Source organism: Lactuca sativa, chromosome 2 (assembly GCF_002870075.4).
Source record: "Lactuca sativa cultivar Salinas chromosome 2, Lsat_Salinas_v11, whole genome shotgun sequence".
Lineage (NCBI taxonomy): Eukaryota > Viridiplantae > Streptophyta > Magnoliopsida > Asterales > Asteraceae > Lactuca > Lactuca sativa.
This window is the reverse complement of record NC_056624.2, coordinates 156303971-156376059: the sequence shown is the minus strand read 5'-3', so window position 1 is coordinate 156376059 and position 72089 is coordinate 156303971. Positions and strand designations below refer to the sequence as shown.

Sequence of the window (72089 nt, the reverse complement as noted above, 5' to 3'; positions counted from 1 at the left end):
AGCTTTTGGACCTTTTTCTAGCCATGGAAAGTCATAAAGGTGGAAACTTTATGACTTAAGTCGATGTTCTGAGTTTATATCCGAGCTCTGGATAAAAAGCCTTAATGGATAAAGTGCTTAATGGAGGAGTGAGGACAAGTCGCATACGTTGGGCGTACTCAACAACCTTGGACTTTGACTTTTGTTCACTTTTGTTGACCATCGACCTTTTGACCAAGTTTGACTTTGGGTCAAACTTGAGATTTTAGACTGTGGGATTAAGGTTTTACCTAGTTGTGATATTTAGTGGATTTGCGGGAGCAAGCAGTGCGAAAGGGATTGTATCATAGTGTTTCTAGTTATTCGATTTAAGTGAGTCTCCTCATTGTACTCGTGGGTCAAAGGCACCAATACCGACCCACTAGGATATGTTATATTGGATGATAGTTGTCTTTGTGATATTTGCGTGGAAGACCAGGATCTGGCCCCTGACATATGTATGAAAGACCAGGATTTGACCCCTAACAACTTATATGTAAGACCGGGATTTGGCCCTCGACATTACAAGGAAATACCATGATTTGGCCAATGATAGAAAGTGATGGTAAGACTATGATTTAGATCATAACATTCACTATCTAATGTATGGTATGTGGTATTTTGGGAACTCACTAAGCTTTATGCTTACAGTTTCATATGTATGGTTTTAGGTACTTCCAGTTCGAAAATGAAGGGTCCGACATGACTGCACAACATCCCCCAGAGTTTATTCCGCATTGATAATTTTTACACTGATGTTTAAATACTATTTTCATCTTGAATGGTTTTGAGAACAATTTGTTATTTGAATTGTTGTTTTAAAAATGAAAACTTTATCTTGGATTTTCGGGACGTTACAACAAATGAGCTTCTTCATCACAATTGCACAATTCCACTCCACCATTCCATACTACCATCCTACTTTTTTTTGCTCCTGATGCTTGAAGAAGTTGACATTTGGGGGACTAATGCCTCATATAAGATGAAAAAGAAAGATCTAAACTATGTCCTACAAAAAGAAGAAGAAGAAAAAAGGAGACTTGATGAAAACGATTTTAGGGTTAAACTTTCTATTAGATGATTGATGATGGTGATCGAGATACTCTAATAATGGATACAGGTGAATGGAAATAATCCTTTTTTTTTTCAGGTTTACCTCTTTACTGCTTACCTAATGAAAATAACAGGTAGTTGCAAAAACTATGGCCTTTTTGTGATATATTTTTGGTTAAAAAAAATACAAGGTCTTTTATGGAAATAACACTTAAAAATCAAATTCCAATTAGGGAGAATTCCGTATATGCCCTTTTTAAACATGAAAATATCATATTTACATGGTCTTATTTCTAAATATCATATTTATCCTTCTTAAGCTTTTAAAATATCATATTTTCCCAAAAATTAAAATTTCATATTTTTTTATTATTTTATAATTAATTTTTATATTTTGAAATCATTATAATTATAAATAAAATAAAATAGACCATATTACCCCTGCTTCTAAATTTTCCAATCCTTGTAACAATGCATCGTCTTCAATTATTTGTAACACCCAAAATCTAGAAGATTAATTGTGGAATAAATCCCCTTTCCTAAGGACCAAATCGTCGATTTGATGGTGGGAAACTCGACGTGTTGGAGGCTTTTGGGTCACACATCTTTATGAACCAACTCAGCGAGTTGGTGAAGGGAATTGGGCGAGTTGGACGCTGATGAGATTAAAACAACTTTTAATCTATGAAGATCGATTAGATCTTGAACAAGTATGTAAATATGAAACAGTAAAAACGCAATAATAAGAACAAAACAGCTTGAATCAAACGTGTCGAATGATTAAATAAAATCCTCAGAAGAGCTCGATTAAGAACATCAACTGTAGAGGATTAGAAGATTACAAGAACGATTAAAGAAAATATTGTACTCTGTTTGAATCGCTATGACGATAATCTCTATATCGTTAACCTAATATACATGCAAGCATTAACTTAAATACTATACATAAAAGGCTCTCGGTTGGACAGGCCCAAACCGGAGAATACAAGGCTAAACTAACGAGCCCAAAAGACGCAACATCAAATGAAACTACAGCCCTACAATCTCCCCCTTTGCGTCAATTTGGAGCGAGACCTTCACTTCTTACTTGGGCCGGCAGCTGAAGTTGGTACCTTCTTCTTCACGGTGCTAAACAGACACTTGGTTATGGAGAGGATGGTCTGTCTAAACCGGATGTACCAATTGATCATATCATTGAAGTACTTGATGTCATCAGCCGAATTGTCCTTACACCGCTTGATGATTGATAAGACGTGTTCCAAGCAAGCTGTGGTGTAAAGGTGCTTGTCAGCTAAAGCGAAGAGACATTTCTGTCCTTCGGCTCTGGTGAACATCACTGAGTTTCGCCTCGGATCTATCTTACCCATTTGCATTGTATTTAGATCACTGGCCGATCCCACTGGTGCTACTTTCGGTTTCTTTTTGAAAACAGTGGCTACCTCCTGATCCATTTGGGCAACCTCCATGATGTAGCAAGCCAACATCCTTTTGACATGGTCTATGATGGGACCATATTCAGATTCATTTGTCAGCAGGATATTGTACAAGACTATCCAGTCATGAGGATTCAGATTCGGCAGATCCGCCAGGGTGATGATGTGAGCAGTTCTTGCAGATCCTCGGATAAGCTTGAACTTAACATTTGTGAATCTCCCCACGGCATAAGGCTTCAGCACTCGAACATTAACAATCTTCTGGGCGCTCCATGTAAGGTATTGAGGGCGAGCGGCCTCCAGGTAGAAGTCAATAAGCTCCCTGTCAAGCTCATCGTTCGGATGCGGGACTTCAAAAATGTTAGAGAAGGCGTGGAAGATGAACGTCTTTCGAGTCAGCGGCATATCAAACTGTGAATCGATAGTGTTGTTGCAGTCGAAAGATATCACCGGCTCGAGCCATAATATGCTTGGAGTTTCTATGGCCTCTTTATCATACGATCCCTGGTCCAGGCAGGGAAGAGCAACTTTCGGCTCTCAAGGAGATCGTGGGCTTCTTTTTGCTTTCGTTCGGCTTCTTCAGCCTCACGCGCCACACGACTGGCATCATCTTCAGCATTGCAACTGTTCTTTCGTTTCAACATGTCGGCAATGGTCTCCCTGTCTTCATCTTCATCTCCTCCCTCAACTATATTTTTGCCCTTGTTCTTCACACCCGAACCCGAGGCATGACCAGTTGGGGGTGGTTCGGTTGTGTGAGTAGCTTTGGAGGAAGGAGGTGGTTTCGATCCTTTCTTCTCATCTCCCCCTTGTTTCGAAATGGACACGAAACTCGGTAGGCCTTCAATTTTACTTAAAAGGTCCATGGCCGAGGAGAGCTTTTCAGCGAGGGTACGCCTCACCGAATGGTTCAGGATGGGGTCATGTGCTTCCAGGATGTTTGATAATGCTGTGTGGACATCCGAAACACACGATTTGATTACTTACCGTTCAGATCGAAGAGCTTCCAGTTGTTCTTGAGAGTTGGAAAGCTGCGTGCTCTTGACCTTAAGGGCGGTAGTCTTACTCGCCAAGACGTCCATCAGTGAATTTTCTGCTGCAAGATCCTCTTGTAGCTTTGCCAGGCGGGCATCGATGGAGGCACGGAGTGCCGAGTTGTCGTCGCTAAGATGTTGTCTGAGAGTAGCGAACGAAGACAGCTCCGTCGAGACAAACTTGGCCAATTGTTGAACAACTGGTTCCAGAGTTGTCTTTGTGGCTTCGGCGCTCTCCTGCAAGGACTGCAGCAGGACAGAAGCGTCATTGAATAGTTTATCGACTTTTTCGGTCGCTGCCTCACAGGCTCGGGTGGAGGCGTCGATAGCAGCAGTTGCTGAGGCCACGGAATCATGTTGAGCCCTAGAGAAGGCGTCAACGATCTTCTGAAGGACAGCTTCAGATAAAGATGACTGATGGTTGGAAGAGGAGGCGAGAAGTTGATCAACCTTCTCGTTAAGCTCGCGAAGATGCTTCTTTGTCACTGGAGCATCATCCTCCTCATCACTCTGAACTTGAAACGGACTATAGTAGACCGAATCGAAGTTCATGTGATCACCACCAAGGTATTGATCACCGCCATCGGAGGCGTCTTCTGGAGATTGAGGTGGTGGTGAAGCTGGGGGTGTTATGGGTTTGGTTGGTTCAGGTTGAGTGGGTGGGGGGTTAGTTTCGGGTGGTGGTTGTGTATGGGTAGGATCGGTTGTATGTGTTTGAGTTTGTGGTGGTTCGGTTACAGGAGGGGTTTCGGTAACTGGTGGTGTTTCGGTTGATGTGGTGAAAATGGGTGGAGGTATAGGGAATGAGGTTGGGGGAATAGTGGGGTTTATGGTGGGAATGGAAATAGGAATAGTAGGTGGAGGTGAAGGAACTGGGGATTGATGAAGTTCCATCTATGGGGTTGGGGACCGAGGTGGTGTATTGCCTCGTTGAGGAGATTCGTCTCCTTGTGATCCTTCAGAGTCCGAACTCCCACCTTCGGATTCGCTTGAAGAGGAGGGAATAACGAGCTTTCGCTTCTGTTGGGTCTTCCTCCTTTTCGGTTGTGGGGATGAAGCAGCCTTCGGTTGTTTTCGCTTCTTGGGAGAAGGTCCCTTTGGAGCTTTGGACACTTGCTTCCCCTTCTCTGCCTTTTTGCCCCTGGCCACCGGTTTATCGGCATCATGAATCGATCGCAGCATGTCCGGTGTCAGTTCCCTCGGACCAGTTGGCCTAAACTCCTTGATCGTCCTGATGAGTCTGTTGTCGGAGGGCACATCGGCATACATCGACTCCGGGATAGAGCCAATGAATGAGAATTTTGATGCATCGGATACGATGATCTTCTTGGTATGAAACGTACCAATAGAAGACATCGATGCACCATCGGTTGTTGGAACATTGAACTTGTCCATGGCCCATCTTGTGATCAAGATCCAGAACCGGGCCAACGACACCTCAGAGTGTCGGGAAGAAGAAGAAAGGCTTTGAATCAGCTGTTGCCAAAGGACAAACCCATAGTCCAGGTTTATCCCATTGTACACCCCATACATTATTGAAAGGAAAAGACGACTTGCACCGTCAGATCCTGAGCTCTCTTTGACAGTCCCTTGAAGAGAACTGTAAATAACCCATTCCACTGGGGCGGTAGGCAGGACTTCTTAAACTTGGCGACGGAGGTGAGAACCTCTGTGTAGCCCATGTTGTAAAACATGTTGTACAACATCCCAACCGGAATCGTCTCCGGGTGAACTCGCGATGGGTCAGCAGCAAACCCTAACATAGTGCAGAAACGGGGGCGAGAAATCGAGGTCTTGTGTTCTGCCACTTCAAAGAATACCCTGTCGACGGTCTTGTCGTAGTAAGCCGTCGCATAGACCTGAGATAAGGCCACCATTGGCACCGTTTCAATCCGTGACAGTGCAGGAGCAAGCTGAGAGTACTTGAGGCATTCTATGACCGGCGGCATGTAGGAATCATACGCCAGTGGGTTCAGATCAATGACCAGGCATTGTTGGGGTCGGATGGGAAGAATCTGAGAAGTTGCATGAACAGAAGAAGAGTCAGCCATTGTTGCAGGTTTGGAGAAGAAGATGACCGGGAGAGTGTTTGGAAGTATTTTTGCTTTGGAAATTATGGAGGCAGTAAAGAGGTAAAAGGTGGTGTAGACGGCCTTTTATAGTGGGTGATAGGAGAGAGAAAAATCGTTTCAAATATCTTATGGAAATATGAAACGGGTTTTTGAGTGACTGATTGGTGACAGTTGGGGCGTGCGATGATCACGTAGGAGAGAGAGTGTCAGTTTCCTAGGATTACGCCGTCCAATAAGCGTCGGTTCAGAGAGAGGAACCGTTTCCGTTTCCACACGCGCCTTTAATGCCAGATTTATGACGCTTCAATATCGCACACGCGTCCATAAGGGTCAGAAAAAGCGCGGCCGTTTCAAATTCACGCACCCTCCTTTTTACCGTCGTTTGAATTTCTATCCATTTAACTCCCGCCGAGTCAGCAACTTTTTGTCTTATCCCCTTTTAAACGGCTGTTTTCAATTAATGATCCACGTGGCTAATTTTTGACCACAACTCCTTTAGTAACCATCCAGTAATAATCCAGCCTGTAAAATAATGAGTAACGGAATTTTGGAAAATCTTGGATTTTCGTGCAAAGAGTGTAAAAGAAAAAGAAATAAAGCAACTCTTTTTAGGATAATCTATGATGTCAATAATGACACGAAACTGATGATTCCCGGGCACGAATCTCTTCCTTCAAGGTCAAGAGAGACCTCAAAGTGTTAGTGTGGAATCCCGTTGAATTACGATCAAACATTTATTAATAAATGTTGAAAGGCTTCTTTTAATAAGGCTAATTAAGGGTGGTTTCGCTTTGATTCATCAATTCTATTCTGGAAATAAGAAAGAAAGTGAACAAAGTACTTGTGAGACCGGTGTAGTCTGTTGAACAAGTAGGTTGGAGTTGATTTTGTTTTGGCTTTGATTAATATGAAATCTCATATGAAAATTTAAAACTGGATCCCTTGGGAAGAAATGTTATGGTGTGTAACAATTTCATGGGAATCACTCAAGAGAAAAATTGAGATTTCATGAGGGTACATGCGTCAATTCATTGGTGAAATCTTGATCAAATTAATTGGTCACCGTCAATTCGTTGGTGTTGAATTTTGGGTTTCACTTAGCTCGTAGTGGCACGAAACTAAGATCATAAACACAGATGTTGTGTAACCATAAACCTCAGTGGTAGTTTCTGAGAGTCTCAAGGGTTACGTTGATGAAACGAATGTAATGGAGAAGTGTAATGGAGATGGTGTAAGAAAACATAGTACCTCTGCTGCGAACATAAGGACCAAGCAGGAAACTCTTAACTCATGTGAGAAAAGAGTGAGGTAGCTCACGATTAGAATAAATATGTTAGCCTTATTGGGAAGACAAGGTTTATGTATACCAGGTCATGAAGGCTATTATTCAAAATCTTATGAGGCTTGGGACACATACAGCAGCATGCTTCTAGGGACACTTAAGTAAGTCATCAAATATATCCCCATAAACTAATGAGCACACACAAACAAAAAAAATATTTTTGGAGTTTTGATATTCAAAAAAAAAATAAAAGGAATAAGACTTAAAAAATTATAAAAGAGTTAAAAAAAATTCGATTAAAAAAAAACTTTGGAAAAAATTGAAAAACCGAACCCGAACGTTCGGTTGGTTTCGGTTGGGAAAAAGTTGAAAAACCGAACCCGAGCGTTCGGTTGGTTTCGGTTCAGGAAAATTTTGAAAAACCGAACCCGAACCTTTGGTTGGTTTCGGTTCAGGAAAATTTTGAAAAACCAAACCCGAACCTTCGGTTGGTTTCGGTTCAGGAAAATTTTGGAAAACCGAACCCGAACCTATTGGAGGTTGCAGTTTTGGAAAATTTTTAAGAAACCAAGGAGATTAGATATGCAATTTGGAAAAACTTTTTACACAAAGAAAAACAAATTTTGTACAAAGAAAATATACAACATAGAAAAACTACCTTTGAAGTAATGAGCGAATCAGATTATTGAACCGAATCCGAACATTCGGTTGGTTTCGCTTCTTACGTTTGAGTTTGAGAGGTAGTGTGAGGTACTGACTCTGATTCCATCATACCTAGCCCTTGCAATATTTTATTGAATGATGCTTCAGGAAGAACTTTGGTAAAGACGTCAGCCAGTTGATCAGTGGTTCTTACGAAGTGAACTTCGACATTTCCATCTTCCACATGATCTTTGATGAAGTGATACCTCAGTGCTATGTGTTTGGTTTTAGAGTGTTGCACTGGGTTATGACAGATCCTAATTGCACTTTCAGAGTCACAATATAGTGGGATCTTCTTCATATTGAGTCCATAGTCTCGAAGTTGACTTTGGATCCAAATCACTTGTGATGTGCAGGATGCAGCGGCAATGTATTCCGCTTCGGCAGTAGACAGCGACACACACGTTTGTTTCTTGGATTGCCAGTTGACCAACTTCCCATCAAGAAATTGACAGCCACCAGTTGTGCTTTTACGGTCGAGTCCACATCCTCCAAGGTCAGCATCCGAATAGGCTTGAACGAAGAAGCCTAAATTGGATGGATACCATAGACCTAAGGAGGTGGTTCGCTTGAGATAGCGTAGGATGTTCTTTACTGCCAGCATGTGAGGTTCGCGTGGGTTAGCCTGAAATCGAGCACAATAACACACAGAAAACATGATATCAGGCCTGCTAGCAGTTAAATACATCAGTGAGCCTATCATTTGACGATAGAGCGTGATATCGACAGCCGGTTTATCTAGTGAAGGGGTAAGCTTGGTGCCGAATGCCATTGGGACTTTTACTTTTGAGTCTCCCATCATTCCAAACTTCGCTAGGAGAGTCTTCGTGTAAGCTTCCTGATTGATAAAGATGCCTTCGGGTCCCTGTCTTATATTTAAACCAAGGAAAAAATTAATAGGACCCATTGAGCTCATTTCAAACTTAGTCTCCATCAACTTTCTGAATTCAGCTGTTAAGCTGGGATTCGTAGAGCCAAAGATGATGTCATCGACATAAATTTGAACTATCATCAGGTGGTTACCTTCCTTTTTGCGAAAGAAGGTTGGGTCAACCGAACCTTGTTTGAATTTAGACATCTTTAAAAATTTTGTAAGCGTTTCATACCAGGCTCTCGGAGCTTGTTTGAGGCCGTACACAGCTTTATCCAGAATATAGCAATGACTTGGATACTTTTCGTTCACGAACCCAGGAGGTTGCTCCACATACACAGTTTCTTCGAGTTCTCCATTGAGAAATGCACACTTGACGTCCATTTGGAAAACCTCAAAGTTTTTGTGAGCAGCATAGGCCAGAAATATTCGAACAGATTCTAACCTAGCTACTGGAGCGAACGTCTCTTCATAATCTATCACTTCCTCCTGACAGTATCCTTTGACCACCAGACGAGCCTTGTTCCTTATGACATTACCTTCCTTATCCATTTTGTTCCTAAAAACCCATTTGAGACCAACAACCGAAGCATCTGGAGGAGTTGGAATGAGGCGCCAGACTTTGTTCCTTTCAAACTCGTTCAGTTCGTCTTGCATTGCTTGAACCCAATCGGAGTGATCGAGGGCAGTGTTCACTGTCTTCGGTTCAACTTTTGATACGAATGAGTTAAACATACAAAACTCAACCTTTGAAAATAAGGATGTCTGTTTTGCCTTCAGTTGAGATCGGGTCAGAACCTTTTCAGATACATCACCAACTACTTGAGAGATGGGATGATCTCTGGTCCATTTGGTAAGAGGAGGGTAATTCGGATCAAAGGTTGGGTCTAATTTAGCGTCGATCATTTCTTCTAGCTCAGATTGGCTATCGTAATCAAGCGTCATATCATCATGCTCCCCCTCAATTGATGAGTCTTGAGAAACATGAGGTTCAGGGGTTTCTTGTGGTGCTGGACTTTCAGGCGTTGAAGCATCTTCGTTTGGAGGGGCATCTTCGGTTGGAGAGGCACCTTCGGTTGGTGAAGGACCTTCGGTTGAAGTCGTAGAGTTTGGCTCCCCCTGGACTTGTGAGCTTGGCTCCCCCTCGACATGAGAACTTAGCTCCCCCTCGACTGAAGCATTGTTGGATGGAGATTCATCAGTGGGCGATTCTCCTTCATGCATTCTTCTTGCAGCATCTTCGACAACCTGCTTCATATGATCAACTTTGTTGTCAGCTGCATTTGCTTCTGAGAGAGAAGCTTTTTCCGGTTCGTCAAAGAGTTCCATAAATTTCTCGTATAAATTGGCGATCGAGACTGTGACTTGGCCAGTTTGAGGAAAGATTTCCCCGGCATTGTCTTCTATGGCCTGTAGCTTCTTGACATAACTATCGTCAAAGGTCACATAGTATGTCTCTTCAACCCTTCTTGAACGTTTGTTTAGGACCCTATACGCCTTGGATGTGAGTGAGTAACCCAGAAAGATTCCCTCGTCGGCTTTGACGTCAAACTTGTTGCGGTGTTCTTTAGAGTTAAAGATGAAACACCTTGAGCCAAACACATGGAAAAATTTCACATTGGGTTTTCTGTTATTTATTATCTCATATGGTGTGAGCGTGAATCGCTTATTGAGATAAGACCTGTTCTGTGTATAACAAGCAGCAGAAATAGCGTCAGCCCAAAAATAAAGAGGTAAGGAAGCGAAACTTAGCATAGTTCGGGCAGCTTCACACAGGGATCGGTTTCGTCTTTCGACTATTCCGTTCTGTTGTGGTGTGTAGGGAGCTGAGAAATTGTGACTAATTCCCTTTTCTGCAAGAAACTCTTCAAACTCCCTATTCTTGAATTCGAGACCATTGTCGCTCCTGATGTTACGAACGACCTTCTTAAGCTGGACTTCAATTTTCTTGATAAACACTTTCAGCTTTTGAGTCGCTTCAGATTTGAGCTTTAGAAAGAACACCCATGTAAATCGTGAAAAGTCATCAACGATAACAAGAATATACTTGCTACCACCAATGCTTTCGATAGATGAAGGACCACACAAATCGATATGAAGCAATTCGAGTGGTTCAACAATTTTTGTGTTGATTACAGATGGGTGACTTTGACGACTCTGCTTTCCCATTTCGCATGCAGCACACAGATGCTCTCTGTCGAACTTGAGCAATGGAAGACCCCTAACATGACCTCCAGTGACAAGTCGGTTAATATCTTTGAAATTGAGATGTGAGAGTCTTCGGTGCCACAACCAGCTTTCGTCGGATTGAGCTTTTGATAACAGACATATGGCTAGGTTTCCTTTGATGGCTTTCATGTTCAGAGGAACCATTTCACCCTTTCGCTCTGACTTTAGAATCACTTTCTTTGTCTTTTTCTCTATGATTTCAGAACCTTCATCATCGAATGAGACTTTGAGACCTGTACCTCCAACAAGCTGAGATACACTGATGAGGTTGTGTTGGAGTCCTTCCACATAAGCCACCATCCTTATTGTAAAGTCACCATTCGTTATCATCACGTATCCCTTTATGGTGCCGAAAGAGTTATTTCCAAACTTAACGTTGCCACCATTTGCAAGAGATCTGTATTCCCTGAGCTCCTCTTTCCTCCCTGTCATGTGACGCTAGCAGCCACTATCGATGTACCATTCTTCGTCAAACTGCTCGTCACTTATAACCTGCAAAAATTAAGCAGATTTAGGAACCCAAAGTTTCTTGGGTCCATGTGAGCTTTTCATGGGAACGGGAATAGTAAGAGAGATGTCAACTAGATATGTTCGTTTAATTAGAGTTGTTTCATCTTTCTTTTTAATGGTAAAGATTTTTATTTTGTTAGGATTGGATGTGTTCGTTTTGGACTCTGGTTTGGATTCATCGACCTTCTGCTTTCCTTTCTGTTCAACTGATGAATGAGGTTTTTGAGGAGAGGCGAGATTAGCTTTAGAGCAAGATGGAGATGAATGGGTGGAAGTAGAAGAACGAGAAGAATTAGAAAGAGAGGATTTGGATGGAGAGGACTTCCTTGCTGATGACTCTAGGTGACACTTTTGCTTTTGATCATTGGAGGGGCTGACCTTCGAGTCTTGTTCTCTTTTGACTTCAGAGCCGAACCTCTGTGTTCGGTTGGAGTTGTTCTTGGAACCAAACCTTTGGTTTCGGTTGAAGTCCTTTTCAGAACCGAACCTTTGCCTTCGGTTGGTATCTTTTTGTGAACCGAACCTTGGCTTTCGGTTGGTATTTGCTTGTGAACCGAACCTTGGCTTTCGGTTGTTGGAACTTTCAGGCTTTCTTATAGGATTGTTTTCATACTTCAGATTCTTGTCTTGGTATGAGTAGTATGCATTCTGGGAGTGCCAGAATTGTTTCCTTTCAGAAAGGTTTTTCCTGTATCTTTGGTTCCTTTCTATCTTCTTATCCCTCATCTGCTTAGGTTGATGATGAACGTTCGCTTTCGTTTTTGTTGTCACCTTGGTAGGTTCCTTTTGAACTTCAGAAGTTTTACTTTGAGCCGAGGGAGCAGAGGGAGTATCCGAAGGAGATTCAGTTTGCACTGAGGAAGTGGAAGGAATATCTGATGAAGTTTCATTTTGAGCTGTTGGAGTAGAGGGAATGTCTTCTTTTGCTGAACAATCATTCTCTTGAGGAATATCTTTCGTACCACTGGTGCTTGGTTCACTGAAATTATCAGGCTTATTCAAGGGTTCAGGTATGTATCTCCCTTTTCTCATCCAGGAGGTTCTTTCAGATAGGCCAACGGTTTCGTTTCCATTATCTATTGGAGCTTCCCAGAAGTACTCATCACAGCCATCAGCATTGTCTTCGTTTACAATATCTGTGAGCTTAGCTGTTTGATGTTCGGTTACTCCAGTCACTTTGTATACTTGATTTGGAGTGGTCCTGACCTTTTGATACACAACTGCTTTTTCTACTAATTTCGGGGACTTTTGTTGGGACAATCTAGCGAATTCCACAGAATTTTCAGAAATAAGATTTTTGTGGTTTTCAGTTTCGCTTTTAACAAATTCTGAGCAGTCAACCGTATCCTCTACAGAAATTTCACTCATGTTTTCGTCCTCGTTAAGCTCAGATGCATTTTCAACATCGATTTTATTTTCTGAGCTTACGTTGGCGTTTAGAGAGTCAAATTTTTGCATGGTTTCGGTTCTCAGTTTAAGTCTGTCATTTTCGTCCAAAAGATTTTTGAGCATGTCCTTGTGGTCTTTGGATTTGATGAAGGACTCAATTTTGTCCAGTCCATACATATAGGTTGGGTTGACATCATCAGACGATATCACACTCTCACAATTGTAGGCTTCGGCATCGATTTCATCCTCCTTAAACTCTAGGAAGGGCAAAATCATGCGATGGATCTTTTGACCTATCTCACAGTCTAAGTGAAGTTGAGTAATATTGGAATATAAGCGTTTAGCAATTAAACAAAAAACATTTCGTTGTTTTAACAATTTTAAATTGTCTCTCTGCAAATAAATGTTTTCGTCTTTGACTTTAACTAATTCCGACTCTTTTAACTCAATCCACATTCGCCGCTCTTCACTCTTCGACGCCACCCTGCTTAATTGATCAGTCAGGTTAGAATTGGTGACTCGAGTTTGAGTTAAGCTACTATCTAAATGAGAAATTCTTGTATTAACGTTTTTTAGATCTTTCTCATATGAGGATGGTGGTACTTTAGATGAAATAAAAACAGATTGTACCTTCTTTATCAGTTCATCGAGCTCATTGAACTGCTGGCTGAGTGGTTTGGCCGTAAAGCACATATCCTCCTGTACCTTCGGTCCGTCGCTTCCTCCATCGGTGTTGTATCCCCTCATTTGTGATACGTCAGTCACCATGAAGCAATTTCCTCCACTGCTTTCCTCCTTAGCCACATACGCCTTTCCATGGGTAGGCTTTCTCACTTCTTCATCTTCTGAGTCAGTAGACCAAACTTCTGTGCTACCGAACTCATCGTCATTAACCGAACCCTGCACAATAAGAGCATTAATAGAAGGGTTAGCTGTAGACTTCTTCTTTCTCAACTCATCCAATCTCTTCTGCAGCACGGCTTCCTCATCATTTCCATCGTCCTTTTCAGCCATCTTCTTAAGAACACAGTCCTTAGCATAGTGGTTCTTGCCACCACAGTAGAAACAGCTTACTCCGGAATCGCCATCTGCCTTCGATTCCTTCTTGGGCTCCTCAGCCTTCGGTTCATTGTTCACTTTTTCAGAGCTGTAACTCCCCTGCCAGTTTCGGTTTTTGTTGCTGGGGAATCTCTTCTTTATGAACCTCTTAGGATTGGACACCATCATGGCATAATCCTCAGACGTGAGGTCATATTCCTCCAAGTTAAGCTCTTCATCCTCCATCACAGCTTTACTTTTAGATAGAAGGGCCAACGAACCAAGACTAGAAACAACATTCTTCTCTTGTACCACAATCTTCTCTTGAGACTTTAGAATGCCCACCAGTTTCGCCAAAGAGTATGATTTGAACTGCTCATGGGCTTTGACTGTGGAAACCACTGCTCTCCACTCAGACCTTAGTCCGTTCAAGAAAGTAACCTTCTGTTCGATAAGCTTTCTTTCAATGTCGTGTTTGATCATCTTGCTGAGAAGATGATTGAAGCGATCAAACGTCTGGGTCACCGTTTCTTCGACCCCTTGCCTGAATTCTCCAAACTCAGATAGAAGCAAGGTTTGGATAGAATGTTCAAGATCTTCGTCTGTGGAATACAGTTCGCGAAGTCTATTCCATACTTCCTTCGCCGTAGTACATGAGCTGACCAGTCTGAATGTGTCTGACTGAAGGGCGAATCTGATCAACCTTAATGCCTTAATATTACACTGGAATTTGTCTTTCTCGTCTTGTGCAATATCCTTCACGTCCTTAAGCAGATCGTTGTACTCTTTTTGTGTCTTGATGATTCTGGATGTAGCAGAATGAGAAAACGGTCCATTGATGATGGCTTCCCATATGAGATAACCATTGTCCTCCGATCCAATCACATAATCTTCAAAATGATGCGCCCATACTTCATAGTCATGGGTGTATAAGATTGGAATCTTTGTCGTCGAACCGATGTTGTTGGAAATATTAATAGGGTTTGATTGCGTCGCGTCCATTATGATCGTAAAAACCTGTTCAAAGATCAGACTTGTAATAAAGCAGATTAGGGCAAAACAATAAATATTAAGATACGTCAATTAAGATGACGACTCAATAAATATCGATAATTGCGGAAAACCCTAATGGAAATCTTTTACACAGAAAAGATGTGTATCGATTACACAGCCTCCTGCTCTGATACCAATTGATGAGATTAAAACAACTTTTAATCTATAAAGATCGATTAGATCTTGAACAAGTATGTAAATATGAAACAGTAAAAACGCAATAATAAGAACAAAACAGCTTGAATCAAACGTGTCGAATGATTAAATAAAATCCTCAGAAGAGCTCGATTAAGAACATCAACTGTAGAGGATTAGAAGATTACAAGAACGATTAAAGAAAATATTGTACTCTGTTTGAATCGCTATGACGATAATCTCTATATCGTTAACCTAATATACATGCAAGCATTAACTTAAATACTATACATAAAAGGCTCTCGGTTGGACAGGCCCAAACCGGAGAATACAAGGCTAAACTAACGAGCCCAAAAGACGCAACATCAAATGAAACTACAGCCCTACAGACGCTGATTAAGAAACCCTGATTTTTAGGGTTTTGCACCCTATTTAAAGACCTTAAGTTCTTGGTTTGGCCTACTTACCAACCTCCTCTGTCCAGAAACCCTAAAATCGAGCCTTATCTTCCATTTTTTAATGTGAGAGCTTTTGGGGAGAGACTTGAGAGTTCATTTTGGTTCTTGTTGAAAGAGCTAAGGAGTTAGGAGTTGCTTGGCTTGAAGAAGAAGTCTTGGATCCAGAATCTCTGTCTTATTTGCTAGGTTTTTTAGGTATCAATCTCTCACCTTGCTTATTAGTTGCTTAGATCTCTTCTTGGGTTAGAGTTTATGCTTTTTAGCGATGGTTGGGTGGATGTTGGGGATCAGGACGTCCCAAATGATTATTCTTTCAGATCTAAGGTCTTTATGAGCTCTTTTGGCATAAAGGTGCCAACTTTATGGATTTAAGGGTTTCATGCATTCATTAAGTCTTTCATTTAGCCCTTTTTGAGCTTTTGAGCTTTCCGTGGTCATACTTAAGCGTAAAGTTGGAAATTTTACGTGGCCATCTAGCCTTATGGGGTCAGATCTGCATTTTGGGGTTTTGTCTTTGATGATTAAGTGCTTAATGGTTAAGCCCTCACTCTTTTAAGTCTAGGGTTTGGGTTTGGACCCATTTAGGTGGTTCTTAGGGGTAAAGTTGGAAACATTACCCTTCTAGATCCCATATTGGTTGAGATCTTAGTTGTGGAGTTCTTGGAGTCGATATTGTTGACTTAATGTATTAAAATGTGGGTTTCTGGCGAATTCGGCGATTTTATGGATAAACTCGGCGAGTTGGCTTGGTTTTTTCTCGCCTTTGCGGTTATTAGAGGAACTCGGCGAGTTGAAGGTTAAACTCGATGAGTTGGGTCAACTCTGACTGTTGACTTTGACTTTTGACTTAGCCTTTGACCAAGTTGTTCTAATGGGGTAATTGAGGTAATCAAAATTGTAATTAAGAAAATTATGGGCTTATGATAAGACCCATATGGGTTTAGGCCTAATTTGGAAAAGTGGGCCATTAGTGGGCCTTTGTGGATCTTTTAATCTGGGCCTCAGTTTTAGTTCATAATGGGTCAGGGGTAAAATGGTCATTTTACCCCAAGTAAGGATTATGGATTATAGCTTGGGACCCAATTGCTAATTGGGTGTGTTGTTGGTATTGATAGCTTGGGAAGCCGACAGGGCAACAACTAAGGATTTATTTCAGTGTGCTTCTACATTCGAGGTAAGTCTCTTCACTGTTCTATGGGTCGAGGGCACCAATGCCAACCCATTTTGGTCTATGTATTATAGGAAGACCCGGGGATAACCCGTGGCAGTTTGTATGAAAGACCAAGAGGCGGCTCCTGGCAAACTGTATGCAAGACCAGAATCTAAACTCTAACAGTTAATTAGTTTAGTTGTGTAGATTTTATGCTAGTTGTCTTTTTGATACTTGCATGGAAGACCCGGAGGTGGCTCCTGGCACTCTTCTGTAAGACCCAGGGTTTGGCCCCCGGCCTGATAAGGAAGACCACGAGGCGGCTCGTGGCATAATGGCAAGACTGTGGATGACACATAGCACCTTTACTTATTATGGTATATGTATGTTAAGTATGGCTTATTGTTATGAATGTTATTTATGGTTCGATTGTTATGTATGGTATGTGGTATTTGTGGAACACACTAAGCTTTATGCTTGCAGTTTGTGGTTTATGGTTTCAGGTACTTCCGTTTCGAAAGGAAAGGGCCCGGCTTGATCGCAGCGCATACACCCGTGTTTTTCGCAATGTGTGATATTTGAGAATGAACTCTGATAAATGTCTTATTGAAATACTTTTAAATGATTGGATAAGTTACACTGGTGTTTTTATTATAATAAAAATGAAATTTTTACCCTTGATTTTCCAGATGTTTCATTATTAAGTAGCATAGTTCATCATTACCACAGAATCTGAGTTAAGAGCAGAAAATCATTCAATAACACCATTTGTTTCAGTCAACTAACCCTAGAGCATCTCACGTAGCTATGCATAACCTCCTAACTTTTCTTCATGATGTTGAAATCGTCATATTATATAATCATATGAATCATTAATGGTAGCTTATAAGTCACAAACTAACTATGCACTCACTAATTGTAGTAGTTTATCTTGAATGAATAATAATCAAATGTATAATTCTTTATAGTAATGTGAGTTTTCATTTTTCTACATTACGATGAGGATTTTCATGAAGAGTATGAGTTCCTTGTAGTGGGGTCAGCATCCTGCAGTCCTTTTTCTTTGTTAATGTCTCCATGTGCATTTGGTTTGGGTTTTAGTGGGAATATGCAATGCTTTTTTGACTGCCAACCACAACAACATCGGGTGGTTTTCTCTTCTCTCTCGCTTCTTTCGGTGGTTAAACCCTATGTCATGGTTGTGAATTCTCCTCTCCAACTTTCTATGTAACAACGTGAATTTTCAAAATAATTTTTCATTTTTAAAACATTCATTCATTCATAAATAATGTCAAACACATTGTATCAAATGTTATTATCACAAAACTTTTCCCCAGAATCTCTACAAAAACTCCAATGCGTGTGTGTACGAATCATGTCGGCGCCTTCCCGCGCTCATCACTAGTACCTGAAACACATAACACAACAACTGTAAGCATAAATGCTTAGTGAGTTCCCCAAAATACCACATACAACACATACGCCACTCAAGGTTATAATACGACCCTCCGGTCAATGTGTCTCAGCGAGACCCTCCAGTCCTGTAGCTCGTTGGACCCTTAGGTACGGTCATAGCTCGTTGGACCCTCCGGTCCGGTCTATATCATCATACAACATACAAATATCACATAGCACATAATCTCATACATAACACATAAGACCCTCTGGTCATCACATAGTACCACTCTAGGCAACGTATAGTGAGAAGGCTCACCTCGATGTCTCGGAAAATATCTGACTCGGAAGAAGTATGATCTAGCCTCCGCCTAATCACATAAAGTAATACTCTCATAAATACATCTGTACTCAACCCTAAAAGTCAACAAGGTTAACGGTCAAACTTGACCAAACTCGGCGAGTGCACAAGGTCGACTCGGCGAGTCTACACGTGTGCCCCAAAAATGACATTCCAAGCTCATGACTTCCAAAATGACTCATAAAGCTCCAAGGGTTAAGGTCTCTGGACCTCTTTGGGTCCAGATCCAGAACACAAACTCGAGGAGGGACCAAATACACCACTTAATCAATCTCTAAAAGGGATAGGAAAACCCTAACACTAAGAATCAACACCAAAACTGAAGAAGGTCCGAGAATAATACCTCAATGCAATCTCTATGAGCTCAAAACCACCAAAAATCGCACCTTCTTCAGCCTCCTCTTGCCTTAAACACTTCCTTCTTGCAAAAACACCCACCAAATATCAAGATTGGCCTCTCCTTCCTCACAAACGCTCTAGATCTCTTTTGGGTTTCTCTCTGGGGTTGGTGGCCGCAAATGACGGCCATAAGGCCCTTTAAATAGGTCTCAAACCCTGGAAATTAGGGTTTCATTAAACAGCGTGGATTCGCCGAGTCCACTCATGAACTCGCCGAGTCCAGCTGTGAAATCGCGTACAAATCCGCGACCATACTCGGCGAGTCTAGACGCCAACTCGCCGAGTTCCCCCATAAAACTCAAAAATAAAAGAACAAAATGTCATACCTGGGAATCCGGGTGTTACAATTCTCCCCCACTAGAGTCAGACTTCGCCCTCGAAGTTTCACTCTTCAAACAACTCCGGATGTTGCTCCCGCATCTCACGCTCTGGTTCCCAAGTCAACTCTGACCCTTTCCGATGCTGCCACTGGACCTGCACCAACGAAACTTCCTTGTTCCTCAAAACCTTGATCTTTCGATCCCTGATTGCCACTGGTCACTCGGCATAATTCAGGTTCGCATCTACCTGAATATCTTCTAATGGCACCACTGTCGACTCGTCGGCTATACACTTTTGCAACTGCGACACATGGAAAGTGTCATGAATCTGACCCAACTCTGCTGGCAACTCCAAACGATAGGCTACCCTGCCTACCCTTGCGATCACCCTGAAAGGTCCAATATATCAGGGCCCCAACTTGCCCCTCTTCCTGAATCGGATCACTCCTTTCTAAGGAGAGACCTTCAGTAGCACGAAGTCGCCGACCTGAAACTCGAGCTCGGACCGGCGTCTGTCCGCATAACTCTTCTGACGACTCTGAGCGGTCAACAACCTCTGCCTGACCTGCTGGATCTGCTATGTCGTCTGAAGCACAATCTTGGTGCTGCCCACCACACGCTGCCCTACTTCTCCCCAGCAAATAGGGGTTCGACACCTCCTCCCGTACAACAACTCAAAGGGCGGCATGCCAATGCTCGAATGATGGCTGTTGTTATAAGAAAACTCCGCCAAGGGCAAATACGTGTCTCAACTCCCGCCGAAATCCAACACACATGCCCGAAGCATGTCCTCGAGCGTCTGAATCGTCCGCTCACTCTGCCCGTCAGTCTGTGGGTGGTATGCAGTACTAAAAGGCAGTTTCGTACCCAATTCCTCATGAAACTTCTTCCAGAATATGGAAGTGAAACTTACATCTCGATCTGAGACAATCGAGATCGGCACTCCATGCCGCGATACCACCTCTCTCACGTACATCTCTGCCAACTTCTCCGCGGAAGAGCTCTCACTGATGGCCAGGAAGTGAGAACTCTTCGTCAATCTGTCCACAATCACCCAAATTGCATCGACACCCCTCACGGTTCTTGACAATTTGGTGATGAAATCCATGGTAATATGTTCCCATTTCCATTCGGGAATCTCTAATGGCTGCAGCTTACCATGTAGAAGCTGGTGCTCAGCCTTCACCCTGCAACAGGTCAAGCACCTCTCTACAAACCATGCGACATCCCTCTTCATACAGGGCCACCAATAATCCTTCTTCAGGTCCAAAAACATCTTAGTGGCCCTGGGATGGATCGAGAATTTTGATTGATGAGCCTCTTCCAACAAAATGGTGCGCGTTCTGCCCACAGACGGTGCCCAAATCCGGCCCTGAAATGTTATAAGCCCCCGGCTATCGGTAACAAATTTCGATACCAGCCCGACAACTCGCTCCCTCTTCTGGTTCTCTGGCTTCACAGCCTCAGCCTGGGCCCCATGAATAGTATCCAGCACCGGGGTCATCACTGACAATCTCAAACAAACATCTCGAATTTGGGCGCCCTCCACCCTACGGCTCAATGCATCGGCTACCACATTAGCCTTGCCCGGGTGGTACAGGATCTCACAATCATAATCCTTGACCACATCCAACCACCTCCTCTGGCGCATATTCAGGTTGGGCTGATCCATCAAATACTTCAAGCTCTTGTGGTCCGTGTATATCGTACACTGAACCCCATACAGATAATGTTGCCAGATCTTGAGAGCGAACACTACCGCTCCTAACTCCAAATCATGAGTGGGGTATCTCGACTCATGAGGCTTAAGCTGCCTCGATGCATATGCAATCACATGCCCCCTCTGCATAAGCACCGCTCCCAATCCGGATATCAATGCATCACAATATACCACAAAATCTTCCATCCCTTCCGGAAGGGCTAACACTGGGGCCTCGTATAATTTCTGGCGAAGTGTCTCGAACGAGGTCTACTGCTCCGGACCCCAAGAAAACGCAACACCCTTCCGGGTCAACTTGGTGAGTGGCACGGTGATCTTGGAGAAATCCTTAATAAATCTCCGATAATAGCCGGCCAAACCCAGAAAACTCTTGATCTCGGTGGGTGACCTCGGCACCTCCCATCTCATGACCGCCTCAATCTTGGCCGGATCGACCAATATCCCATTCTGGTTAACGAGGTGTCTCAGAAACTGAACCTCTCGTAGCCAGAACTCACATTTGGAGAACTTGGCATAAAGCCTCTCCGATCTCAGAACTCCGAGGATCCCCTCAAATGCTCCTCATGCTGCTCTCTAGATCTCGAATACACCAAAATGTCGTCGATGAACACGATCACTGAGCGATCCAACATCGGTCTGCACACCCTGTTCATGAGATCCACGAACACCGCCGGTGCGTTGCTGAGTCCGAAAGGCATCACCACGAACTCGTAATGCCCATAACGAGTCCGGAATGCTGTCTTCTGGACGTCCTCCTCCCGCACCCTCACCTGATGATACCCCGACCTCAAATTGATTTTGGAGAACCAAGATGCTCCCTGCAACTGATCAAACAAATCATCGATCCTTGGAAATGGGTAACGGTTCTTGACCGTTAGCTTATTCAGTTCACGATAATCAATGCACATCCGGAGCGAGCCATCCTTCTTCTTGACAAAAAGGATAGGCGCCCCCCATGGCGAACTACTCGGCCTGATAAACCCCTTCCCCAGCAGTTGCTGAAGCTGCGAGGATAACTCCTGCATCTCCGGAGGCGCAAGGCGATACAGCGCCTTAGCAATAGGCGCAACTCCTGGAACCAACTTAATATCGAACTGTACCTGCCTCTCTGGAGGCACACCCGACAATTCCTCAGGAAACACATCCAGAAACTTGCGCACTATCGGAACCTCATCCACCAACTTCGGTATCTCTGAAACAACCCTCGCATCCATCACATATGCCACAAATCCTCTACAACCCTGCTGTAGACTCTGTCTCGCTCTGGCGGCCGAACAAAATGTTGACCCCGCACATGTACCCTCGTCGTGCACTGTAAGATCTCCCCCACTAGGGTCTCGAATCGTCACCAACTAACGCTCGCAGTCTATCACAACTCTATATCGGCTCAACCAATCCATACCCACTATAACACACACGTCCCTCATCGTGATCAGAACCAGATCTTTCGGGAACTCCACACCGAAGATCTCAAGGACACATCCTCGAATCACATCCGAAGCATACACTACTCGCTCATCAGCTATGGAAACTCGCAGAGGCCGATCCAACGCCTCTCGACGGACAATAATATGCTGACTAAATGCTATGGAAACAAACGACCGAATCGCACCCGAGTCAAATAATACCAACGCAGGCACAGAACTCACAAGAAAAGTACCTACGCATATCATCATATAAGCATAAAAACTCAACTCAAATAAAAGATGAAAAGAGAATACATACCAGCCACAACATCGGGCACCGCGCGGACCTCCTCCGCGGTCAATTGAAATGCCCTCCCACGAGCCTTCGGGGCCTCGACCTTCACCGGCCAAACCTCGGTAACCCTAGCAGCAGGCGCAGATCCCTGAAGAAGCTGGGGGCACTCGGCCTTCCGATGGCCGGTCTGGTTGCAATGAAAGCACACCGAAAATCCCTTGGGGCAATCCCTCGTGATATGCCCCTCCTTCCCACACTTGTAGCACACCCCAGTCCTGCACGTCCCCTCGTGACTCTTACCGCACTTCCCACAGGTGCGGCCCTTCGCACCACCAGATCTCGAATCAGCGGGTCTAGACCGCTTAGCTGCCGGCTGAGACTGAGCCGGTCGCCGATCCATCCTCTGAGACTCGGCCTCCTCCCTGGCCTGAGTCTACAACTCGATCTCCCTCTTCCGGGCATTTTCCTAGAGCTCAGCAAATGTCCGGTAAGTCGAGTTCGCCACGAACTCCCGAATATCTCTCCTCAGCACACTCAGATAACGGCTCATACGAGCCTACTCAGACGACACCTGCTCAGGGCAAAACATTGCCCTCTCATGAAACTTCCTGATGATGACTGCCACATAATCAGTACCCTGCTTGAGGGTCAAGAACTCCTGAATCAACCGTTCCTTCTCCACCGGGGGAACATACTCCTCTCTGAACATAGCGGTGAACCTCTCCCAGGTCACCTCGGAAATCTCAGCCAAAGTGAAGTTCGCCGTCACGGACTTCCACCAATCCTTCGCTCCCATGCGGAGCTGGTTCAAGGCGAATTGAACCCTCAAGTGCTCTGGACAAGAGCACGTATAGAAACATCCCTCGATGTCAGAGATCCATATCATAGCGACAATCGGGTCCTGCGTCCCATCGAATTCTGGTGCCTTCGTGTTGCTGAACTCCCGGAACAACAACGACTCACCTCCCTGAGGTCTGGCAGCAGCAACAACAGCAGTAGCTGCAGCTACAGCAGCCTCAGTCAATGTTGCGTACCGCTCATCAAAAGTCTCAATCAATGCGGTCTTGATGTCCCCAAACATCTCGGGAATCTCAGCCTGAATGGCAGCAGCAACCTCCTCATGAATCAATCGATGTATCTCCTCGTCGCTGACACCACTGCTCTCTGGTGTGTGTCGAGTCCCAACCATGATGCTTCTAAAATACAACAAAATTTTTCAGAGACTCGATCGAGCATACACATACTCGATGACGCAACCCTACTTGTCCTCCGTTGTCCAAAAGATTCTTACTTGGAATGCCCACTGATCTGGTGTCTCCAGTAGTGCGGGCCCAATACTACTGACCACACCGCATCGGTATTCACTCCAAGTCCTCCTCCTTGGATCTTGGATTACAAGTACTCTACTCTCAAAGCATCTCAGCAGCAGAAATCTCCTAGGCTAAGGCATCACAAATCAGGCCACTCTAGTCCTAATATGTATACCTAACCTACTCTAACATGCATAACATAACATATTGCATAACACATAATGTAAGGGTACTTTTGGGGATTCACCGTTCGGGCGCTGGCTGATTGTACACACGGCCCTGCTCTGTTTGTCTCAAAACTCTTTTTACTCTTTTCAAAAGTTTTACTTCATTATCAAAATTTTTCCTCAAATCCTTAGTTTGAGTTCAGATGCGCCCAAAGATGCATCCGAATCCCTCAAACCAAGGCTCTGATACCAACTTGTAACAACGTGAATTTTCAAAATAATTTTTCGTTTTTAAAACAATCATTCATTCATAAATAATGTCAAACACATTGTATAAAATGTTATTATCACAAAACTTTTCCCCAGAATCTCTACAAAAACTCCAATACGTGCGTGTACGAATCATGCCGGCGCCTTCCTGCGCTCATCACTAGTACCTGAAACACATAACACAACAACTGTAAGCATAAATGCTTAGTGAGTTCCCCAAAATACCACATACAACACATACGCCACTCAAGGCTATAATATGACCCTCCGGTCAATGTGTCTCAGTGGGACCCTCCAGTCCCATAGCTTGTTGGACCCTTAGGTCTGGTCATAGCTCGTTGGACCCTCCGGTCCGGTCTATATCATCATACAACATACAAATATCACATAGCACATAATCTCATACATAACACATAAGACCCTCTGGTCATCACATAGTACCACTCTAGGCAACGTATAGTGAGAAGGCTTACCTCGATGTCTCGGAAAATATCTGACTCGGAAGAAGTATGAACTAGCCTCCGCCTAATCACATAAAGTAATACTCTCATAAATACATCTGTACTCAACCCTAAAAGTCAACAAGGTTAACGGTCAAACTTGACCCGACTCGGCGAGTGCACAAGGGCGACTCGGCGAGTCTACACGTGTCCACTGACTCTCTTAGATTCTCTCTTGGCACGTCAAGTACTTCCCTTGACTCGACGAGTTCCACCTGGCATGAATCGCGGGGCCACCCCGACTCAACTCGCCGAGTCTTAAGAACAACTCGACGAGTTCCAACTTGAACTCAGACCCCTGACTCTCCCTGACTCACCGAGTCATTCCCCCAACTCGGCAAGTCCACTCACTGAGTGATTAACGGGCAACCTTCATACTACTCGCCGAGTCTGTTCTTGGGACTCGGCGGGTTCATGCCATGCACAAACTCAAAACAACTTTTAAGGTCAGATCTGTTCCATACAATCATAGATCTGGCCTCCCCAAGCATGATAATCATGTAAAGTTCGGACCTTGACACACATATAACATAGAAATGGTCCAAAATGGTGATTTAGCCCCAAAAATGACATTCCAAGCCTTCCAAAATGACTCATAAAGCTCCAAGGGTTAAGGTCTCTGGACCTCTTTGGGTCCAGATCCAGAACACAAACTCGAGGAGGGACCAAATACACCACTTAATCAATCTCTAAAAGGGATAGGAAAACCCTAACACTAAGAATCAACACCAAAACTGAAGAAGGTCCGAGAATAATACCTCAATGCAATCTCTATGAGCTCAAAACCACCAAAAATCGCACCTCCTTCAGCCTCCTCTTGCCTTAAACACTTCCTTTTTGCAAAAACACCCACCAAATATCAAGATTGGCCTCTCCTTCCTCACAAACGCTGTAGATCTCTTTAGGGTTGGTGGCCGCAAATGACGACCATAAGGCCCTTTAAATAGGTCTCAAACCCTGAAAATTCGGGTTTCATTAAACAGCGTGGATTCGCCGAGTCCACTCATGAACTCGCCGAGTCCAGCTGTGAACTCGCGTACAAATCCGCGACCATACTCGGTGAGTCTAGACACCAACTCGCCGAGTTCCCCCACAAAACTCAAAAATAAAAGAACAAAATGTCATACCTGGGAATCCGGGTGTTACATTCTACTATTAATTTCTTTCATATTTGTTTTTGCTTTTTCTGTTTTAAGCTCTTGGTGTTACGTGTTCCAAATTTCACATAAATCGAGTTTTTGAATTATAATATATTGTTCTTTTTCTTGCTCTTACATGTTCTTGTTTAATGGTGTTACTGGCTTCTCATAATATGAGGATTTCACATGATCTGTATTTCTAACTTGTTAATCCATTGGACAAAAGAAATAGGAAGGAAAAAAAAAAGATTTGTCATATAAATATCAAAAAGAAAAAAGTCAAGTTTGATAATTGCTTGAAAACAATATACACCAAAGCTTTGATGCTTTCTTGGAAAAAATAGCAATGTTGACTATTTGGGTATTTCTGTAAGCAGTTGGTGCTATTTAACTCCAAATAGGTAAGTTTTTAATAGGAAGAACACAAAAATAAAAATAAAAATACATTTAATTTTGTCTATTTTAGATTTTTTTTACTTCCCTTGGCCCTAAAGAAATATTAATTCTAACTTTGTTATGGACTTCAAAGTTGTTAACTTTAAACCTTAAAAAAAATATTAAGCATACAACATCAGGTAAATTTGGACATTAGAACCAAGGGGATCAAAAAGAAAGAATTTTAGGTGAAATCTCCATATTGACAGCCAGAGAATGTAGATTAACATACAAGATAGTAACTTTCATATAATAGTATAATTTGTGTTCGTATCCGTTGAGCTGCAAACAAACAAAAAAGTCTCCATCTTACATCTAACAATATGAGTAACATTTAATTTTATGTATCACACTTGTCGATTGATGTTTTAAATTTGGAGAATAATGAATTATAAAATGATATATGAGTAATATGTTATTTAAGTTTATAAAGAATATAGATGATATTTCAAAGAGGATATAAAAGTCATTTGATAAAAAATAAATATTTAAAATGATTTGACAAATTTGATATTTTCAAAGCTTTTTAAAATACAACCGGATAAATATAATATTTTAGTATTTAATAAACTTATACTATTTCCGTTTTAAAATTATAGTTCATATTTCTTTTTTGGTTTGTCCCAAAATAATAGTCTACTTTTAAAAATAAATCGTATTTTTATCAAAATGCCCCTTCATTATTACCTAAGTAAATAAACATTTAATAGAATATTAAATGCAAAGTAAAAACAAAACTCATATTTTATTATATAAAGTTAATGATAACTAGATGGAAACCCATGCTTTGCATGGAGCACAGGATATTATTGTTGTATTTAGCCCAAGTATGAGCTAAATGCAGGAAATGGAAAGCTACTTTTTTAATAAATTTTTTTATTTTTAGGTGTAATATGTAGAACAAAACTGTTCGAAACTGAAAAAAAAAATTGCCAGCTGTTCATCATACATTAACTAAGATTTCAGAACAAAAATTCTCACGCTTTCTCTTATGTTAGCCACTATTTCACCAAGACACTCAACAATTAATTCGGTTAAAAAAATCCAAAGGCTTAGTTATCATGTTTTGTAATATTAATAGTTTTTAATGAATATAAATCATTCATATATACATACAATTTCATAGATTTGTAACACAAATGGATTTCGATTCAAAACAAACATCTAAAATGACAATAATAATCAAGAAAAAAAGAAATCAGTGTATAGGAAAAAAGAAAAGAACCATGGTAGGAAATGTTTAGCCTTCTAATGGAGACCGTTTAAGGATGTGCGTAAATCCTTACAAAATGCATCATAAATCCTCCCTTGTCGAGCAGGAGGTATTGGCAACTCAATCTACACACACAATAATTTACAAATTTATAACAATAAATAATAATTTATAAGATGAAAGTAATAAACTAATAAAAAAATGATAACATTTCATTACCTAAACCTCATCACCACTCAATATTTTGATGATCCTTGCTGACCAATAACAATCATCTTTACACCAATCTACCAAATCCCTAACTTTCCATTCACCATCAATCACAACACATACTTCTGTAATCGAATTGACCGTTAGCATTTCATTTTTGAGATATATTTTAGGATATGGAGGTCGCACAATTAATTGTTTCTTTATCTGCTTTGACTTCCTTCCATAATGAGGCAATTCGTATATCTTTGTCCATTCAATAGCTGCAAATTGATTGAAAGTGGTGATTTTAGAACAAATGAAAAGATTGTGATTAGTGATTCATATATAGCAGGTTAGTCAACTCACCTTCCTCTGGAAAGTAAAAAAAAAAGCTAATTATATCTACTTTATTATGGAAGGAAGATGAAAGTTTCCAGGCTGCAATATACACACATGGTATTAATATTTGGTATATGTAAATAATTATACTTATGTTAATATATAAAAACTTCTAATATATTTTAGTCGAAGATGAATATCCAGAGGGTACTTTTTGATCCGGGAAAAAAGGGTGTCTGAAGTCTAGGTTGATGTTGGGAATTTGACCTAATTATTAGGACAAAGAAATTGTTACAATAGCTATAAATAAAGATCATAAGCTCGTAATGAGTATATATAAACGTTAATAAAGCATTTCAGCAAGATATGTACCTTTTTTCATTCTTTAAGTCAATTACGAAACATAGTTCAATAAAACAATGTGCTTCTACCATGGGGCCGGAAACAACTTATCTACAAAGAAAGACATTCGATTAAATAGATGCTTTATTGTGAAGTTCAATGGAAAACTCAGTATATTCCATTTATTCCATATATGGATTTTTTTTTGGGTAAAACATTTACCTGGGCATTCCAGCAAACATGTGGTGGGCATAGATAGAAAGATACACATGCACAAAGAAAAATGATTTTTTCCCGATCCTGTTAATTGTCATCCACATTCGAACACATTTTTCAAAAACCTAAAGAAAAAGAGTAGTAATGAACATCTGTTTAAGAAAGAGAGATAAAGATACCTTACTTATTAGCCGGCAACACCTTCTTCATTAGAGCTGATACCTTCGTCATTAGGCTGACGATGCTGAGAGTGGTGGTGGCGGTGGAGGTCGATCTAAATCGCATCATAATCAACAATGGGTTGTAGCCAGAAACCTCCAGACACAACCGACGTGGGTTATAAACCCAACACCACATCAATTGTCAAACTACACCAACAATTTAGAGCAGAAAATCAACATGCATCTAATGTTCCCTGAGATTGGAGCTGGGTAAAATCAAAACTAACCTAACATTAAACATATAGAAGAGTATTCACTGATGATGAAAACTTATTTATAATTAATTGAAGGGTGAATATGTACCTAAGTTTTTAAGAACATATATTTTTGGTTGAAGAAGATGCGATGGTGCCCGCGGTTGGATGCTGCTTCTCATACGCCAGAGTATGTGAGAAACTATAAATCAAGGGTCAGATAAGAAAAGAAAATCCCCAATTTGATCTATCATTCAAAAAAATCGAAAACTTCAAAATCAGAATTGCATCTTCCATAATTGACCTATAGAGCGAGAGTTAGGGCATGAGAAAAACTAGAAAACGCAAGATCAATGAGTCGCAGACAATAGAATAGGAATTGCAGTGACGGCGGCTGTTGCTCCTCTTGCTCGTCGTTGATGGTGATAAAAAAAACTGATGAAAAATCAAGGCTGCACTCTCCGGAACTTGTGGGGGCGGTGAGCATCGTTGACGAAGTAAACCCCATGAACAATGGTGAAAAAGCAGATTGTTGGTGGTGGTGAACGATGGCCGCCTATAGGGTGATGGCGGTGAGGTTTCACTGAGAAGAAGAACGAAGAAGCGATGGATGAGAATCGGTGAGTAGAGAAGAGAGAATGTCGAATGGAAAACACGTAGACAATTGATATCCCAACGCGACCACGTGTATAGGAGGGCTCTCAAACTAAAGCGGTGACATTGAGCAGAAAGGGTCAAATTGCAATTTCGATGAACAAATGGACCAATTGTGACATACAGCAAACATGTGGACCAAACATGTTAAAAAGTCACCAACTTTACTGTAGCTAAGGCCGCATAATTTTAATATATAGTATAATAATTAATATTATTTTTAATTTGTGTGTTTTTTTTTTGTGTGTAGTATCCGGAGGGTGGGATTATATAAACCCTCAAACGGTCAAAGCTGCCTTTTCTTTTTCTCTTTTCCTAATACGATTCACAAAGACGCCTTTTCTCCATCACGATTTCTTCTCCATCTCCCATCTTCTTCTCTCTAGCCACAGCCGCCAGCTCCCCAATCTCCACCACCGCCAACTATCTGATATCCTCCGCCGCCAACTCTCCATCTCCGACGTCATCACTTCTCGACTCGGTTCTCCGATCTCCACAGCCGCCGCTCTCCGATCAGGTACTGAATTTCCTTTTTTTATCTGGCTATCATCTTCTTTGTTTATGTCTATAAATCTTGACATCTCCATGTCTATACTGGTTATTTCGATTTTCTGGTTATTTTAATGGCTTGCAATGCCAAAGATTTCCTTTTCTGATTATCATCTTCTCTGTCTATTGCCATCTGCTCAAACGAATTTCTGTCAAATGTTTGCAATAACAAAGATTTCTCGTTAATTTTTAGTTGTGAATGATATTTGTGTCTCAAATGTGCCATATGCTAGACGAATCTCCCCTCTGAAATCTGCAATTAATTCTTTTTGTTTTATTTGGTTAAATAATCAATTCCAAACACCCTCTAAATTCACGTTGTAGCGTTTTTAACCAGGTGCATGTCAACTCCTACTCGCTTATAGTCATGTTGATTGCTAGATTCAACATAATAAAGTACACTTCTCAAAGTCTTCACCCTTCAATTTCATTGATACCATTTTCGACACAACCAATTTATCTATTGAACTCAGATGACAAGAAACCTACGGAAAACAATATCAACATCCACGAACTCCATGTCTTGGATAAATTGTCTGTTCTTTTACCCATTCGCCATTGCAATATACATCCAACTGGAAAACCTAGGTCAGAACTAACTCAACTCAACAAAAATCTAGAGATGCTGCTATCACCTGAAGATAAGTTGAGAGGGATTTTCATTCAGAAGTTGAATGGGAAAACTGAAATTAAACGAGCTTTATCAGCAGCTTCTGTTGATATTGAAGTGACTTTTGATTTAGTTGCTAAAGTAGTGAATAGAGGGAGTTTAGATGGGGGATCTATGGTTACGTTTTTCAAGTGGGCTATTGAAAAGGGGAAAGTATTTGAGGATGTTGATAGTTATAATATAGTTCTGAAAGGGTTAGGAAGAAGGAAGTTCTTTAATTATATGATCAATTTGTTAGGTGAAATGAGGGAGAAAGGTGTGAACCCTAACCATGAAACATTGTTTATTTTTATGGATAGTTATGTTAAGGCCAAACAAGTTTCAAAAGCTTTACATATGTTTAAGAAATTGGAAGAATTTGGGATGGAATATGATTCGGAGTCTTTGAAAGTCATGCTAAGATGCCTTTGTAATCGGTCTCATGTAGCCACTGCAAGTTCTTTGCTGTATAAAATGAAAGAAAAGGTGCGGCTTGATTGTGAGACGTATAATATACTACTATGTGGGTTGTCCAAATTTGGAAAGATCAATGAAATTGAAAGGGTTTTGAAGGAAATGGTGGAAGATGGATTTGATCCTGATAGCTTGACTTTTAGCTACCTTCTCGAAGGCTTAGGGAGAGCCGGTCGAATCAATGATGTCATTGACATCTTTGTGAAATTGAAAGAGAAGAGAACATGTGTGTTGAATGTCAATCTTTTCAACGCAATGATCTTCAACTTCATATCGATTGGAGATATTGATGAATCTTTGAAATACTACAATCTTATGTTGAGTAATAATTGTGAACCAAATATGGAAACTTATATCTCAATAATCTCTGCTTTTCTTAAAGCTCGAAGGGTGGCCGATGCTATTGAAATGTTTGATGAAATGATAGGACGAGGGATCATCCCGACCACCGGGACAATAACCTTGTTTATCGAGTTTCTTTGTAGTTATGGCCCACCGCATGCTGCTATGATGATTTATAAGAAAGCAAGAGATGTAGGATGTGTGGTATCATTAAGTGCTTACAAGATTCTCCTTATGAGACTTTCAAGATTTGGTAAATGTGGCATGCTTTTAAATGTATGGGATGAGATGGAGCAAAGTGGTTATTTTTCTGATGTAGAAGTTTATGAGTACATTATCAATGGGCTTTGCAACAATGGTCAACTTGAAAATGCTACCATAGTTATGGAGGAGTGTTTGAAGAAAGGTTTTTGTCCAAGTAGGCTTATATGTGCTAAGTTGAGTAACAAACTACTTGCTTCAAACAAAGTAGAAATGGCTTATAAACTATCTCTAAAGATCAAAAAAGGTCGCCATGATGAAAATGCACAAAAATATTGGAGAGCTAAAGGGTGGCATTTTTGAGCCTTTGTTTAATCGTTATATCTAATTCAATTTACTTAGATGTTATTTTGTATGACTTAAAATCTCCAAACATACAACAAAGAACTTGCAAAGACTCCAAATTATATTCCATGTTTTTCAAAGGTATACAATATAAGACCGAATGACCGATACAAAGGCATTACAACATAACTTTCAAAAACTCCAAATCATATTCCATTCCAAATTTTACCAATTTCTTAAACATATGTAAAACTTTAGAAACTCACATGGCCTTAACATAACTATCCATAAAAATAAACAATGTTTCATTATTATGCATCAAAGATCAATATGTTCCAAATCATCAAGAAAAAGAAGTGCAGACGAGGATAATAAGTTGGCTGATCAATAGTAAATTACCAAAAAAGGAAAGCGTTCATTTGAATCTACCACACACACACCTTGTAAACATATAAAAAAAGGTTTGAATCTACCACACACAAAACTGTTAACAACCTCAAAAAAAAGGGTTCAAGTTATTATTTCCATCAAATAAGTTTATTTAAACCAATATTTTTTTTTAAAAAAAAAAAAAACTTAAAAGGTAACACATGAAAGAGAATAACCTTGATGAAATCCATTATAAAGAAACTCCAGGAAGCCGATTTAACCATAAAATTCATCCAATGTGCACATCTTTAAGTTGGACTTTTCGGTCAAACTAAAAACTTTCAACTCTTAATTCAATGTATTTCATTAAACCCTAGCAATAATCTTGCTACCAATACCCAAATTTGGAGCAAAAATTATGGTTAAATGTAAGTAATTTTTCAATATGCAACCAAATCCATATGAATTTGAAGTTTAAAAGTAGCCGATTTGAATTTAAAATTAAAACCATAACTTTTTTTTTTTTTTTTTTTTTTATCTGTGACGAAATATTCTGGAGCAACATAACCACCGAATCACAAAAAACAAAGTCGAAGATAGTTAATAACACAAATCCAATCTTCCCTACCTTACCCTCGCCTCAACAAAGTCGATATTGTGATATGAATTAGGATTAGATTGTCCTCATCTTTGTTCAAAAACATAAAAGATCATTAGTATTTTAGATTCATTCCCTTTTCAAAAAAATCTATCGAACATAGATCTACTATTAGCAGTTGATTCCCAGATGGATTGACTCTTGTTGGAAATAACCACTAAAAAACACACCGTTAAAAATATAGGTCGAGATTTAGGGTGCGTTTGGTTGTGGAAAATTTTCCAAGAAAAACGAAAATTTTGAAAACGTGTTTGGTTCGTTCGGTTTTCCAAAATTTTCCGAGAAAATAAAAATTTTCGGTTTTCCAAAATTTTCCAAATTGTATGTAAATTAGAAAAGTTTCCAAATTTCTAAGATGGAAAATGAAAACACCCCCGATTTCAACCAAACGCGTTTTCTAAAATTTTCATTGAAAATTGAAAGTGAAAACTCAACTCTATTTTCTGAAAACATTTTCTTAGAAAATGAAAATAGTTTTCCACAACCAAACGCACCCTTAGGACTTGTATTTTCATATTTTCTTTTCCATTATGCGTGCATTTGCCACGTTTGCCTTTTTCTTAAGAACATTATGTTAGCCATTTCCTTCTTGCACGTTTCCAAATTCCTAGTCTAAGTTAGTTGCAGTATTTCCTTTAAATACCTTGTAAGTTGCATCGGATAAAAAGAATATAAAATTGTCTCTCAAGTATTAGTCTCGTTTAGTTTATCTATCTTTGGTATTTAGTTTCTACAGGGGGGGGGGGGGGTCTCGCCATCCATTAATTTGGCTCTATCAGTTGGTGCATTCATGTCTGGATGCCTCTAAAACTGGCTCCACCTCTTATAACACCACTCCCACCCTCAACGATCAATTGTAGGTTTTAATCGTCCTCGCCACACCCACCAACCACCACCTAGACACCATCACCACTCATCTCGTTGCACAATCTGGCACCAAGAACACCATTGTCAAACTCCTCGCCACTGCCACCGCCATCGCCGCCACCACTGCTACCACCACCACCACATACTCACCCACGCCCACCAAAAATCTACCTCCCCAACTTTGACGGGTCAAAGCCGCTTGATTAGGTGTTGCAAGCAGAAAATTACTTTACCTATTATGCTATCCCACCAAACCAATGACTTGCCCTTTTCGTGTTTTACTTCACAAGTGATGCCCTTAATTGGTAGGGGTGTGCAAAAACGTAAAACCGAAAAACCGAGCCGCACCGGCTGACCCGAAACCGAAAAAAACAGAAACTGAAAAAAAAAACCGAAACCGAAAAAACCGGATATCAATGGGTCGGTTTTGGTTTGGATACTTAGGTATCCGCAGATAACCGAACCGAATCGATATATATATATATATATATATATATATATATATATATATATATATATATATATATATGAAGAGAGAGAGAGAGAGAGAGAGAGAGAGAGAGAGAGAGAAAGTTAGGTTCATATAAAACATCATACATTGTGTGAATGTATGACTAAATCCGGACCAATCATTTAATAAGGGCAAATTTGAAAGTTTATAATTAAATAACGTACTATCTAAATTTAAAAAATCAATATATAAGGAAATAATCAAAATCAATTTTTAATTGTTGAATATTAACCAAATTAAAAGCTTATATATATGGAAATGAATTAATTAAATAAGATCTGTTCTTCAAAATTTTATAATCTATTTGGGTATAAATACGTCAAGAGATCCTACAAATTAAGCTAATTATATTTTGCTATCAATATATGTGGAGACTCAAGAAATCATAGAACCATCAAAGAAGGGAATAATTTGATTATTTATTATTTTTCTTCTTGTTCAACTTTTTATAACATTGATAGTTCTTATACAACTTTTATATATATATATATATATATATATATATATATATATATATATATATATATATATATATATATATATATATATATATATGGGAAAAGTGAATATACCCTTAAAGGTATACAAGCTTAGGTACCCAAACTCACCATACTACGTCGTTTTGTATCATATATATACATTGTAATTGTCTAATGTTCTTATAATTCAACTTCTAACTTGATTTCATTCAAAGATTTTTATAAATTTCACATTTATTTTCCTCTTACATAATTTTCATTTTCAACTATAATATATATAGCCTAATTGATGTTCGTCAAAAAGATGTGAATGTATGGCTAATTGTAGACTAATCATTTAATAAGGGCAAATTTGGAAGTTTATAATTAAATAACGTACTATCTAAATTTAAAAAATCGATATATAAGAAAGTAATCAAAATCAATTTTTAATTGTTGAATATTAACCAAATTAAAAGCTTATATATATGGAAATGAATTAATAAAATAAGATCTGCTCTTCAAAAATTTATAATCTATTTGGGTATCAAATACGTTAAGAGATCCTACAAATTAAGTTAATTATATTTTGCTATCAATATGTGTGGAGACTCAAGAAATCATAGAACCATCAAAGAAGGGAATACTTTGATTATTTATTATTTTTCTTCTTGTTCAACTTTATATAACATTGATAGTTCTTATACAACTTCTACATCCACAATTCCTAGTTCTGCTTGTATTGTGTTGCAGCTAGCTACAACAATAAACATGTAAATCATTTTTCAAATTCATATTCTCTAACCCAACTTTATATTATTAATTCCATTATAAAATGCAACTTAAATAATAATTCTATGAATCAAAATCTATTTCTCTTACTAATCTTTATCCATTCTCTAACAATCCACTCAAAATTAGATGGTGATGTCAAAAAAGAAACAAAGAATGAGCTTTCACATGGTTCAGTTTTTATAAACATAGACTACATACCATTTCAAATCTAAATTATTCAATATAATAACTAACATACGAAAAAAAAAAATCCAGTTGATATATGCTTAAAGAATCTATCTGTATAATTCTTAAATACTATGTACATGTTAATATTAAAAAAAAAATTATTCTTAAAGAATTTCACATGATATATCTTTATTCTTTACAGAGAAAACTCCAACAATGCATCTACGACTAAATATCGCTTCATTTGTTTTACAACTTAATACAAAATTATTCAAAATTTAAAAAATAAATGTGAAAGAATGGGATTTCATATGGTATGTGATTAACCATTTACATGCCTAATTATTAAAGAATATATACACTTTAATCTTAAACATGAATCACAACAACCTTATTCTTAAAGAATTTTGCTAGGCTTAATTGGTTTTTTTTTTTTTTTTTTTTTTTTTTTTTTTTTTTTTTTAAATTTGTCCGATGTGTTAAGCAAACGCATAGGAAAAGAAAATCCACAACAACACATCACCAACAAACATACAACTTCGATATAGTACAAACTTACCAAAAAATTAAGCAATACTATTAAAGAATGAGATTTTACATAGTATGTGTTTTAAAGAATATATCCACCTAATTCTTATAGAATCAAATACATTCTTAAAAAATATGCCAAATTTAATTGCTTTTGACGACTTTATTCTTAACGAATAAAGCCGTTCAAATTCTCCACATTTCAGGTTTTAAAAATCATGATTATGAAAGAATGAGATCCTATCCTTGAAGTTTATTCAATAAAATTAACATTAAATTGAAAATAACGAAAACGCTAGTCGATTACATGAGGCATAATTGCCTTCTTCAAGAATAAGAGAAAAATAAACCTGGAGGAGAATCAAGAAATCATCATCATTCAGTGTTACGACGAATCTGCAATGTTGTTGAACTTTGATTTAAAGTTGTCTCGTATAGAACTCGATCTCTGGATTTTCATTCTTTATTATACACCAATGATTTCTTGATTTTAGTCGTCGGAACCGTGCACCAACTTTGGAGTGACAATTTCTAGTCAAATCTTCAATTATAATTCTTGACGATTCTTAGAAATAGTTGTAGAATGATGTTGGATTATGGTATTTTAGTTGAGAAAATATAATCACGTATCCCTGGATAAGTAGCCTTTTCCTTATTTGAATATAAGGGAAGTTTCAAGAATGCATCATTAATGGTTTTACGTGTAAACTAATTAAAGATTTTATTAAATATTACAATAATGTCATAACCATTTTAGCCATCAGATTTTCTAATCCAATGATTCTTATTAAGTCATACAATCACACAATAATTAAGATTCGTATTTAATCCTAACCATATCAAAAAAATATTACTTATTTTCGTTAGCCATATCCCAAACAAAAATCATGATTGACAATCCCAGTTTTGCACTGCTACATTATGTTTTCTTGTATTTATATTTTTATATTTATTATATCAATTATAAGGTATGTTATTTGAGCTTCATTATGTTTTATAACTTTTGAACTTACTAATTTTCAAAAAGAAATCATTGGAATGGAGTTTATAGTTTTGATTGTATTTTTTTTTTTTTTATATTTAGCGAGTACCCGTGAACCAAACCGTGGTTACCCACATTTATATTGTTCAGTTCGGTTCGGTTTTTTTTCCAATTCGGTTTGGTTTCGGTTAGTGCACATGAGGTACCCGCCCCGTGATGGCGGTTCATAATTTTATTACTATCCGAACCGAACTGCCCCGTTAACACCCGTGTTAATTGGTACAAACATATGTCCAATAACAACCTCCTTGGCACATAGGCTGGATTTACATGTGCATTTGAAACCCGCTTTGGCCCTTCTACCTACGACAACCACCAAGATACACTTTTCAAGCTCCACCAAGTCTCCACAATTGTCGCCTATTTGAGAAGATCAGTAGTTGTGTCATTGGTTTATCTCCACAAGCATTACATGATTGTTTCTTCTTTGGACTTCGCCCTAATTTTCAATTCGAACTTGCCCTTCACGGTGCCCAAACTCTCCACCAAACTTACATTCTCGCGAAGCTAATTGAAGATAAACTTCGTGCTCAACTTCCGTCTTGCGATGATTCTCTTGAGCCTCCCCCAACAAAACCACCATTATTGTCCACCCCTCCACCACCTCCCCCAACACTTCCAAACAAACGTTTAAGCCCCACCGAGATGTAGAAACGACAGTCTGAAGGTCTTTGCTACAATCGTCCAACAAAATACCAACCGGGTCACCAACCAGTGAAACCCACCTAAATTCATCCTTCTTCAATCTGAAACCGAACCACCATGGAACTTCAAAACACAATACGATCTCGTCCTTGAGGGCAAGGCCATTTTTTAGGGCTGGAGTATTGATACAAACCCATATGAATTGATACCAGGGCGGTCCTTACGGTGGGCAACCTGAGCGACCGCACAGGGCCTACGACTCGAGGGGGCCCAAAAATTCTAGAATATATATATATATATATATATATATATATATATATATATATATATATATATATATATATATATATATATATATATATATAGGAGTAGGATCAAATGAAAACACCAAAAAGGTTGAGAACGCGAGAACAAAATATATTCATTTGCGATTCCATGTATTCATTTGTGGAGAAATGATAAATTTTTATGCCTTTAATTTCAATTGAATAGAAAAAACATATTCATATTGATTATGCGTAAAAATTTATCATTTCTCCACAAATGAATACATGGAATCACAAATGAATATACTTGTTCTCGCGTTCTCGTTTGATCATTTCCCTATATATATATATATATATATATATATATATATATATATATATATATATATATATATATATAATTATGGGCCCAAAAGGTTAGTCCAAAATCACATATTCACATTAACCCAATGACACAAACAAATTGATAAAATGGGCTGTTGAATCTTGATGTCGCTTAAGTGCTGAACGTGATTCCATCATTCCAATTTCAGTGAATATCAATTATCAAATAGGAACGAGAAGGTAGCGGGGAATGTGGGAAATCGAGATTAGCATATGAATTGGTAGGTAATTTGTGACAACCCGAAATTTCTTATCCTGTGCAGTCAAGCACTTCATTGAAAGTCAAACTTACTCCTACTAACTTTTAGCATAGTTTCGAGTCCGTTTGAGCATTCTGAGCTTTATTTCGTCAAAGGAATAAATAAATGAGAGTGTCAGTTGAACTTGTAACCCGTCAAACAAGCCTTAAGCCCTCAAGAGAGGAGTTTACGGCCAAGACCTTGGAGTTTACGGTCGTAAACTCAAGGTGGTCGTAAACCCCTTGGCATATATATGACACTTAGTCATTTTACTTCATTTCTTCCATTCCAAGCCCAAGAAAACGGATTCTCTCTCTAGGATCTTGAGAGTTTAGCTTCCAATCTTCAATCTAGTAACTAAACTTTCCATTTTCAACTTGATATCCTTTCTTATCTAGTGAATACACATGATTTCATCAATGAAATCTCTTCTTTTGGTTAGATCTTCAAGTGTTCTTCAAAACACCAAGAACACACACTAGTGTTCTTGGACCTTAAGCACCCAAACAAGCTTCTAGATTGTAAGTACTCTTGTCCTAGCTTGTTGTATAGTAGTATGGACTTGTTTACACCTTAAAAGCATCAAGAAATCTAGAATGGAAGGTAGTTTACGACCAAGGCATCTCCCAAGGCCGTAAACTCCATAAGAGGGTGCAATGTTGCCCTAACTTCCTTCCCAATGCTTAGAACTTGGACTAGAACCCTTCACATTTGAGCTAAGGACCTTAACACACGAATTTGGGGAGTTTGCCATGGGTTTACGGCCGTAAACCCACTAGGGCCATAAACTCTTGGCCGTAAACTCCATGGAGAGTGGTCCTTGGGCCGTAAACTCAATAGCAATGCCTTACAACCGTTAGATGCAACCCTATGACCTTATAACACTTGAATCCAAGTGTTTTCCTTGTTCTAGGGTGTGTTTACTTGTTGAATTAGTGTGATAATCACTAATTAGATGCATACATATGTCTTTATATGTTAATAGGATCATTGTGTGTGTTCAAGTCTTCACTTGACACCTAGCACCTTGTCCAACATTTCCATACAATCCACTCACTACAGGTGAGTTCATACCCCTTAATCAACCTTTTAAATGTTTTTAAATGCTTTTATGACCGGGGGGGGGGGGGGGGGGGAGAATACAAGTTGAGTCATTATAGTTATTATATCAATCACATGTGATTAATAACTATCCAACTGTGGATTTACTACACTTCTAGTTGCTTTACAAAGCAAACTACTTCGAAATACTTTCTCAAACGTTTTTACATATCAAACTTGTTTTATGTACTAAACCTTTCCTTTCGAATTCTGTTACAAATGTGTTTCAAACAAAGTATTTCTTATACTTTAAACTGTTTATATCAAACAAACTGCTGTTAAATCATTCCTCAAATGTTTTACAAAACCTCTTTTAAAACTTTTATATTGTCAAATGCATGCCTATATATGTATAGTTATGTAAGTAATGTTTAAAGGACTCAGGACTGCTAACTCGCTTTAATTCCTTTTCCTTGTTTGGATGTGGCCTTAGGGTATCGGTTATTTGTCCGAATGTCGTCTAAATATTAGTTACATATTATGTATACATATGTAGACATAAAAGTTCTATTAGTCAGTTTAGTACCGTTGGGTAGCAAAGGCATACCTTCATTCAGTCATATACATACATTACTAGTAACTATAATAGGTATAGTTTAGGAGATACTAATTATTATTCCTAGTACAAGGAATCACACAAGAGTCAGTTCATTCATGAGTCTATACAAATATACTACACACTATATGATGAGACACTAATACACACTATATGAAGAGACACTATTACACACAATATGAAGAGACACTCTTACACACTATATACTATACTAGAGGACTTACTATAACAGAGAATACTATAACAGAGGATACTAGACAGAGAATACTATAACAGAGAATACTATACAAAGGATACTATACAAAGAATACTATACATAGAATACTATTACTATAACAAGTATACTATAACAAGATTCAGAGATAACATAATGTGAGATACTACTTCATGACACATCGACCATTTTGTTATGTCACATTTTGTAACTAGAATCTCCTGGAGGGAGAGCGTGAGTGTACTTATAGATTTATACTGTATTGACTATCCTACACCTTTGTTGTTCGCTATAGTGGGACTTGCAAGTCTACAGGTGCCAAATGTCATTTCTTCCGACGTCTTTCATCGTTGTGTTATAGTCAGATTAGTATGGTAACAATCATATCACATTTTGCCTTAATTGAACCATTGGTTTTAAGGTAGTTATTACTTCAGTGATTAATACAAATAATATTATAGTACACATATATATTTTCTCATTATATTTAAATTGTGATCTTCTCACATAAAGGGTAATATAAAACTATATTTTGATAATAATAGTTTTACATGGGAAAAACCTTCATTCATATAGAGAAGCAAACCTTCAAAGCAGTCGGGTCTTGGTAGAAGACTACATTTTATACTAGTAGGAAATATGGGATTTTCTAGGGATTTCATACTTATACAAACTTTTTCATCAAACATTTACAAGTATTTCCTTTACAGTTTTACCAATCAATGACACTAAAATAATTATGAATTCACCAGCTTAAATGCTGATCTACGCTTTCAAAATAACTTGTATTCTCAGGTCACTAGTAGACAGGTACGATGACCAGGTTTTGAGAAGACGGAGCAGTCAAGACTCGTCTTTTATTTTGATTACTTATTTCATGTCTTATTCTATAAAATAACACACATGTATTAAAATTTGACTATTAATGCAATGGATGATGTTGTTGCTTGTTTATTACTTTGCACTGTTGTGATACTTTACATGACGTCCTCCGCCCCAAAACGTTTCCGCCGTTCTTGGTTTTGGGGTGTGCCACACCCCGAAACCGAAGGCAGAAACGTTCCGGGGCGGAGGTGACTTCATGTTAAGTATCACAACCGATGTACATAGTAAGCATAGTAAACGCAACCATTACATTACATAGAAGTATTTACATTTGTTTGAAAATACAGTAATACAAGTTCAATACGTATATATCATATGAACAAAAGCTAAGACGAGTCTTCTATAGGCTCCGTCTTCTCCAAAAGATCGCAGGGTACCTGTCTAATGTGGACCTGAGAATACAAGCAGTTTGAAAATCAGCATAAAGCTGGTGAGTTCATAAGCGGTTTATTTTCGTAAAAGAACAAGTTTCCTCTAGTTTTTATGAAAAAGTCGTTATCCAAGAAAATCCCATATTTTCTTATAAGGAAAGTTTAGTTATCCATTTGTTACACAGTTTGGTTAAGAGCAGTTATGTTATCCCAGGAAAAACCCTTATTTTCCTAAAAGTCGTGGTTGGTTATCGAATCTTGAATGTAATGTACAAGTATCTACGATACTTAATGTGTTTGTGTGAAGTTTCCTGAAAGTCTGTTATCCTTGAAAAAGTACATTAATTTTAACACGTATATAAAACTAATAAGTAAGTAGAAAAGTTTTCATAATCTTGATTGTGAGTTCCATAACCATACTACAGACTAGATAAGGCTCGAAACTGGGCCAATATCTATTTATGAATTTTGTCACCCTTGAACCTTTCGGTTTGGCTGTAGCTAGTAGCCAGGTGCGGGGTAGTCAATCCCGTATAGATCTATACACTCAAGTCACGCTCTCCCTCCAGGAGATTCTGGTTACAGGGATAGTCCTCCACTCTCGTATCTAGGGGAAGTGCTACAAAGGACGTGTCTCCAATCTTAAGATTAATGAATTTTAAAATTTAAATTAACAATACAGAAAATTCTGTTTTATTTGTCCTTCACTCTCGTATCTAGGGGGTATTATCAAGGACCTGTCAAAAGTTCTAAGATTAACGATATTTGTCCTTCACTCTCGTATCTAGGGGGAGTTTTATCAAGGACATAACAAAGTACTAAGCTAATGCCTTTAACAATAATGAAGTGGAAAATCATTTGTGAAATATAAAATATAACACTATATAATAAGATTTGAAATCGGTTTGAAAACTAACTATGCAAGTCAAATGGTTTGTTAATACGGTTTCTATTGTTAAAAGCGTATGGAAAATGAAACATTTCAAATCAAATAATAAGTTTAAGTACAAGATATTCTTGTACTTTTTCTTGTATTCCCCCCTGAAAACATTGAAAACACTAAAAAAGGGTAGGGGTATGAACTCACTAGACGAGAAATGTGTCAGCTTAGGATGCTAAGTGTCAGTTCAGGGCTTGAAAACGCGCGAGGTTCCTATGTAATATGAAAAGATACACAATTTGTATCTAATTAGGACTTGAACTACTAATTAATAAAGAATAAACACTCCGAGGCGCGAAAACACTTCAATTCAAGTGTTAGGAATGGTCCGGGTAGCATCTAAGGGGGTGTATGGCCTAGACATGGAGTTTGCTCTTCAAGAGTAAACTCCTAATGGATATTACGGCCCTAAGACCATATCCCCATGAGTTTACGGCCGTAAACTCATGGGTGAGGTGTTCTTGGGTGTTAAATGGTCTTACAACACTAGTGGGATGATGTTAGGCTTATTCTAAGGCATTGGAAGGGGTCTTGATCAACATATGGACCATTTAAGGAGTTTACGGCAGTAAACTAGGAGTTTACGGCCGTAAACTCTCAAGTATCCATTCCTTATGTGTTTTGGTGGTCCTAGGTTAATCACATGTGATTCTAACTCAATACACAAGCCATGGAAGGAAGTTAGGGCACCATTTGACCACCTTATAGGAGTTTACGTCCCAGGAACCATTCCTTGGGGGGTTTACGGTCGTGAACTCCTAAGGAGATGGTTTTCTTGATGATTAAGGCCCCTAACACAATAGTGGTTGGTTATAGACTTTATTCCAAGGCTTATGAGGTGTTTAAGGGGCATCTTAACACCTTAAAAGGTGTTTACGGCCTAAGAAAGGGTGTTTAAGGTCCAAGCATGTTCTTGGGCCGTAAACTCAAGTTTACCCCTCAATGTTAAGGTTTTGGTGTTCTAAGTCCAGTCTTGTAAGCCCCTAAGTCATATCTAAGCTCTAAAGGTGGTTTGGAAGGGTTTTGGGGCTCCAAAACCCCATCTATGTGTGTTTATGGTTTTGGAGTGTTCCATGGCCATAAACACATGTTTTTGATCCTATTTCATGATTCAAACACGAATTTAAAAGCTAAAGATGTTATACTATGAGCTAGGATTGATTCCTTACCGATTTGGAGCTTGAATTGGATGATTTTGGATCAAAGGTTTGGATTGATGAGAGAGAGTAGAAAGAGTGGAAAAGGCTTCAAATGAGGTCCCTTCAACCTTAAATACGGTTTGAGTTTGAGGCTCGGTGGAAATCTACCCGATACTGACGTTAGACGGGGCTTTTGGTCGTACCCGATTTAATCGTTGTAACCCGACGTGGTCGAAACTAAAAATTTTCCAAATAATAATTTGGGGCGTTTTCATGTGTTTCTAACGGGTTTGGATACTTACGAGGTCATAATAAAAGTCTTAAATTAAATGACTTAATCCAAAAAGGTAATCGGAACAATTTGCTAAAGACGAGTTTTATGGACGGAAACGAGTTACGGCGATGAAACAAACTTCGGGTTGTCACAGAGTGTGACATAATTGAACTGACGCCTCACGAAGTCACGCCTTGATAATGAATCGTCAATTTTTTCTCTCACAATCTTTAATCTGTAACGGATAATCGTATCGAATCTATAGATATAATACATCTCGTTTACGGTTTCGCAATTCTCAAATCTCAATTCTTACTTTGTTGCTCACAGTCTTACGCATCTCTCTAGTTTTTGCTCTCTCGTATAATCATAAACTGATTGACAATCGGTAGATTTTCACATCTTTGGCTGCTATAGTGCAACGTGCGAGTGCGAGTTCATTGCAGAAGGCTGAAATCGACAATTAGATTCAATTTCTAATTGATTTCAGTTGTAGAAAGGGCAAGGGCGAAGGCGGAAGGCTGAAAATACACCGATATTGACACCAGGTAATCATCGATTTCAGTTTCTTAATTGACATTCAATTAGTTTGTTTCATTAGATTCAAGTAAAAGGAATATGAAATATTAGGGAAGTAGATTTTTGGTTCACTAATTTAGGAAAAAAAATTCGGTATCAAATTGATTCAATTCAATTGAATACGTAGTTTTTCATTTTAATTTCTAGCATTTTGCTTAGTAATTCAGTTTTAATTGTCAAATCTCAATTTTATTCTATTTGGATGCTTTAGCAATTCATCAGATTTTGATATTGAGTAGTGCCTTAATTTCCCATATTATGCTCTCTATTTTTATTGTTGATTTGTCATAAAACTAACAGACCTATATATATGAAATCCATGATATTATTTTTTGCTTTGGATATTTTGGATATATGCTTTGGCAATTTGTTCTATTCTTTTACTGTATCATATTTCTGCATTAGTGAAAATAAATGTTTCTACCTTCAAAATTTCTAATGTTTGTCTTGTGACTTTATTCTTTCAGAATTTCAGCTTCAAAGTTCAAACCTTCAAAGTATTTCTACACTATTAAATATCTTACTTGAGTAATTGACAAGGTAACATTGTAATATGATGTATTGATTATTTGATTTTTGATATTATTTTAGTTATCGTATTAATGTTTTTCGTTATTGATTTTTACAGCTTGTTTTAATATTAGGCTTCAACAGTTCAACATATTTCACAAAGAAGTCAAAGAAATCAGTTGTATTCTTTTCTTAAAGTAGTTTTTACTTTATTGTCAATCATAAAACGTTTTCTAAAAAACATTTATCCGGTAATGAAAAACGAAAAAAACAAAAAATTGTTCAGGCTTCTTTACAAAAAGAAAAAGGATCTATGGTTAAATTTTTAAAATCAATGAGTTCTAATGAAGAAAATATTAATTTGAATGTACATGATACTAACTTAAATGAAAATGTCGCTAGTGTTAATGAAGAAAACATTACTTTAAATGAACATGTTCATAATTTGAATGAAGAAAATATTAATTTGAATGGACAAGATAAAAACATAAATGAAAATGTTGCTAGTTTGAATGAAGAAAAAATTAATTTAAATGAACATGATACTAATATAAATATAGAAAATACTAATGTAAATGAATCTATAGATATTTTTGACCCTAGAAATTGGGATACTCTTGATATTAAATCAAGAGATATTCTAATTGAAAAAGGGCCAATAAGAGAAATGAATCTTGTGTTTCCTAAAGATATATTTTCTAGACATTTTTCTTATGCATTTTATACTAGAAAGTTAAATAATGGTTTGTCACATGATCGAAAATGGTTAGTATACTATAAAAATTTAGATAAAGTTTTTTGTTTTTGTTGTAAAATATTTAAATCTACTAATCAAAAAAGTTTTTTTTAACAAATGAAGGATATAATGATTGGAAACATCTTAGTGAGAGACTTAAAGAACATGAAAATAGTAATGAACATTTTGTTTGTATGAGTAATTGGAATGAAGCAAAACGAAGATTAGATAAAAACCTTACAATTGATAACGAATTACAACAAGAAATAATAAAAGAAAAAAAAACGTTGGAGACAAGTATTAAGAAGAATAATAGCAACTGTAAAATTCTTATCTAAATATAATTTGGCTTTTCGAGGGTCTAATGAAAAAAAAAAATTCAAGATAACAATGGTAACTTTTTAGGAGTAATCCAAATGATGGTTGAATATGATGGTATAATGCAAGATCATATAAGAAGAATTGAAAATACTGAAACTCATCATCATTATCTTGGCTATAAAATTCAAAATGAACTAATTCTATTTTAGGTGACGCGGTTAGAAATTCTATCATTAAAATAGTTAAAGAGGCAAAATATTTTTCTATAGTTCTTGATTGTACTCCCCATGTGAGTCATCAAGAGCAAATGTCTTTGATTGTAAGATGTGTGAATCTTTCTTCTAAAAAAATACAAGTTTTTGAATATTTTTTAGAATTTTTAAAAGTAGATGATACTTCTGGTTTGGAACTTTTTAATGAATTATTAGATGCATTGAAATTGTTAGATCTTAATGTGGATGATATAAGGGGTTAAGTGTTTTGACAATGGGTCTAATATGAAAGGAAAACACCAAGGGGTTCAAAAAAGAATGATTGAAATTAATCATAGAGCTTTATATATGCTTTGTGCTTGCCATAGTCTTAACCTTACGGCTAGTGATATGACACTTTCTTGTGAAAAAGTTGTTACATTTTTTGGAATTGTGCAACGCCTTTATACATTATTTTGTAGTTCTACTAAAAGATGGAAAATATTGTTAGATAATGTTCCAACTTTAACCTTAAAATCATTATCTAATACTCGTTGGGAAAGTAGGATTAAAAGTATAAAAGCAATTAGATTTCAAGCTCCTCAAATAAAGGGTCCTTTGCTAATTAAGTACAACATGTGATGACCCAAAGTCAAAAAGTGAAGCTAAAAGCTTACTTAAATCTTTTTGGAAATTTGAATTTTTAGTTGGTATGGTTATTTGGTATGAAGTTTTATTTGCAATTAATATTGTAAGTAAAAAGTTGCAATCTAAATCTATTTGTATTGATACTACTATTAACCAAATAGAAAATATTATGAAGTTTTTTGAAAATTATAAAAATGAAGGTTTTACATCAAGTATGAATATTGCTAAAACTATTGCACTTGATATGGGTATAGAGCCACATTTCCATCAAAACGTTGTATTGTTAGAAAAAAAAACAATTTGATGAAAGTGATCATGAAGAAGAAACACAATCGGTTAAAGAGTATTTAAAAGTTAATTATTTTTTGGTTGTTGTGGATATAGCAGTTGTTTCATTAAAAAATAGATTTGAACATACTTTGAAAGTATTTTTGGGTTTTTAAATGATTCAAAGAAATTAAAGTCATTAAGTGAAAGTGAACTTAAAGAAAGTTGTATAAAGTTTGCTACTACTTTTTCTAAAGAAAATGTTTCTGATGTGGATTCAAGTGAGCTTTTTTCAGAATTGAAAGTGTTAAAAATGATTTTACCTAATGATATAATTTATGTTGTTGATATTTTGGACTTTGTTAAAGCTCTTGATTGTTACCCAAATACTTTTATTGCATATAGAATTTTGTTAACCATTCCTGTAACTGTTGCATCTGCAGAGAGAACTTTTTCAAAGTTAAAGTTATTGAAAAATTATCTAAGATCGTCGATGTCGCAAGAAAGGTTGAACGGATTGGCAATGTTATGTATAGAGAAAGACATGTTATATAAAATTGATTTGGATAGTATTATTAATGATTTGGCATCTAGAAAGGCTAGGAGAAATATTTTCCTTTAAAAGAGTTGTTTTTGTAATGTTGTGACCATATTTGTGTTTTCAAATATTAATAGTGAATTTTATATCATTCTATTTCGAACTAATTTTTATTGTATTTATGACTTTAAAGGGCCCATTTTTTCTTTTCGCCTTGGGCTCACCATAGCTTTGGACCGGCCCTGATTGATACACACGATCTCATCAAAGACATAGACATTGCCCTCCCTCCTTAAGGTTGAGGGTTCAAGTCTCGTCGGAGACATAAGTCGATTTAGGAGTAGTTTAAGATTATATTAGTTTGTCGTTCCAAAAAAAAACTAGTTCTCATGTTTTCTTTTCCAGTATGCTTGCATTTGTCGCATTCCCCTTTTTCTTAGGAACATTATGTTAGCTATTTCCTTCTTGCACGTTTCTAATTCCTAGTCTAAGTTAGTTGCAATATTTCCTTTAAATGCATTGTAAGTTGCATTGGATAAAAAGAACAGGAAATTGTCTCAAGTATTAGTCTCGTTTATCTATCTCTCATATCTAGTTTCTACAGGGGACTCGCCATCCATTGATTCGGCACTATCAAAATCTTACATGGAGGGGGCAACCGGAACAGAATGTGGTAATGGTGGTGCCGACTTCACCGGAGTCCTGAAAATCCAATTAAAACATATATAAGAAAGACATGAAATTGATAAGTTAAATGATAGTGGTCGAAACGATGGTGGAGATTAATGTTTAAAGAGAGAAATGCAATGTATAGTTTTAGGGAAGGCTAGCCGGAATCGAGAGATATTTGCCAATTTTTTGATTCACCATACTCAATTATCGATTAAAGAGAGTTGGGTCAAAATCCCTAGTAGATATAAAAAACTATATGCATTGGTTGATTGTATTCTCAGCTTAAAAGTTTGGACAATTTCAAATTTTTTTATTATTTTATTGGTGGTTGATATCACTTCATCTTAGACTACTCCCATTCACAACCAAAACCAACCCAATAATCAATTAAAAAAATAATTTATCTCTCTTCCACCTATACAATCAACTAAACCAACTTTTCACTCTCATTAACAACCTAACCCAAACCAAACTTTTATATTATTTATAATTGATTTTTATTATATTATACAATCTAAATATTATATATTTTTCAATTTATAAGCCAACTTTTTCTACTGTTTTAAGATTATATAGACAAGATAAAAAAATTATAAAAAAAATTCTTAAAATATATTAATATCAGTCTTTATTTGTAGACAAAATTATTTTATGTATTTTAATGTGTTTTGTTTTTTTCTTAATAAAATAAAATTAAACTAATTACAACATAATGTTTAAAGTGTAAAAGAGTTATAACAAATAAATAAATAAAAAAGAAATGAAAATGACAACTTGAGGTTTGGTGGAGCAACTTAGTCCTGGGTTTTAAAGGACTTCTTTATTTTTTTTAATTGAAATATGGCAACCAACCAAGCATTTGGTTGCCAATGAGATGGTCTTAAAGGTTTGGACGACTTAAAATTTAAATATTATTGTATTAAATTTTTTATTTTAGAAAGAAAATTTTCCTTTATATATATATATATATATATATATATATATATATATATATATATATATATATATATTATGTGTGTGTGTGATCAAGTAGAAACTTAAAAAATGGTAGGAATCGTGATTATCTTCAAAATGGCCAATATTTTATTTTATTTATCTTCAAAATCTCGCAAGATGATGATATTTTGGTAATTAGTTGCGAGATTTTGATAATTTCCGGAAATGTTAGTTGTTTGGAGGGTACAAGTGACAAAAGTAAAAAAAATTAAAAAAAAGAAAAAGAAAAAGAAAATTCGGCCCATGTTGCATCTCCGGGCACTGATACGCGTCCAGCCAACATGTAACCCTTATTGAGTGGTGGGTTTTTTTTTCCACCCACTTAGTTTTTCAGTCATAAATTTTTTTCTTTGATTTTTAGAAAAAAACCAAAGTTCTTAAAATTTAATAATCTACAAAAAGATACAATCATGAAAATTTGAAAAAAAAAAGTCATTTTTAATTTTTTATCTATATAAAAAAAACTCAGAAAAAGGTTCTCTAAAAATTATAAAAATTTAAGGAATACTTCTACTCACTATTCTAACGACTTTGTAAAATGAGTTTTTAAAAAATAAGGTGTTTTAGATACCAAACTTGATTTTAAAATATTAATTTTTTTTAAAAAAAATGTTGAACATAATATGATCTAAATAAAGATTATTCAAAATATTTATGATTCGATATATTTATGATTCTTAACTTTCTATGATCTAAAAATATTTTGACTCAAATATTTAATGATCATTAATTACTATATTTTTTATGATTCAAAATATAAAATGATCTAAATGTTGTATTAAACAAAAAAATTTATTTAATTCAATATATTATGATCCAAATTAACATGATCCAAAAATATATGATGCATAATATTATTATGATTCAAACTAATTTGATTCAAAATGTTATGATCTAAAAATAATATGATTAAAAAAAGTATTAACATAAAATATTATGATCTTTAATGTTCTTCTTATTTAAAATTTTATAATTGTTAAACATTAAAAACTCAAACCGATATTTAGTTTAAAAAATAAAACAAGCCAAACAAAAAATCAATAGATAAATAAAATAAATAAAGAAAAAACAATACTATCTTCAAATATGTAGTAAAAATATTAAAAAAACGAAAAAAAATAAAAAAAATAAAAAAAAATTAATTAAAAGAACCGAAATAAAGAAAAAACGAAAAAAATATAAAAACATTAAAACCGAGCATATATTTATTTTTATTTTTTTGAAATTTTTTTAACAAAAAATAGAAAATTAAAGAAAAAACAAAAAAACGAAAAAGAAAAAGAAAAACTCATTTAAATGACGTTCAATGGACATTCATCGCACATGATTATTCTATCTAGTCCGTATTACGTTCCATGGATGTGCGTCGTGTGTGAACGTGTCACGACCAAGTGAATGGGTTTGACATTTATGTCTTGACGAAATGATTGATGGAGAATAGTCCTTGCGGTTCCTATCAAATTTTGGGTTCTTACCAGATCCGGATTCCGGACCCTATATATATATATATATATATATATATATATATATATATATATATATATATATATATATATATATATATATATATATATATATATACCCAAAATACTGTGTGAATGTAAGACTTAATATCAGCCGTCATTTAAATGACGTTCAATGGACATTCATCGCACATGATTATTCTATCTAGTCTGTATTATGTTCCATGGATGTGCGTCGTGCGTGAACGTGTCACGACCAAGTGAATGAGTTTGACATTTATGTCTTGACGAAATGATTGATGGAGAATAGTCCTTGCGGTTCCTATCAAATTTTGGGTTCTTACCGGATCCGGATTCCCGACCCTATATATATATATATATATATATATATATATATATATATATATATATATATATATATATATATATATATATATATATATATATATATATATATATATATATATATATATATATATATATATATATATATATACCCAAAATATTGTGTGAATGTAAGACTTAATATCAGCCGTCGATCAAATTCAATTTCTCAGAGTAAATTAAGAATTTTAAAATCAATAAAACATTTATCTAAAATTAACAAACCGATATATTAGCCAATTGAAGGTGTGTTATATTTTTTGAATCGGTTTCTTCCGATTTATCTTATTCGTTTACCACTTAATCACATCGTAAGAAGTATCTTTATCCTCCATTAGAATCGATTCGAAGAAACTCAAATTAATTATTGTATTTTTTATTGGTTTTTATAAATCAATTTGAATTAAAAACAAATCAGGATGAACATTTGTCAACGGGATTCACGAAAGGAGAAAAACTCAAAAAAGGTAAAATTTCCGTATTCTTTCTCATTAAATTTTATTGGGTTTAGGTTATTATACAGTTACGATCACAGGAAACCATGTATTCATTTGATATGTGAAATATACATTCATCTTCTTAAAGAATGGGTAAATGGTAGATTATACTTTTTAATTTATTTTTCATAATGAAATTCTTTGATACATTAGAGTATTTACGTAATTTTATAAATTCTTAAGGAATTTTGTTAAATTTTATAGGGTTTAGGTTTTTGTAAAGTTATAATCCCACGAAACCATATATTCATTTGATATGTGAAAGATAAATTCACATTCTTGAAGAATGGATAAACGGTAGAGTATACAATTTAACTCATTCTTATGTTGAACTCTTTTCTAAATTTATAATATTTACATACTTGGTTAGCAATTCTTAATCAATGTTACTATAAATTACAAAGAATTTATGTTTTTTTTTTGTTTTTTTATTACTTTTTGAAAAGTATATTCTTCAAGAATAATTTTGGCAAAAAGTAGTTAAGCATTCTTATAGAGATATTGATGTCATTTTTTATAGTAATATGACTTGTATATATTGCAGTGTATCATTCCATTTAAGAGTATGGAACTTGTATTTCATGATGATTGTTTTAAGCCCTTCGTTGGATATAAGAAAGTAGAGAAAAGAAGTTGTTGTGGGTGTAGAGAAACCATGTTACATTTTGATTGAAGGATCTGTAAAAACATAGCATAAGAATATGGTTGTTGAAACATGTGCAATCGTTAATACATAGTGTTATTTTAAGATTTGCAAGTAGTTGATTGATAATGATATGAAGAATAGTCCAAGAATAAATTTTAATGTCATATTTTTGAATCATATTAGTGTAACATATGTAGTGATTAACCCAATATAAAAAATGTTCTTTATGTTCTATAAGAATGTTACTAAAATTTGTGTTTAATGTGTATAATCATATATTGCATAAACTTTACTCATAACTATTATCTAGTTTTATAGCCTACTAAACGAAACATATTCTTAAAGAATTATACTAATACTAGGCGAATACCCGCGCGTTGCGCAGAAACACCTATATAGTTGAAGTCTTTACAAATATACGATTTTTTAAATATAACAATAACGTTGTTGTTAAATTTGATATAATAATTTGTATATATTAAATTGATATAATATATTGATTATTTTGAATTATATGATAATATATATTTATTATAACTTCATAATCTCAATCGTTTGAATGACTTCTACCCGCGAGTTACACATGAATAAAATTAAATATAATATATTATTTGATGTTATTTATAGTTGTTTTTATTGTTAATAAATTTTTTAAAAATTATTTGTTTAATGTTTTAATTTCTATCATTATAATTATTTAAAACATCAAACATTGTTTTTTTATTTTAAAGCTAACAATATAATCATTTATATAAAGTTGTTTTTAACTATTGTTATTGTAAGTTATTTTAGGATACTTATTTGGAAACTTTTAACGATTATAAAAATATATTTAAGAAATATTTTAGTTAAGTTGAAATTACAATTTAGTTTTGCTTTTATCACTACAATTTATCGCTTTTAACTATTTACAAAATATTCTTTAGTTTTTTTAAATGGAACTGAAATTTATATTTGAGTTGACATTGTAATGCGCAGAAACACCTATATAGTTGAAGTCTTTACAAATATATATATTTTTAAAATATAACACTAACGTTGTTGTTAAATTTGATATAATAATTCGTATATTAGTTTGATATAATATATTGATTATTTTGAATTATATGATAATATATAAATCTATTATAACGTCATAATCTCAATCATTTGAATGACTTCTACTCGCGAGTTATACATCAATAGAATTAAATATTATATATGGTTTAATATTATTTATAGTTGTTATTTTTAACTAATTTTTTAAAATTTATTTGCTTAATGTTTTAATTACTATTATTATAATTATTTAAAACATCAAACATTATTTTTTTGATTTTAAAGATAACAATATAATCATTTATACAGAGTTATTTTTAACTATTGTTACTATAAGTTATTTTCAGCTATTTATTTGAAATTTTTTAACGATTATATAAATATATTTAGGAAATACTTTAGTTAAACTAATATTATTTTAAAATTGAAATTTAGTCAATTTATGATTACACATTAGGTTTGATATTTATTTAACCTTATTAACCAACTTACAATCATTATTAGAAAGACACTATAGTTTATCACTTTTAACTATTTATAAAATAATCTTTGGGTTGTTTAAGTTAAATAAAATTTATATTTAAGTTGTGCCTATAATGTTATATTTTAATTAATAATTTAAGTATTTTATACAAATTATTCAAAAATTATATCTTTAAAATGATAATGGTTTACATCCAACAATATATTAAAACTAATAAACTAAGTATAATATGTTAAAAGTTAAAAAGCATAATTTTATAAGTAGAATTAAAAATATTATTTTAGTATTGAAATTTAGTTTATATATGAATACACTTTAGATTTGATATTTTTTTAACCTAATTACCAAATTATAATTATTATTATAAAGAAATTGAAAAGTCATGGGAGTTTCAAATGAATGTGGTGAAAGGAAAAAAGAATGGGGGTTTCAAATGCATGAGATTCAAGAAAAAATGCTAGTTTTATAAGTATGTATGATATGTCCATTGTGTTGTATTAAATAACATGGTACAACTGCAGAACAATTCGTAATTGTAAGTGATTATACATCTCCTGGTAGGACGAATTACTATACACCGCAGACTAATGAAATGTAAAGCCTAAAATCAACGACATAGTTGATTCATTTAAAGCAGCTACACAAATGTACACAAATTATGCATTTGAAGCAGGTTTTGAGATTAGGCTAGGAACAAATAAAAAGAAGACTGATGGTACTTTCACTACGAGATAGTTGTTATGTAATAGATAAGGGAAGTCCAACACCAGCAATGTTGAAAAAATTCATATTTAGTATAAAAATCAAATGAAGAAAAGATTTACATATGACAGAATGTGGGGTTCACATTGTATTCAAGCTCATTCCTATAACAATAAAATATGTTTTTCATGAATTCATTGAGAGACATAATCCTATGATACCTAAGGCTAATATGCATTTGTCACATGCCAAAAGAAAAACTAGATTTGACTCATCAAACTAGATTTTGTGCTTCTACATTGTATTTATTTTTTTTCTTATTTTCTTCCCCCTTCAATAAATTCTTTTGTGTCTCTTTCGGTTGTATAGCCTCTTGTTCTTCTCCAAGAATTTCTACCATTGGTAATTCTTGATCAGCTTCCGAATGTGGCTACAGTTGTGATGCATTTAAAACAACTACCGGTAGTGTTTGGGTTGTGGTGCAATTAAAACTACTTCTGTCAATGAAAATAACTTAAAACATTAGTATTACATGATGCAAATTTAACTTTTATGTTAAAACACAAAAACTACTAAATAACTCATTCTATGAGAAGTCAACCCACAACACCATTGTTAAAAAACAAGAATTCTGCAAGAATATGTTTATACATAATCCCTGTTCAACCTAAACCATTGTACTAACCATCAAGTCTTATAGATATTATTATACTATAAGATCACTTCATAAAGAAACCATAGTAATAATCAAACAAAATTGAAAGAATGTTTTTCCAATATACCTCTCTACAAAACAGTATCGTGCTCAAAACCTATAATTCTTACAATATTCACATACAAGCCCAAACAAACCACAAAATAGGCATATTTAAAAAAACCCTATATGGTTTAAAAAGTTGTTATAACCACCCCATTCTAAAAGAATCAATTAAAAAAACAAACCTTTTGACTACAACTTATTTCACTACATATACAAAATAATAAAATAAAATTCTTCACCTGCACATGACGATCCTATGAAAATACATTGAAACACACATTACATTATTTCAGAATATTCACTAAACTAAGATTATAATTCCAAAAAACTACTTTTCTATATAAACCCTAACTTATTAACACCCTTTTGGACGTTATTCGCTAGGAATCAAATGTACATTCTACCATAATACATTGATACACACATTACATTATTTCAAAATAACTGATTACTACTATGAAGACGAGCATCATTCAAAGTATTCACCAAACAAAGCTTACAATTCCAAAAAGATACATAACATTTTTTTACAAACCCTAACTTAGCAATATCCCTTTTAACATCATTCTTTAATAATCAAGTGTCCATTCTATATGAATTCGTTGATACACATTAAATTATTTCAGAATAACTGATTACTACTACGAAGACAAGCATCATTAAAAATATTCACCAAAACGAACCTTAAAATAAAAAAAACAACTTTTATTAATGAACCACAACTTATTAATACTTTCTTTTACGTCATTCTTTAAGAATCAAGTGAAAAACTTTATACCTGGTGGTGGTGGAGTGAGAAAATCCTAATTATCTTCATCATCAAGCCTCAGTGGTGCATCAACTGTGTTTTTGAACTGCGATTTGAAGCTCTATCGTAATATTGAACTTGAAGATCATGTCATTCTTTATTTCCACTTCTATACTTCAATTATAAACACTCAGTCGAATGTTGAACTAGGTTTAAAAATGATGAATACAATATATTTCATAATGGCTAATTGAGTTTAATTTAAGGAAATCATATCTTCAAATGATAATATCTTCAACATTCTTCCCTAATAACAAGGAATGATGTTAGGCCTTCAATGAAAGAAACGGTTTTTATGCAAATAACATATCGAATTCTTTTTCTAAAATACATGAGCAATGACTCACTTACTCTATTAACGTTTTTCTCTATCTTTTCATTAAAAATCTAATCATTAATGAAGAGAAATCAACATCCATTCTTATCCATTAGTTTTTTTTGATCCAAGAGCCTAAATTAAGTCATACATTCACACTATATTTACCTTTCACATTTAATCCTAACCCTATATATATATATATATATATATATATATATATATATATATATATATATAGAGAGAGAGAGAGAGAGAGAGAGAGAGATAGAGAATATACATTACATCTCCATCTAAGTTTAGGTATTAAACATATAAAATATGTTGTTTTAACTTTGTCAATATACTTGATTTGGTTTTCACTTTATAAATATATCATCGTCAATAAAATTTCTTTCCTGCATTTTCATTTTACTCTCCATGTTTTCTTTCCTCCATTATCGTTTATTATTTCATCCTAATGAACATTACTTTTTTCCACTGTCACGAAGATCTAAGATAATCAATATTCTTGCTTCCTTATCAAAAATTTTGCGTCGATCTTGAATCTACATCTTCAAGTGTTAATCGTGAATCTCCTAACCGCAATCTTTATATAGTAAAGCAATGTATTTTTATGAGGTTTAGTACATAAGCGTATGTGGGGTTGCTGAAAACTCCCTTACCATATGGTTTAATATGAAAATTCCTTGACATAAGCAATAAGTATGTCTTACTCACTATCAGTGTCATAGCAATATCATTAACATGGGGGAAAGATGTTTCATTAATTGTTTGTTTTACAGCCAATCATAAACATCAAGGAAGAGGATAGTGAAAATCTTAGAAACAATCCATCGTCAATTTATATTGGTACCATGTCATACCACAGTCTAGGAGGTCAAGGACATGCATAAACCTTTGTTATTTAAGGACCAGACACGTATCTCTTACGCTTATGACTATGCAATCAAGGTAAGCCACTGGGTGATGCTCGATGTTTCAGTAGAACATGAAACTTGATGCATACATCAGGTATGCTTCTAGGGGTGGAGTTTGGATTGAGACACTTAATTATAAAATAAACACCCAAGCCTTATAATAATTTTCTAATCAGGACTAGGCAATCTCATGCTAAAGAATATGTAAATGCATAACAATTAGTGTGAGTGGGTTAGTCACATACAAAAGCATTCTTCTAGGGACAGTGGATTTTCAAAAGTTACATACATGGCTTCTTTTCAATTTTCATCTCAGTTGCCTTTGAACATGGTTAAGGATTATGGTTGTGAGATCATTTAACACCAGGGGAAGGCTAATCTGGTCATGGATGCCTTTATCTGCAAGACGACTGGTGCTTATATTTGAGGCTTATGTTTACGGATGACCATAATTTCACCACTTATGGATTTGATTAAAGAGGCTCAGGCCGAGGGAATTAAGATGGAAAACTGGAAGAAGGAGAAGATCAGGGGTCAGATTGATAGATTCATCACCGACAGTTGGATGTTATTGATCCAGTATGGAGGAGTATGGGTTCTAGTTTCCGGTGGAGTCTGTCATACATTGTTAGAGGAGGCATATAAGTCTAGGTTTTCAATTTACCATGGAGCCACAAAAACATATCGATACTTAAGACTTAAGAATAAAAGGGGGGTTTTTGGTGGCCATGACATGGATATGTATTTGCCACGACCTGACATCACCTGATGCAACATGTAGGACGCCACGACGTAGCAGAGTGTTGGCCATGACGTGGCGGCTAGCTGCATGAAAACCCTAATTTTCAAGGTTAGCGCCTATATTTAAGAAATGTAATGGCTAGGGTTTGCACACCCTCACCCTACATCACCTCCTTTTCATCCCAAGAAAACCCTAGCCTCCATTTTTGTGTTCTTGAAGCTTAAGAGGTGATTGTTTGTGTCTTGAAGGAAAATAAGGTGTTCCTTATGTATAGATCCAACAAGCAAGCTACCTCACGACCTCTTTTCTTATATTATGGACCATTATAAGTCCTCAAGTTCCAATCTTTTTATGTTATTCTTCTATATCTAGGGTTTCATGCTCTATTCTCTAAGTTTGGGATAGTTTGAGTGGATGGATTCCATAAAGTTAACAACTTTATGGATCCTTGAGGTCCCCTTGTAGTTGCTTGTTCTAGATCTAAATTATTATTGAGTTTCAATTCTATTCTTGAGGTTTTGACCTCATTTTCACCATTTTGACCTATCTAGAGTTCAAGACATGGAATTGACATGTATGTTTATAAGCAACAATTTTTATGATTTATTGGGTGTAAGAAAGCCTTCTAGAAGAGATAAGTGTGTGGCTTAATAGATTTAGAGATTAATCTATTAAGGTGTCCAGGAATAGTCCCCACGATGTGGCAATATGCTCACCATGTTGTGGCATATGGTGTTCCCGCAATTGTTTTGTCCTGAGGTTGCCACGTCGTGGCAGATGCTTGGCTACAGTGTAATGGCCAACAAAGTTAACTTTTGGGCTGTTAACTTTAACGGTTGATCGTTGAGTTTTGACCAAGTTTGACTTTAGGTAAACTTGAGGGTCTTTGGCTATAGATTGAGGATTGGTCCTTGTCTGTTGTATATGTGACTCGTAGTACCAGTTATTGGATTCGTGTGAGCTGTGATGTTTGTCTGCTAGACTTGGAGGTGGGTTTTCTTACTATACTTTGTACTGTAGTATGTATCCTTGTATGTAGGATGTTGTTATGATCTGTTAGTTTGATAGATCTGTTATGATTGCTTGTGTTGCTGGTTATTATCTGTTTACTTATGTCGACATATTGTGGTTAGGTTAAGGCGGTCCTGCTTTGTGTTGTAGGACAAGATACCCATGTGATCTAGGTGTATTGTAGGCCTTGTGAGGCGGTCCAATTAGAATGTAGGCCCAATGAGAGTGGTCCAGGTGTACTGTAGGCCTTGTGAGGTGGTTCTGTCAGATTGTAGGCTCATGTGTGCATACACTAGATGTGTATTGTTGTGTGAGGTATTTTGGGAAATTCACTAAACTTTGGCCTATAGTTGTGGAGTTAAATGTTTTAGGTACATTAGAGGATCGGGGGAAGGTGAATGTGTGATCGTACACATGATCATGTTGATTTTTGTTTGAGAGATGTTACTAATACTTTGAATTATATGGTTATGTTTTGAAACAATGAATTAAATACATTTTTATTTTATGGAAATATCTTTTTAAAATGAAAATTTTCACTATGGTTTTTGGGACATTATAATTATAACTCTTTATAATCTATACATGCATTCAATTATTAATTTGCTAAAATTTATAATTTTATCAGAAAGATTGGTCCATAAAAACAATTAAAACATTTTTTTTATGAACCGTAACTTTTTTTTTTGTATAGAATGAAATTATGTTGTTATTTTCTCAACATTGTTTATACATTATTATTTCACGGGTAAATCATTTACTTTTATTTATTTTATTAAAGTTAACTAAAATTGGAGGATATCAAATAACTGGTGGTTGCAAACTAGACAACTCAAGTTTTTTAATTTCAAAGTTTTTCTTTAAAATGTATCAACTCTTGATATTTGGATAGTGAAAATGGATACAAGTCGTACAACATAATTATAATTTTGTTTATTTTAAATAAATTTTATTTTAGTTCATAATATTCAGATCTATTTTTTGAAAATAAAATAAGTTTGTATACACTTGATCGGATCAGATTAAACCATTCATTCAAATGAAAATCGCCTACAAATAGTTGATAGGTTAGTTTTGAAAATAAACATAAGTTAATTATGATAAGTAGGTGATAAATAGTTATACTTTTATGATAAATCGGTCAAAGAAAACTATGCTTTCTTTAGGCATATTTACAAAAAGATTTGGAATGTTACAGAAAACTATACTTTCTTTCATGTAAACGTAAGTCCAAAAATTTCCTACTTTCACCCATTGTTTCACTGTTATATAACCTATAATGTGACTTGTAATTAAGGTCAACATGAAGTTCTTGTCTTGGGCCCCATTAAGGACCTGATAACAATGATAGATAATACAAAGAGCATCTGTAGTTAACCTTAAAATATTTTCTTATGTGTCAGTTTTTTGGTTGTTCTAGTAATATATGTTCACATATTTCCCATTCTAGTTTCAAATGGTTGTTCTAGTAATATTTGTTCACATATTTCGCATTCTAGTTTCAAAATATTGTAATTATGGATCATCTCTTCTTATAGCCATGGATAAAAGTACTCAAGTTTCTTTTGGGTGGTTTAGATCAAGAACAAAATAGATCAAAAGTGAAAGTAAATAGAGAAACTGTGAAGGAAAATTTAAGTTATTCTCGACCTGTTGATGATGTGGATGATAGAAGTGGAAGAGTCCCACAATTGATGTAGTAAAAGTTTTAATGTGTTTGACTCATACCCTACAATGTATACATAAACAACTACTTCACTCGGTATAATTTTATACCATATAGACCTGTCTTTCTTATTTTTGAAATTATAATACTCTGTTGTAGTGATATATTTGACACAATAACATAACATAATGAGCAAATTTTGGAGCATAGCAACATATTCTATCCTCACTACCAAATACTAATTTGGGCATGATATTTGATCTTTTACCCATAATAGCAATGCTCTTCAATTTCATTACTAAGAGAGAAGGGAGTCCTTTCCTCCCAACTCACTCAATCCATTGTCACATCAGCTTTTCTATTTTCTCTTTCTTCTATCTTTTCCAACCCACAACATATGAAAATCATCTTTCTCAACCTATTCAACCCACGTTCCATATCATTCTTTTTTATTTAATTAAATTAGAAAATATAAATTAAAATAAAAAAATATTTTTTTTCATTTTCTTTTTGCTAATGAAAAAAAAATTCTAAAATAACATTTAATATTCTGTTTTATTTAATTAAATTTGAAAATATAAATTAAAATAAAACATAACATTTTTTTTGCTAATTAAACAAAAAAAATTCTAAAATAATATTAAAAATAACATTTAATTAAAAAACCACACTACAAATAAAAAAAATACACGACAATTATAAAACATGATAATTAAAAAAATACACTTAAAAAAATACAACATAATTTAAATCCTAAAACAACAATTGAAATTAACTAGTTATTATCTAGAGTTGGAATGTAGATGTATTCATAGTGATCAGTAAGATCAGATCGAAGTTGGTGGTGGGTTTTAGCATTACACAATTCATGCATTATTTCTTGGTTATCAACTTCATCGGTGGGAGGGGGCATGAGATATCGCAACACACTCATCTTTCAATATCATATTGTGTAGTATAATACAAACGTACAATATATTTTTTGTTTTCTTCACCGCCATAGCTCGTGCAAGCATTTTTAATATGTCCCAACGTCCTTTAAGGACCCCAAAAGCATGTTCTACGTCTTTTCTTGCTGATTCTTGTGCCGCCTTGAACCGTATCTTTTTGTCGGTTACGGGATATGGATATGCCATCACAAATACAACCCATGATGGCTATATCCCATCCGCAAGATAGTAACCATGTTTGTAGTGTTCACCATTAAGATAAAATGAACAATCGGGTCTTGTTCCATGATATTTCTCATCAAACAATGGTGATTGGTAGAGGACGTTTAAATCAATGTTGGAACCAGCTACACCATAGAATGCATGCCAAAACCATAAATCTTGTGGTGTCACCGCTTCTAGTATCAGTGATGGATACTGATGGTCACCCCTCATGTATTGGTCTATCAATTCCGTTGGATAATTCCTCCAATTCCAGTGTGTGCAGTCAATGCTACCAAGCATTCCAGGGAATCCATGTTTAGCTTCATGTGCTTCATACAAAAGTTGAATGTCAGTGGATGTTGGACGACGTAAATATTCAACCTTGTACATTTGGATAACACCGTAGAAAAAGTTTTCAAGAGCTTCACGAGAAGTTCTTTTTGACATATTCAAATACTCATCTAACAAGTATGGGTTATAACACTTCGCTAATTGACGTATTGCTGATGTGCATTTTTGTAGCGTACTGAAACTTCTTTGATTTGTTGCATCCCATGTTGTTTGAAAATAAGGATAATTCGTCTCGAGGTCACCAACAAGTCGCGTAAACAAACCTTTGCCCATACGAAGCCTTCTTCGACAGTCGTTCAGCCTCTAAACAATCTCTGTAGATTGTGTTTCTCTATTGAATGTTGCTTGAACTGGCATTATTCGGAAGAATAAGTTGTACAATACGAGATAGTTTATGTAACAAATTATTGTTGATAAGTTCATCCTCAGATGATGAACTATCATCGTTAACATCTATTACTATTTTCCGAATGTTTGGATTCATTTTGACAAAAAAGAAAAGATAGAGAGAAAATGAAACAAACAAACAAACAAACAAACATACATACATACATACATACATACATACATACATACATATATATATATATATATATATATATATATATATATATATATATATAATGAAACAAGCATAACTATATATAGATAATGAAACAATGATACATATAGAGAATCTTAATAAAAAGAAAAATTAAAATAAAAAACATAATAATAAAGAGAAAGATTCTCCAGTCAAACGATGTCAACATTTTAAACTTCATGGGTTCTCCAACTCCCAACCATACTTAGTTGCAATTTGTCATTTCCTTTCAAGCACTGTGCGTAAAATACCTCTAGTCAAATGATCATGCAGCCGGAGAAAATACTTCATATCTTGGTTCTCTATCTCCTGATCCAACAGTTGAGCTTTTCGTTCTTCATTAGCTTCGAGAATGCGCAATTTTTGTTCCCGGTACCATTGTCTCTGTTCCTCCTCTGTTTCAGTTGCAATCTTGATGTCGTCATTTTGTTTGACGCGATCAAACATTTCATTTTTTGTTGATGATGTCGTTGCCGCTTTCTTTCCTTTTCTTTTTCTCTGGGGTGGTGAGTGTTCAACACTAAACGACTGTTGTTGTTGAGGGGAGAATCCAGGAGGATATTGTGGATTAGATGATGATGTGTAGGCGTTGGATGAAGATGTTTGGTTCGTTTTGAAGAAGGAGGCGGGGATTCTTCACCCGCTTTTGTAACAAATGCCCATTTTGCGTTGTCTTTCAACCACTCCTAAGCTTGTTGACAAGGAAAACCTTTCTGGTTAATAGTCCTTCGATGCTCGCTTAGTGAAGATTGTAAAACATCAGCCTCAGATCTCCCGCTAACCACACATCTCATCTTACGGTTATAGATGCCATTGAAAGCATTACATTTCTTTTGAAGGTCTTTCCATTTTGAGTTTACTTGGTGTCGTGACCTATCCAAACCTCCCATTTGAACACTAAAAATGCTCTACAACCCTCTCCCAAAATGCATCAAACCTTTGTTGATTTCCGTGTTGTTTATCTTTAGAAACATCGACATACGCCCTAGCCAAAGCCAACTCTTTGAGTTTCACCCAGTTCTTTCGCTTCTAGCAATGTGTATAGTTGCTTTTTTTTTTCTCAGCAACGGGTTGCAACTCCTCGCTGGTTTCTTCTTCGTTTCTTTTGGGAGCCGGGTCGCCACTACAACTGTCAAATTCTTCCTTCTAAGCATCACAAAACTGGAAATTCTCGGGTTGAGAAGATTAGAATTGAGTTTCTGAAACCCTTTGAGAAAACTGATTCCATGGATTATAACTCTGATTTTCTTCCAGAAGCCTAAATATGTTGTAAGATTGTTGCACTAGGAAATATTATTGTCGGTAGTTTTGGTTTTGTTGATAGTTTTGGTATTGTTGGTAGTTTAGATTCTGAAAATCTTGAAAAAAAATTGGAATATCTTGACTTGAAACTCCTTGTGTGGCTTTTTGTCTTTGGCTAGAACCGGTTTGTTTAACTTTGCCTCGAGAATCTATTGAACGTAAGCGAAGAAATTGAACCAGTTTGTATAAAATTTCCAAACAAAACACACTACAAATGAATGAATTGTGTTTTTATAATTTAATATTGTATGGAATGTTTTACATGAGGTAAACGGGTTGGTCAAAAGAGGCACAGTAATTTATGACAATTAAATGAGGACAATTAAATAAATCTTTATGAATATTAAATGAGAAATTTGACAATTCAATCAAAATATTAAAATAAACGATAAATTTATTCATTTATTTTAGAAAATATAAAATAAAATAAAACATAACCTTTTTCATTTAAAAATAAATGAATGAATTGTGTATTCGTCTTAATGTAATATGAAAAAACACTACAAAACCATAAATTAAATAAAGAGAAATTAAATTGCTTCATATTTTTTATGCCTACAAATGTTTCTATCCAATAAAATTATGACAAGTGTCATCATTCCATATTTTTTTAACTAACTCATTAAGACTATATTAGGAATATATCAAATAAAAATAAATTGAATGATGATTTGTCATAATTCTAATGAGTAGTAATAATTATAGGCATAAAAGATAGGAGATAATTTATTTTCTCTTAAATGAATTTATAAAACAAAAAAGAAAAAAAAAATGGTATTATTAATGTAGTCAAAGTCAAAGTCACATAAAATCATGCATTGTGTGCAGGGAATCTACTTTAAATGGCTAAGAAAGTACATACATACATAAAGCATAAAGCTCTTTAAGAAAAACAAAACAATTCTACCACATAGGTTCACTAACCTAATTAAAGACAATGAAACCGCAAACCCGCTGAACTCATGGCCGACGTTATTGTTTCCCGGCGGGACCCATGGTCCGCCCTTACCTTTTCTGACGACTCCGTCCAGCCTAATAATATCATCGTGCTTTTTTTTTTACCTATAATATCAATGCATATTGTACGTTATTGGTTACATAATGCTATTATTAGTAAACAAATGGAATTATGTCGCTCTTATTGATAAAGAATTATAAGTACATTCCTACTATATGCAAATAAATTGTAAATACGTTGTTATTATGAGTTATACATTGTTATTATCGATCAAAATATATAAACACATTGCCATTATAGGGTATAAATGTAAGTATATTGTTATTATGGGTAAAAAACAATGTACAATGCTTATATTGGTAAAAAAGAATAAAGTATGTTGCAATAATATGTAAAGAAAATGTAACTACGTTGTTATTATAAGTTACACATTCCTATTATTGGTCAAAATATGTAAACACATTGTTGTTATGGGGTATAAATATAAATATATTCCTATTATAGGTATTAGTAAAGTATATTGCTTATATATGTATGTTACTATTTATACAAAATTTTAGGGAAAAGCAAACAAATGTTCTAAGAAGGGAAAATGATGGTGCATTTTTGGATTGTAAAAAAGAGTAAAAATTTTATGTGTTTTTTCAATCATATATGAATGAAAAGGGATATGTTAAAAAAGTTAGAAACGAATTTATAAAAATAAAAATTGAAAAACAAAAAATCTTTAAAAACATGCATAAAAACGAATATATAGAAATTATTTAAAAAAAAATAACTTATAGAAAAAATAATTTTATAAAAAACAATTTCATAAAAACAGAGATGTAAAAAAGTTCTAAAAAATTATCTTTATAAGAAACTAAGTTTTAAAAACCTATAAAAGCAAAGCTGTAAAAATAGTTGAGCACAATTTGTAAAAACTAAAAATTTTAGACAAAATTCGATAAAAGACATTTGGACTAAATTTGTATCAAAATAACTATAACATAGACACATTGATATTTACATAAATAAACAAAATTTATTAAAAAAAATAATCGCGTCTAGTTCAAAGTTTTAGAGGAAAAAAACTGTAGGGATGAGCATGAGTCGGTTTGGGTCGGTTTTTGGCTAAAACCAAACCAAACCGTAGAAAGTCGGTTTTTCGGTTTTTAAAACCATATAGGTTCGGTTTTTGCATGGGTCGGTTTTTCGGTTTTCCGGGTTGGGTTTATGAGTTTTCGGTTTTAAACCGTGGGTTTATGAGCTCCTATTTTTTTCTAGTTTTTTGGTTCAAACCTAGTGAAAATACGTTGTGATAAATAGTATTGTATCTACTTTAAATATACTAAAATAAAGAGTACGAATTCTAGTATTATAAAAACATAAAAGTGTTCAAAAGATCAAAGTTTAACACCATTAACAGTTTGTTGAAAATAAACATAAAGTATTAAAGAGATAAAGTCTAAAGTCTAAAACTAAAAGCTTAAATCATAATATAAATAATGTATATGTGGGTCGGGTCGGTTTTTATGGGCGGTTTTATACGTCAAAACCGAACCAAACGGTTATTTTTCGGTTTTTATAAAATTCAAACCTAAACCGTCGGTTATTGCTTTGGTTTTGGTTTTTCGGTTTCGGTTATGTCGGTTTTTTTCAGTTTTTCGGTTTTCGGTTCGGTTTTTGCTCATCCTTAAAAAAAAAAGTAATATATAATATTTTAAATAGTGAAGGACCGAAGGGTATCTTCGAAATCCTCTAAAAAGTAAGGGAAAAAAAAACTCGCAAAAGATTAAAAATCCAACATATCTTCCTCATCTCAATGGGTTTAGGTCAATTCCAAATTACATTGCCTTTATACGGAATATCCATTCCAACCTGAGACACACTCTAGAAAACACAAAAACATTTAAGAATGTCCGGAAAGACTTTAAAGATTATGGAACATTTTATAATAACTTAGAAGACATACATCGTAACTAGATATACAACCTAATAAGTGACTATAGAATAGTTAGTTATATATCAAGTTTAAATGTCTTTTAAGTTATTATAAAAATCTCTAGTTGTACTATACATTTCTTCCTTCTTTGATATGAAGCACACAAAACACTAACGAGTACCAGAATATCATTAAGAGAGATACGTATCACACAATTCCGTTGAAAATGTGGCTAAAAATAATATAACTTTAAATTAAATTTTTATTTTTTTTAACGATAAAATAACATCGATATTGAATATTTACTCTTGAAAAAGTAGCTAAAAATAATATAAAGTTAAATTAAATTTGTACTTTTTTTTAACAATAAAATAACACCGATATTGAATAATAGTGTACAAATTCATTTTCAATTTTCAACATTGAAAACCTTCACCTTTTTCGTCGTTTACCTTTATATACTCCATATCCCAGTATCCCATCCAATTCCGTTTTCGTCGTTTACTTTTATCTGATTGTTTCTGCCACTACAACCCACCTAAATCCGGCTACGAGAAACATCAATTGCTCTGTGATCTTCGTTTCATGCGTTTCTTCTTATTTTCTTCCGGCCACTGAAATCTGGCGACCAGATCTCCAGAAGCACCATCATCTTTCTCCGGCCACTTAAATCCAGCTAGTAAAATCTTTCTCCATTTTCCATGCCGTTGGAGATGTTCTTATTCTTTCCAACAGATCTGTGTGTTCATGGTATGTGTCAATCTTTCTACTTGTTTATTATCTCACTCATTCTAGCTGTTTAGTGTTTTTCCATGCTTACATGATTATGTCTCTGTTTAGATCAATACTGCAAATTGGGTTAATTTTATAACTGTGTTTGTTTGTTTAGGGTTGATTTTATGTGTGTTTAAGTTTAACTTTACAAGCTTATAATTTTTCTGAGTTTAATTTTTTCATAGTTTTAGTTTAAGTTTAAAGTGAATCAAACAATAAAACACAAAACTGAAAGTGATCTGATTTGGATTGCTAAACAGTTGTTTTAGGATAACTCTACCTGTTAACCCGGGAAATTTGGATAACAAAGGTGGAGAGGATGCCGGGATGTTTAAAACTGAAGTTTATATTCATCCAACCTACTATTTTCATGCCACTAAAAAGTCAAATCTAAACGAAATTTTCTTTCTTGTTTTGGTCTAAGCTATATCATGTAACCCAAAACCCTAAACTTTATACCATACAAAATAACAACCATTACACTAAATAAACAAAATTATGGGTTTTGAGAAATCAATAAGAACAAAATTGCAAGAACAACCAAAATGCTTAGCTAACTGAACACAAATCGAACGGAACAACATATTAAACGCTTTTCGAGTAAATGAAATAAATGAATCAGTTGATTGGAGGTGGATGGAGATTGAAAACTATTTACAAAACTAACTCGGTTGCAAAAACTACTAGAAAAACAATGGTCTAATACGGTTGAATGTATACATATAATACAAATGATGAACCGTCTTCATAGAGCGGAGTATTAGATTAAACAACCTAAAAGAGTACGGTTATTTAACCGTACACTATACCCATTCCAGCCATAAATCAAAACTTTAAAACTTCAATCTAATACAGTCATAATATACATGCATGTAACCGTACTATATATGATTGAATCAAAACTACAATCTAATACAATCCTAAATCAATAAAGTATATACATATAACCATACTATATATGATTGATCGACAGCCAACCAAACATATTATATGATTCCATTCCCTCCCTACTAAATACGCTTTCATTCCAACCAGAAGAAAATTAAAGTGGTACAACAGTGATCTTGTTTTCATTTTCAGAAACAGGAAAAAAAAATTACAATGAACCACTTAGTTCATTAAACATAAAAACATTGATATTCTTTCAGACTTATCCACAGTCTATACAATCTAAAAGACTATCATTTGTATACCTAGTTCATTAAACATAAAAACATTCTTAAGTTTGTTAAATGTCACACCTTTAGCCTCTCTTTCCCTTTTGTGGCTGACTAATTGTATGCCTACAAAAACAAGAAATTAGGATTTATACTCTCAAAATCCCAAATAACTTTTAATGGGAACAATATAAAGAAAACTCAAATTATAGGACCTTCATGCCATTAACAACTTCATAAGAATAGAAAAGGTCTACTTGTGTGGGACATATAATATCTAAATTCCATGAATATGAACCAATTATAAGACAACTTAATAATAAGAATAGAGCTTAATTTGTACATAATGCTGTAAAATACAAGTACAACCCAATTTTACGACTGTAGATAAAAAAAGGGAGAAATTAGGTTAAAAGTGAATGATATCATGATTATAGGGACTATTTGTGGAATTTATTTATTAAATTACTAAAATACCCTTATTTAATTATTTAATTTTCATTGACCCATAATCATTTCTACATCTACATAATAATTAGTTGGAACACTTGAGCCTACATTTCTTTCTCTTTCTCTCTCTCTCTCTCTCTCTCTCTCTCTCTCTCTTATATATATATATATATATATATATATATATATATATATATATATATATATATATAGGGGACGGTTCACTTGAGAATAAAAAAAAGTAGAGATTTTGAGATTAAACCTCAGCCACATATTTCGCATTTGCCGCTCTAATGCTCCAGCGTACCAGCAGCAACGATGTATGCCTAATCATAAATGATTATATGGCAGAGAGGTATAATCATACATGATTATACATGTTTATACGTATATGCATAATCATAAATGATTATACATATATGTCTGTTCACAGATTGAGTAATCATAAATGATTATTACAGTTAGTCGCAGAAGAGGTGGTGATGATAGAGGTGGCGGTGGTATAAGTAATGGATGTGAAAATGGTAGGGTCGACTGGTGTCAGAGGTGGTGGCGGTGGCGGTTACGGTGGTGGGGATGGTGGCTTAGGAGAAAGGAACGGGTGGCACTGTGTAATCATTTATAATTACACCAGACCTGCCGCGCCGGTATGTCGAAGGGTTAGAGCGACAGATGTGAAATACGTGGCTGAGGTTGAATCTCGAGATCTCTATTTTATTTTTATTATCAACGGAACCTCTCTCTCTCTCTCTATATATATATATATATATATATATATATATATATTATTTAATAAGATTAATTACCTTGGGGATATTCCAAGTCATTAGACACAAACGTGATCTGTCGTTTTTGTTTTTTAAACCTTGTGACAACCCTAAAACAAAACTAAACAACAATGTTTTGTTAAAATTTAGAAAAAAGATATATCATCTGGAATACCAAAATAAAAAATCTCTTACTTATTCACATGTTCAATTATTGTATAGTCTTTCAATGTCTTTGTCATTCGGGCGGAATTCAAAATGTAGCTTTTATGTTGATAAGGACAAATCACTATCAATATCCAATGTTTCATAGTAAATATTAAACAAATTAAACACAAAAAACTTTTGATTAAAAATATCACATAACTGTAAAGATATAAGAATATCATACCTTTCCCAATATGCTACAAGAAAAAATTGGTTTTTCTGATGAAAATTCATCACATCAACAAGATCATTGATGACATGATTTATTTCACCCATATCATCGTATTCACATCTCTTAGACGAGATATCTTGTGGGTTTATAAAAGCACATTTATTATCTATTCTTGATATAAGTATCAATGAATGTAGCATTCTTAAAAAACACAATAGATATTATAATGGTAAAAAATAATATGAAACATTAATACTGTAAATCTTAAAGTAGTTACATTTGATACCATAGAATACAATTAATATCAAGTTGGTTGTTGGTCAACATCTCCATAATGGCTATTGGGCTAATCACGGTTTCAACACTTGTAACTTTGAAGATCCTGGGTTCAGACACAATAATAAATGACTCCGGAATGTTGTGGCTCTTAAACCATCCATGCAATGGTTAGATCATCGATCTACCCTCGGGTTTCTTTGGCATCATGGTTTTCTGCACCGTTTGGTGTAACTTTTTGTTTTGTACCTACATTAAGAAACAAAATTATTATCATGAAAACTATATTGCTATGTGTTCCATTAATTATAAAAATAATAACAATAAAAACGACTTAGATAGAGAGAGTGAGGTTTGTGTCATATACCCTATTTTATGGTTCATCCCCTATCATCTCTTTAGATCCTTCAAGATTCCTTCTCTTCTTTCTAGGAATATTTTTCTACCACTAAAAAATAGTAAAAAATGCAGTATATTTTGAGGGCTAAATGCTAAAAATAGCAACATACTTTAATTTATTTATTGTAGCATCCAACTTTCATATATTTTCATTGTAACATTGTACATTTAACTTTTTATCTTGTTAAGGCATGTTAATATATAATATCTTTCAAATATCCTTCATTTTTTTGGA

At 35.3% G+C, this 72089-nt stretch overlaps 3 protein-coding genes and 2 long non-coding RNA genes across 23 annotated transcripts in view; 3 read left to right on the top strand and 2 right to left on the bottom strand.

Annotated features, from left to right (window-relative positions):
• Window positions 1–27178: 27178 nt before the first annotated feature.
• LOC111883469 (uncharacterized) lies at window positions 27179–29540 on the bottom strand. Of its 11 annotated transcripts, none has more exons than XR_002847454.3 (9): window positions 28971–29540; window positions 28626–28814; window positions 28453–28530; window positions 28261–28341; window positions 28100–28155; window positions 27916–27987; window positions 27757–27830; window positions 27577–27692; window positions 27179–27482 (listed from the first exon to the last, which is right to left on the bottom strand). It is a non-coding gene; the product is annotated as an uncharacterized LOC111883469 (long non-coding RNA). The 11 variants fall into 11 exon arrangements; XR_006188219.2 differs by having other exon boundaries at window positions 27577–27830; window positions 28971–29063; window positions 29166–29540; XR_002847448.3 differs by having other exon boundaries at window positions 27577–27830; window positions 28626–28894.
• Window positions 29541–29891: 351 nt separating this feature from the next.
• On the top strand, window positions 29892–32249 carry LOC111883396 (putative pentatricopeptide repeat-containing protein At5g43820). 4 transcript variants are annotated; one of them, XM_023879725.3, is made up of 3 exons: window positions 29953–30032; window positions 30402–30460; window positions 30538–32249. In XM_023879725.3, exon 3 carries the CDS (start codon window positions 30687–30689, stop codon window positions 32091–32093), a length of 1407 nt encoding a protein of 468 aa, XP_023735493.1. In that variant the 5' UTR covers window positions 29953–30032; window positions 30402–30460; window positions 30538–30686; the 3' UTR covers window positions 32094–32249. The 4 variants fall into 4 exon arrangements, with proteins under 4 accessions (XP_023735491.1, XP_023735490.1, XP_023735493.1 ...); XM_042899225.2 differs by having other exon boundaries at window positions 29986–30032; window positions 30389–30460; XM_023879723.3 differs by having other exon boundaries at window positions 29892–30032; window positions 30389–32249.
• Window positions 32250–45908: 13659 nt separating this feature from the next.
• Window positions 45909–61414, top strand: LOC111883363 (uncharacterized). The gene is made up of 7 exons (XM_023879687.1): window positions 45909–46317; window positions 46434–46607; window positions 46716–46745; window positions 47006–47101; window positions 47671–47747; window positions 47925–48161; window positions 61253–61414. Exons 1-7 carry the CDS (start codon window positions 45909–45911, stop codon window positions 61412–61414), a joined length of 1185 nt encoding a protein of 394 aa, XP_023735455.1.
• A 1123-nt stretch (window positions 61415–62537) lies between these two features.
• On the bottom strand, window positions 62538–63158 carry LOC111883362 (uncharacterized). The gene has a single exon (XM_023879685.1). The coding sequence runs from the start codon at window positions 63156–63158 to the stop codon at window positions 62538–62540; it is 621 nt and encodes a 206-aa protein (XP_023735453.1).
• A 4914-nt stretch (window positions 63159–68072) lies between these two features.
• The window catches only part of LOC111883456 (uncharacterized), a 13918-nt gene continuing 9901 nt past the window's right edge, over window positions 68073–72089 (top strand). For 2 of the 6 annotated variants that reach the window (XR_008230290.1, XR_006188214.2), the window contains exon 1: window positions 68075–68402. This is a non-coding gene — a long non-coding RNA (uncharacterized LOC111883456). Of the gene's footprint in view, window positions 68403–72089 lie in introns of all 6 variants that reach the window. The other 4 variants (XR_008230288.1, XR_006188216.2, XR_008230289.1 and 1 more) reach the window with 4 other exon arrangements.

Excerpts from the sequence above, each read along its gene's own strand:
- LOC111883363 (XM_023879687.1), top strand. The coding sequence starts at position 45,909 with ATGAGTTCTAATGAAGAAAATATTAATTTGAATGTACATGATACTAAC. Across the intron at positions 46,746-47,005 it reads AATGATGGTTGAATATGATG|AATTTTTAAAAGTAGATGAT; the intron begins GTATAATGCAAG and ends AATATTTTTTAG. Across the intron at positions 48,162-61,252 it reads GAATTTTGTTAACCATTCCT|CCATGGATAAAAGTACTCAA; the intron begins GTAACTGTTGCA and ends CTCTTCTTATAG.
- LOC111883362 (XM_023879685.1), bottom strand. The coding sequence starts at position 63,158 with ATGGGCAAAGGTTTGTTTACGCGACTTGTTGGTGACCTCGAGACGAAT.
- LOC111883396 (XM_023879723.3), top strand. The coding sequence starts at position 30,432 with ATGTTGATTGCTAGATTCAACATAATAAAGTACACTTCTCAAAGTCTT.